The following is a 66,817-nucleotide window of genomic DNA, read 5'->3' as shown; positions in this document are numbered from 1 at the left end:
AAGTCATTTAATTTATGCCACGGAGTTCCTGATCTCGGAGCGCGGGGGTCTTTTTTCTTTTTTTTTTTTTCTTTTCACCGCTTTGGAAAATGGGAAAATGATTATTTATTATGCACTTTAGACGTAGAATCCTTATACACGTGCATCCCCCATCAATTAGGAATTTTAGCCATAAAAAACTTTTTAGACAATGATCCCCTGATGCCCATAAACCAAAAAAGATTTATTTTAGATGCTATAGATTTTTTATTAACAATAACTTTTTCTTATAATAAAAAATTATTTACAAACGCAGGGTACGGCAATGGGGTGTAAAGCCGCCCCTGCGTTAGCTAACTTATACATGGGTTTCTTTGAACAGGATAAAAATATTATTGATAACATTGTTTTATATCGAAGATTTATAGATGACATTTTATTAGTGTGGAAAGGCTCGGAAACGAGCCTCCTTTTATATATCGATAATTTAAATAGGAATAACAGTAATTTGAAATTCACACATAATTTTAGTCGCAACAAAATAGTGTTTTTGGACTTGGTTTTAATGTCTTTTAATGATAAACTAATTAGCAAGACGCACTTTAAAAAGATTGACAAAAATTCTTATCTCGATTACCGCAGCTGTCATACGACTAGCTGCAAGAATAACATACCTTATAGTCAACCGAAAAGAGTGAGACGGAATTGTTAACATGACGAAGATTTTAATAAACAAGCACAAATTATTAAAGATCGGTTTAAAGAAAAAAGATATCCCTTAAAATTAATAGTAGACGCACACAAAAAATTAATTGCCCCACAAAATCAAGAAAGAAAAAATAGAGAAAAATTTTTTTAAAAAGCAAGAAAAAAAATCAAATATTTATAACAAGATTTAATAATGATAATAAGAAAATAAGAAAAATAATTAGCAAACATTGGCCAATTCTACATAGTGATCCATTTTTATCAAATTTTTTAGATACAAAACCGACTAATTTTTAAACGTAACAAAACTTTACAAAATCTAATCGCTCCTTCAAATCCCAACAAGAGTAAAAATAGGAATAAAAATAAATGTGACAATTTAATAAAAACAGGAGTTTTAAAATGCCATCAAAAGAATTGCAAGTGTTGCCCTTTGATAACACATAATAAAACAGAAGTATTAAAGGGGTTGTCCCGCGCCGAAATGGTTTTTTTTTTTTTTTTAACCCCCCCCCCCCTCCATTCGGCGCGAGACAACCCCGATGCAGGGGTTAAAAAAACAAACCGGAGAGTGCTTACCTGAATCCCGGCGGTCCGGTGTCTTCATACTCACCTGCTGAAGATGGCCGCCGGGGTCTGCTCCCTCCGTGGACCGCAGCTCTTCTGTGCGGTCCATTGCCGATTCCAGCCTCCTGATTGGCTGGAATCGGCACGTGACGGAGCGGAGCTACACGGAGCCGGCATTCCGCACGAGCAGCCCCATTGAAGACAGCAGAAGACCCGGACTGCGCAAGCGCGGCTAATTTGGCCATGTAAATTGAGATATATAGGGAGAACAATAAATAAACTAAAAAGTAGGATTGGAAATCACCGCCAGAATATTCCAAAAATTTTCGGAATCAGTCTATCCAGACATTTTTTTGACATCCATAATGGAGATGTATCGAAAATGTCAGTGACTCCATTGGAAAGCATAGACTCCAGATCCATTGCAGCACTGAGAAAAAAGGAAATGTTCTGGATCTGTAGGCTCAATACTCTTGTCCCCGCAGGGCTTCATGAAATGCTGGGATAAACATAGAATGAATTTTAGCATCTATTGATTGGTAATTTTAAGATGTTTTATTATAATATAAAGTTAGAATGAATTGTCGGGATAAAATGTGTTTTTATGGAAGACTCTGCTAGCGTATTAGCTTATTTTTATAGTTTATCATATGGTATATTAGAATAGAGATTATTTATATAGAAACATATTGAATATTATGTATTTTTATATTTAATATATTTTATTTAAATTGTGGTAGTATATAAATTATATATAGATATAGATGTAAACTACTAAATCGGGTATGATTCCTTTGGTAGATAGATCGAGAATAGTAATCATTGTCGGAACTTCTAGACATGTGCTAATAAAGTTTATTGTGAAAAAAAGTTTGACACGCAAGAAGCGAGTCAAAGAGTGACGTAACTACGTCAATCTGATCTCCCTAGGTAGCTGGAGCCCCGCCCAAATACACTGAGAGAACGGCAGTGCACCGTTAGGCCTCAGTCACACGGGCGTTTTTTCGCGCGATTTGCGCATCGCATGTCGGATGCGCATGCGCAAATCGCATGACCGGAGGCGAAAAATCGCCGGAAAAATCTGCACCTAGCCGCGTTTATCGTCGCTGCAAAACGCCCGTCTGACCGGAGTAAAATCGCCGTGCGCATCAAAATGCGCATGAATCTTAGCACGGCCGGAACTTGATTTCGCGGGACTTTTTTCGCACATTTTTCGCCGTGCACATCCAAAACGGGCGGAACTTAGTTTTGCAGGACTTTTTCGCACATTTTTCGCCGTGCATATCCAAACGCCCATGAATCTTTAAGACTGGCCGGAACTGTTATTTTCGAAGTAATCATGCGGCAGCCTAATAGCAGGTGTTATAAATAGCTGCTAATGAGGCGTGTTCTTCATTCTGCTTCTGGTTCTTCCTGGGTGTGCGTGACACTACTGGAGTTGGAGAGATGTCATCGCGAGATGATATTTTCTTTGCCTGGTTGATGATGCGTCTATCTAGGCTTTCTGCTGGGCTGCCAGAGGATGTCTGGCTACCTTTCTAGTGACCAATCTAGGGCTAGCGATAGTCCTGGGCTGGTCAGGAGGAGGAGGAGGAGGAGGAGGACTAGGAGGTACTGGGTGCATCCGCTGGTGGAGCAGCGGGATCGTATTGGGATGTTTCACTCCCAGTACGCGTACCTGAGGCAGTACCCGGACCGTTTTGCTGCCGCCTTTCGTTTGTCGGTCACCATGTTCGATGAACTTCTGGAGGTGGTGCGTGCCGGGATTACGCACAGAGATACCAACATGCGTGACAGTATCTCTGCTGAGGAAAGACTCCTGGTCACTCTGCGGTAAGTTCTCATCAGTCTCAAGGTCACATCATCTGTCGTTATGTCATCCCTTCCCCGTGTAGCCTTTGTACCTTTGTCTATAAATGTTATGGCTTATTCTAACGACCGTATATCGCCTCGTGTTTTAACGCTGAGCCGATATACGTAACCTTGTCTGCAGGTGGAGGATGATGGAAGAGGGATAGTGGACATCCCTGGAGCACTGAGCTCCTGCCCTTTAAACGCCCCTCACCACTAATAGCAATGGGAAGGGCGGGACGGGGGTACAGCTAAGCAGTGGTACATTGAGAGCAAATAGTGGGGAGGGGTGGGGAAGGGGCAGGAGCTCAGTTCCTCATCCTGGCTCTTTCATCCTCCTCCCCCTGCAGACAAGGCCAACGTATATCGGCCACACCCCTTCCTCATCCATTTTTAATGATTGCCGTCCTTTGTTTTTCCACATCTTGCTGCTGTGTGTTTGACAGCCCTTGATTAGTCTGTATCAAGGGAGCGTGATGCAGCAGAATAATTAGTCTCACCTGTCTTCCACGGTGCTTTTCTGAAAGTGATGGTGGATCTATCACCATTCTTCACATCTTAGTATTGCTTTGACGCCTTAGAAATAATTGCAAAATCTTCAACCAGTAATACAGGCGTCTATTTTTTCCATATTCGGACCTTTTTTTTTTTACCAAACATTTGTCTGTAGCCTTCGTTTGGGTGTTTGGGGGGGGGGGGGCAAGGCTCCTTGGGTTGTGTAAATACTTGATTGTAGCGCTTACTTAGTTTTGCCCGAGCATGAGTTGACATTGTGCAGATGGTTACCATAGGAAACATGTTTTGGGAATCAGCCAAGAGCTAGATGAAAAGGCAGTGCGCCAATGTTCCATGTTAGTGGTCTGAGTATTAGGCCTCCTTCACACGGGCGAGACTGCATGGGTGTGAGAATTGCAGCGATCTTACCTCGCTGCACTGTATGCTATTGCTGGGATTTTCTCGCATCAATAAAGTATTTTATGAAGTGCTACAAAATTCCCAGCAGAAGCGCCAAAATCCCGCGACTTTGTAGCATCTGCTACTGTCAAAGCTGCACCGCATTGCATTTAAGCCACGTTTTTGTGCGAGGCGATGCAACAGAGCAGCGGGGAACAGGGGGAGCCCTCTCTCTCTCCCTCTCCCCCCCTCTCCCCGCTGCAACCACCCCACTCAGCCACGGCGGCCCCCGAATTTTTTCGCCCGAGTACGGAAGTACTCGAAAATCGCGGTATTTGGGCGAAAAAGGGGCGTGGCCGAGCACGTTCGCTCATCTCTGATGATTTTCTAAATATAGAAAGTGCATGTCATGTTGCAAAGTTCTAACCTTTTTCTTCTCTCCTCTTCTCCCACAGATTTCTGGCTACTGGGGATTCCTATGCTTCGCAGCATTCGCAGTTCCTGATTGGCCGCTCTACCATTGGGGGAATCGTCAGGGAGACCTGTGACGTCCTTTGGCAGTGTCTTCGACCTTTGGTGATGGCTCCTCCCTCTCGTCAAGATTGGCTGGACATCGCCGAGGGATTTATGAGCGCTGCGCAGTTCCCAAACTGCATTGGGGCGTTGGACGGGAAGCACATTCGTGTCCTGAAGCCACCTAACTCGGGGTCGCAATATTTCAACTATCGGCATTTCTTTTCGGTGGTCCTCGTTGCTGTTGCTGACAGTAAATATCGATTCCTGCTGGTTGATATTGGATCCTTTGGAAGTGCTGCTGATGCTCGCATTTTCCGCACGTCCAGAATGGGTAGGCGGCTGAGGGAACAGCAGCTTTCTATTCCTGCGCCTCAGGCCCTTCCTGGGTCGTCAGGTCCAGCAGCTCCATTTGTCTTTGTGGCGGATGAGGCATTTGGCCTGTCTAATAATGTCATGCGGCCCTTTGCTCGCAGAAACATTGACACCAGGAGGCAGGTCTTTAATTACCGCCTCACACGTGCCCGGCGTTATGTGGAGTGTGCATTTGGTATTCTCGCTAATCGTTGGCGAGTGTTACTAAGTACCATTCAGCTGGCTCCTGACAACGTGTCTGCGGTAATTGGGGCCTGTGTGGTTCTACATAATTTCTGCCGGCAACATGATACAGTTTTGAATGTTCCGCAGCCTTTACCCACAGCTTTTGGGGGCGAAGTTTTGGAGGAGGCTGTGCAGCATGGTAGACCAGAACAATCGGCTGTCCTAGTCAGGGACCTCTTCACGGAGTATTTCCTATCTCCACAGGGAGCACTTGCGTGGCAGTTGGAACATGCTCTAGGAAGGCGATGAGCTGGTTTCTCAAGATTGTATTTTTTTTTTTTAAGCTGGCTGTGCCCCTTTTTTTTTAGGTAGGTGATTATTGGCACATTCTCTTAGTTAGGGACTCGCAAGTAACGAGGATCCTTGATGCGGATTGCGAGCTTGGACTAACTTGCCCACCTTCAGCTCCGTATAGGAAAGGGCCTTTCCAAATTTGGCCCACTTTTAAAACAGTTCGCTGAAGTAGGGCAATGTAGTAAACTAATACCTCATTTGGGGCCCTTAGCCAAGGGAACCCGTAAACGGATTTTTGTGTTCATCAGTTGATTTGGGGGGGGGGGGGGGTGTTCCTGTACAGAATAGAGACTACAAACACCTAAGGGCTCAGTCACAGGGGTGCATTGTGACCCGCACCCCAGCGGCGGTGTGACTCAGCCTGTTAACTGTGTTTGCTCTAACTCTAGTCACATGTCCCACTGTGTGAAATGTTTGAAATGAGTATTGAGGGTTGAAATGCTGGCCGCAACATGCAAGACAAACCACTCAATGCAGCCTGTAACAATGGATCTCTGCTGGACCCTTTGTAGCGTCCAAGAGAAGTGATAAAACCTAACGCAAGAGTTCCAAGTTAGAGGCCTGAGTTGCCTACGAGCATACTATGTGTTTATTAGTCTTAAATCTTGATTACCTTGTGCATGTGACAAATAACATTTATTATTAAAGTAAGAAAAACACATGGTGGTTTGTATTTTTTATGCAAAATGCTTTTTAGCCAACATGGCTTACATAGCTTTCAGTGGGTCTGAGCCAACATGGCTCACAATTTCTGGGACGTCGCGAAACACGGCTGGAGAGATGATGGACCAGCAGGCAGGATGGGCAACCACGGCCCCTTCGGCACCCCCAAAAACAGCTTCAGATTTGCGCACGGTCCGAGGGCGATGGTGTTGTTTGGGACTGTGGGGAGCTTGCTTGGCGGGGGAGCGACCTCGTTTCCATTGTCGGGAAGTGATGCACTCCCCACTGATGGAGGTTGGCCAGCCTTTCCCGGACTCCGTCTAGGCCACGCTGCAGAAAATCAATCTGCAGGTGGCATAGACGGATCTCCTGGAAGTACCAGGCCACCCTCTCATCAGGGGGGACATCTCTCCACGCTGTGACAAAAGAGAAAGAAGCGATCAGGCATGTGTAAATATGTTGCTTTGGCTCAGTCTGTGTGCACATTTGAGGTAGCCTACTCAGGAGAATGTGTGTACTACAAAAAGAGGGCGAAAAATGTGATCAGGATGTTAGTGTGTGGAGGCCCACGTGTGTCATCCTTACCTGTCACAGGGCGGCCAGGGTCCATGCTGGGGCGCTCCACCTCCACCAGTGGCTGTGGGGACATCAGGGAAGGCAGGCTCCATGGTGACCCCTCTGCTGATGTTTCTGATGCAGGGGGTTCTGGAGCTGACATGGGAAAAAAAAACAGTTTTGATTAGATTTGGAGGGTACATCAAAGGGTGACTACCCACACCATATTTTTCGCGCACAGCCAATGTTGCACAATTGTGTCATTGGCAGGGGCCTATGGGACTTGTAATGTTACAATGAATTTAGTGCAAACTCGCAATGTAGCGCAATCTTGAGATTTAGCCGCCTTGCCATTTTAATGTGACAATTCACATAGCCCCCTGCAGAAAATAAACCAGTTAATGTAGCATTTTTGTATCAAAAGTGTATTCACCCAAAATTACGTGTCACCCATACTTGGAAAGATTTTTTGGCCTAACACGATTGACAATGAGACTTCATGTTAGCAAAATGGAATGGACGCCCCAGCGTTGTTGTTGCATAGCATTGTAAACATTAGAAAGTCCCATTGACAATCGCGTGAGGTCTTGGTCACAATAGTGTTTTTGTGTCAGATCTGCACCAGCGCTGCCCATATGCAGATCTCTAGACCCAATGCATTCCAATGGGAGCGGGCACATGTAATTTTTTTACACAGAGGTGCGAAAAATTAGAGGACACAACGATTTGCAGAATGCGCCTATCTGCATTTGGCAAAGCCTTGTGTTCTATATATGCGCTAAGTGTGGGCGGTGCCAGCAGCGCCAACCACATTGAGAACATATACTAAAGATCGTTCTCCTCTGCCACCGCTGTAACAGCTGTGGCAGAGAAGAACAATGTTTTGCCTTTGAATTCTATGGAGCCGGCAATACAGCCTTGTATGTCTAGGCTTGAGAAAGGTGCTTGTCGCACCAAAACGCGTAGCCTTCCTGTAACTTTATTTCATAAATTAAATTGGAAAAATCAACTGGCCTGCTGCAAATACCATCCGCGATCGAGAGGATCTAGAGGAGTCAGCACTTAAAGGAGGGGGCTTCTTGTCCAATACACCCCCCTCCTCCCGAGTAAGTGCCATTCTATTTTTTACCTATTCCGTCTCTCGCAGAACAGACTTTTTTTCCCACTCTATTACATTTGGTTGCATTTTCCACGAGCGCATACTTTTTTTTAATTAAAACTTGCTGTTTATTATTGGTGAGATAACATAGCGGCAAAATAGTACGGTGCAGCGCAGCGGTATTGCTGCCATTTTCTCTCTGCAATGGGTTCGGCAACGTGTTAATCAGCCCTTATTATAGTTAAAAAGGAGTGAAAAAACAATGCACAAGTGTGGAAAGAATAAATTTTTTGGATATACAAAGCAAACAAACGGGTTTCGTCACCCAAATAATAATTAAACAAACTAATAGTACTGCCGCCACTTGGGAGGCCGTCCGCGGCGGCCACGCCTGCCCCGATGCCTGGGTGTCCATGCAGGAAAGACGGGACGCTCCTCCTCGGAGGGGGAGCCTGCAGGACGGCTGCTGGTACTTGTGGGGGGGGCATGTGGCCCGGTGCCCTCTGGAATGGTCTTCTGCTCCTGGGCAGGTCTGCCCGAGTCCTCACCGGGTACGCCCAGATCCTCAGCAGCTGCCCACTGACCTTCAGCCAGTGGTGGGGACGGATGTGGCCGGGATGGGCCCTCACCAGGCGAGACATCATCCTCAGTGAACCCAACAGGCTCTTGTAGGGGCGGAGGAAACGTTGGCTGAGAGGCAGGATCAGCGGGTGGGACTTCTGGGGGAGGCTGCAAATCAGGCACGCCCATCCCTGCAGCCGGGACCTGCTCAGGGGAACTGCTCTCCCTCCTGTCTCCAACAGGTGGTGGCGTAAATTCGTCACGTTCTTCTCCCCGCAAAACACGGTACATACCTCTGGTATGTTGAAGCCGATCCTCAAACACAGCACGTTCTGGGTGCCTCCCCCTACGGGGCCTGTCAGTCATCCCCACGGGGAGGCGAAACAGAATCCCGCTGGGGAGTCCTGCTTCGTCTCCCTGGGGGATGCCTCCTGGGGCTCCGTCTTTGAGAATCCGATCCAAGATGACCGGGTGGCCGTTGAGGCTGGCTCTCAGCCAAAGGGTCCTGCCGCACCCTAGATGAGGATGATGTCTCGTCTGATGAGGCACTTCCGGAACCATCCTCGGACGTCCGTCCCCTCACATTGCTGGATCTCCTACGGACAAAAGGGAGGAGACTATTTAGTAAGAATACGGCTGGAACAGTTGCCACAACATCAAAGCTCTCACATTTGTTTTTGCTAGTTCACCACAAATGCTAAATACTATGTGAAAGTAACAGTTCAATGATTAATGAAGCTCCTACAAAATATAGCGCAATATGATATCATTTGTGTGGCTGCAGACAAGGCATGGAGGACAAACCAATAATTTCGAATGACATTTATAAACACATGCAACCATAAGGTTAGGACGGTTCTAAAGAAGCTTATAGATGTAGGCCACCACCAATTGGGGGGGGGGGTTATTCCAGGAAACGTACCGTGGTAGCTGCATGGTTGGCAGGAGGAATCTGAGCGCACCAGCATACTTATAGGAGGGGGCCCGGTCGCCCTCCTCCAAGCGCCTTAGCAGGCTTCTACGAAAAGCATCTCGGATAGATCGCCACTTGGTCATGACAGAGCTGACTGCAAACAGAAATTAACAGTGTAAATAACAGTAACTTTTATGGCACATTGACAATTCATTTGCCTATTGCATGCTAGTTAGTCAGGCCACTAATTACCACTACACACACTTTTAAGGACACACCCAAGGGACCCAAACATTAACCCTTTCCTAACCTATTGGTATACTGGTTTTACAAGGGAGCAAACTATTTGTGTGCTATAGTACAATGGCACAATATGCTGCCATGATTCAGTACTGCATGGAGGTGACCCATTGGATAGGCAACGACAGCAGAGAGGCTGCCAATATACAGTAATACCCCCGCTGGACGTCTGCCTACATAGATGTATAGCCTTCAATCTTATTGTCTGTAGACGGCAGACAGTGGATAGGAAACAGTTAAAGACACTGAATACCCTCAAACAACGACTAATCAGTGTAACAATTTTTCGTTCTACAACGAATTTGCGCACCAACCGAGTGAGCCTTAAGACATTTCGCTTTCTATGATCATTGGAGAATCTCAAGTTTACTCACTGTTAGTCTGTTTGGTTTCTTGACTCAAACTCCTCCAGCTGTGGCCAAAAAGGTCGCGGGTGACCGCGCGCCACATCTCATCTTTCCCAGTACGCCGGTGGTAGGCGCTGATGCGCGTGTCCCATAGGGCTGGGTATAGCCTCACAAGTGTGATCATGTGTGTTTTGTCCATGGCCACATAAATGTCAGCCGTACAACCCCCATGGCATCAGCTGATTTATATAAGGGGTAGAGGCGGGGAACATTTACGAATAATTAATCGCTAACAGTTGAGGATACTTTGAATGACAGATCTTTTGGCGAATGCTCTCGCTTGCATTTACATATTCATGGTCAAAGGGGAGCGTCTTCATCAGGTGTGAAACACCTGAATCCTGTCCAAACATTATTACAGACGAGGGCAGCATTCTGCAGGCGATGTGCCAGTCTCCTGGGAAATGGAAGTATGTATATTTCTGTGGGGTACATGTGTTTGGGCTGTGGCAAAAGGGACTAAGTAGCATTTGTCATTAGCACACTAGCAACTTATTTACACCCTGTAGTGCGCTGCTGCATTATAACTGCACTGGTTTTCGCCCAAGTTCAGACAAAGCCCCATCCCCCCCCCCCCCCCATACCAATAAGGATTGCTGACTAGTTATGTTCTTTTGTGCGGTAAAGGAGCGTAGCAAAAATGTTGCTCTTTTAGGCCTTATTCACATGGGCTACAAAATCTCGCTACTTTGTAGCGCTACAAAAATGCATGTATGTGTAGCCCATGGTTTCCAATGGGTTCATTCACATGAGAGATGTTTTGTAGCCTGAAAGAACCCGTTGGAAACTATGAGCTACACATACATGCGTTTTTGTAGCGCTACAAAGTAGCGAGTTTTTGTAGCCCATCCTAGAATACTATACACTCACCAGATGATGGTAGTACAGTGCGGCGTGTTCGCCAGCGAAAAAACACATCTAGCTGCAGTAAATGATTTTGGTGCGCACATTAATCACAAAACGCCGATAGGCGCGATTTGCGAATCGCCGTGTCCTATAATTTTTCGCAAAAGCGGACATGTGACCGATACCATAGCGAACCATTGGTTCTATATATGCGCGAATCGCATGTGCATGCGCAAATCGCGCGAAAAAAACGCCCGCGTGACTGAGCCCTTAATTGCATACTGACTGGTAAGCCAGCCTTTTAAATCCATGTATAAATAGACCATGTTATGATGTGTTATTTGAGCTTGAAAAAGGCGACAAGCAAGTCGCAGAAACGCGTAGCTCAGCAAGAGTGTATGTATTATAAATGTTAAATTTAATTAAGATAAAATTAATCAATTAATCATTTTTCTGCTTTTCCTGTGAGCGCAAGCATTGTTTTTTCTTTTTAGCAGCCAGCTAAGTGTTACAGCAGGCTTGCGCAAAATTCTTTCCTGGCTCTGCTGTGCGTTCCGTAAGCGAAGTCAGCCTCGAACCACAGGCCAATAAGCGGCACATTTAATTACAGCGTTCTGTTTCTGCACTACTGCTAATACACCATGCTGAGGGGTAGGGGTAGGCCTAGAGGACGTGGGCGAGGACGCGGAGGCCCAAGTCAGGGTGTGGGCACAGGCTGAGCTCCTGATCCAGGTGTATTGCAGCCGACTGCTGCAGGATTAGGAGAGAGGCACGTTTCTGGCGTCCCCACATTCATCTCACAATTAATGGGTTCACGCGGTAGACGTTTATTAGAAAATGAGCAGTGTGAGCAGGTCCTGTCGTGGATGGCAGAAAGTGCATCCAGCAATCTATCGACCACCCAGAGTTCTGCGTCGTCCACTGCTGCAACTCTGAATCCTCTGGCTGCTGCTCCTCCTTCCTCCCAGCCTCCTCACTCCATGAAAATGACACATTCTGAGGAGCAGGCAGACTCCCAGGAACTGTTCTTGGGCCCCTGCCCAGAATGGGCAGCAATGGTTCCGAATCCTCTCCCACTGGAGGAGTTTGTCGTGACCGATGCCCAACCTTTTGAAAGTTCCCGGGGTCCGGGGGATGAGGCTGGGGACTTCCGGCAACTGTCTCAAGACCTTTCAGTGGGTGAGGAGGACGATGACGATGAGACACAGTTGTCTATCACTCAGGTAGTAGTAAGGGCAGTAAGTCCGAGGGAGGAGCGCACAGAGGATTCGGAGGAAGAGCAGCAGGACGATGAGGTGACTGACCCCACCTGGTTTGCTATGCCTACTGAGGACAGGTCTTCAGAGGGGGAGGTAAGGGCAGCAGCAGGGCAGGTTGGAAGAGGCAGTGCGATGGCCAGGGGTAGAGGCAGGGCCAGACCGAATAATCCACCAACTGGTTCCCAAAGCGCCCCCTCGCGCCATGCCACCCTGCAGAGGCCGAGGTGCTCAAAGGTCTGGCAGTTTTTCACTGAGAGTGCAGACGACTGACGAACTGTGGTGTGCAACTTGTGTCGCGCCAAGATCAGCCGGGGAGCCACCACCACCAGCCTCACCACCACCAGCATGCGCAGACATATGATGGCCAAGCACCCCACAAGGTGGAACGTAGGCCTTCACCGCCTCCGGTTTGCACCGCTGCCTCTCCCCCTGTGCCCCAACCTGCCACTGAGATCCAACCCCCTCTCAGGACACAGGCACTACCGTCTCCTGGCCTGCACCCACACCCTCACCTCCGCTGTCCTCGGCCCCATCCACCAATGTCTCTCAGCGCACCATCTAGCCGTCGCTAGCGCAAGTGTTGGAGCGCAAGCGCAAGTACGCCACCACGCACCCGCACGCTCAAGCGTTAAACGTGCACATAGCCAAATTTATCAGCCTGGAGATGCTGCCGTATAGGGTTGTGGAAACGGAGGCTTTCAAAAGTATGATGGCGGCAGCGGCCCCGCGCTACTCAGTTCCCAGTCACCACTACTTTTCCCGATGTGCCGTCCCAGCCCTGCACGACCACGTCTCCCGCAACATTGTACGCGCCCTCACCAACGCGGTTACTGCCAAGGTCCACTTAACAACGGACACGTGGACAAGCACAGGCAGGCAGGGCCACTATATCTCCCTGACGGCACATTGGGTGAATTTAGTGGAGGCTGGGACAGAGTCAGAGCCTGGGACCGCTCACATCCTACCCACCCCCAGAATTGCGGGCCCCAGCTCGGTGCTGGTATCTGCGGCGGTGTATGCTTCCTCCACTAAACCACCCTCCTCCTCCGCAACCACCTCTGTCTCGCAATCAAGATGTGTCAGCAGCAGCACGTCGGCAGCAGTCGGTGTCGCGCGGCGTGGCAGCACAGCGGTGGGCAAGCGTCAGCAGGCCGTGCTGAAACTACTCGGCTTAGGAGAGAAGAGGCACACGGCCCACGAACTGCTGCAGGGTCTGACAGAGCAGACCGACTGCTGGCTTGCGCCGCTGAACCTCCAACCGGGCATGGTCGTGTGTGACAACGGCCGTAACCTGGTGGCGGCTCTGCAGCTCGGCAGCCTCACGCACGTGCCATGCCTGGCCCATGTCTTTAATTTGGTGGTTCAGCGCTTTCTGAAAAGCTACCCACGCTTGTCACACCTGCTCAGAAAGGTGCGCCGGCTCTGCGCACATTTCCGCAAGTCCCACACGGACGCTGCCTCCCTGCGCACCTTGCAACATCGCTTTCATCTGCCAGTGCACCGACTGCTGTGCGACGTGCCCACACAGTGAAACTCTACGCTCGACATGTTGGCTATAGTGGAATACCAACTCCAACATGGGCGGCGCAGAAGGAGTCAGCCTCCTCAATTCTTTACAAAAGAGTGGGCCTGGTTGGCAGACATCTGCCAGGTCCTTGGAAACTTTGAGGAGTCTACCCAGGTGGTGAGCGGCGATGCTGCAATCATTAGCGTCACCATTCCTCTGCTATGCCTCTTGAGAAGTTCCCTGCAAAGCATAAAGGCAGACGCTTTGCGTTCGGAAACAGAGCCGGGGAAAGACAGTATGTCGCTGGATAGTCAGAGCACCCTCCTGTCTCTCTCAGTGCGTTGAGGAGGAGGAGGAGGAGCATGAGGAGGATGAGGAGGAGGGGGAAGAGACAGCTTGGCCCACTGCTGAGGGTACCCATGCTGCTTGCCTGTCATCCTTTCAGCGTGTATGGCCTGAGGAGGAGGATCCTGAAAGTGATCTTCCTAGTGAGGACAGCCATGTGTTGCGTACAGGTACTCTGGCACACATGGCGGACTTCATGTTAGGATGCCTTTCTCGTGACCCTCGCGTTACACGCATTCTGGCCACTACGGATTACTGGGTGTACACATTGCTCGACCCACGGTATAAGGAGAACTTTTCCACTCTGATACCCAAAGAGGAAAGGTGTTCGAGAGTGATGCTATACCACAGGACCCTGGTGTACAAGTTGATGGTAAAATTCCCATCCGACAGCGCTAGTGGCCGAAGGCGCAGTTCCGAGGGCCAGGTAGCAGGGGAGGCGCGAAGATCAGGCAGCATGTACAGCACAGGCAGGGGAACACTCTCTAAGGCCTTTGACAGCTTTCTGGCTCCCCAGCAAGACTGTCACCGCTCCCCAGTCAAGGCTGAGTCAGCGGGAGCACTGTAAAAGGATGGTGAGGGAGTACGTAGCCGATCGCACGACCGTCCTCCGTGACGCCTCTGCCCCCTACAACTACTGGGTGTCGAAGCTGGACACGTGGCCTGAACTTGCACTGTATGCCCTGGAGGTGCTTGCTTGTCCTGCGGCTAGCGTCTTGTCGGAGAGGGTGTTTAGTGCGGCTAGGGGAATCATCACAGATAAGCGTACCCGCCTGTCAACCGACAGGCTAACACTCATCAAGATGAACAAAGGCTGGATTTCCCCAGACTTCTCTTCTCCACCAGCGGACAGCAGCGATACCTAAACAATACGTAGGCTGCACCCGCGGATGGAAGCATCGTTCTCTATCACCATCCAAAACGGGGACATTTTTGCTTCATCAATCTGTGTATAATATTCCTCCTGCTCCTCCTGCTCCTCCTCCTCCTCCTCCTGAAACCTCACGTAATCACGCCGAACGGGCAATTTTTCTTAGGCCCACAAGGCTCAGTCATATAATTTTTCTAAACAATTTTTATACGTTTCAATGCTCATTAAAGTGTTGAAACTTTCACCTCAACCAATTTTTATTGTAACTGGGCTGCCTCCAGGCCAAGGTACAAATTAAGCCACATTAACCAAAGCGATTAATGGGTTTCACCTGCCCTCTTGGTTGGGCATGGGCAATTTTTCTGAGGTACATTAGTACTGTTGGTACACCAATTTTTTGGGGCCCTCGCCTACAGTGTAATCAAATTAATTTTTTGCCCATCTGCATTACAGCTGACGTTACCTCAGCTGTGCTGGGCACTGCAATGGGATATATTTATGTACCGCCGGTGGCTTCCTGGCACCCACCCATGCTGTCGGTCCACAGGGACTTCACAATAGGGAGTTGTACCTGCCTGTGTCTATGAATTAAAAAGCCCGGTCAGGTTGGGGCATGCAGTGTGGGCCGAAGCCCACCTGCATTTCATCTGACGTTAGCTCTGCTGTCCAGGGCACTGCAATGGGATACATTTATGTACAGCCGGTGGGTTCCAGGGAGCCACCCATGCTGTGGGTGCACACGGAATTCCCATTGCGGAGTTGTACCTGCCTGTGACTATTTATAAAAAACCGCGGTCTGACTGGGGCATGCAGACACCTTGACAGAATGAATAGTGTGTGGCACATAGATTCCCCATTGCTATGCCCACGTGTGCAGCTCCTGATGGCGGTGGCACAGGATTCTTTTTCTCATTGCTTCTGTACAGCATTGTGGGCTATCGCCCCGCCCCTTTTAAAGAGGGTCGCTGCCTAGCCGTGCCAACCCTCTGCAGTCTGTGCCTGCGGTTCCTCTGGCAGACGCACTTATAAATAGGCATGAGGGTGGTGTGGCTGTGAGGCCAGCGTGTGGCATGAGGGCAGCTGAAGGCTGCGCAGGGACACTTTGGTGTGCGCTGTGGACACTGGGTCGTGCGGAGGGGGGGGGGGGTTGGGCAGCATGTAACCCAGGAGAAGTGGCAGCGGAGTGTCATGCAGGCAGTGATTGTGCTTTGTTGGAGGTAGTGTGGTGCTTAGCTAAGGTATGCATTGCTAATGAGGGCTTTTCAGAAGTAAAAATTGTTGGGAGGGGGTGGGGCCCCACTCTTGCCGGTATTGTGGCTTAATAGTGGGACCTGGGAACTTGAGATGCAGCCCAACATGTAGCCCCTCGCCTGCTCTATCCGTTGCTGTCGTTCCCATCACTTTCTTGAATTGCCCGCATTTTCACAAATGAAAACCTTAGCGAGCATCGGCGATATACAAAAATGCTCGGGTCGCCCATTGACTTCAATGGGGTTCGTTATTCGAAACGAACCCTCGAGCATCGCGAAATTTTCGTCCCGAGTAACGAGCACCCGAGCATTTTGGTGCTCGCTCATCTCTAGTTATATTTTATTTCTAGTCTATAACTGTGAAGGGCTTTTACATAAAATTTAATATAGACGTACTGCTGCCCCTGCGAATCTCACTTTTGGCAATAGTACATAGTACCTTCAGCCAATATATATCGACCTAATTAAGCGCTGGAGAATAAGTTGGTGCTATACAAATAGATTATTAATCGGGACATTTATTCTTATTTGACCCTCAGATGAATATATTTGTATTCCCCATGCACGGTTCGGGGCGATGGTTTCCCATTGTACTGTATGAAGAATTGATGGTCTTATAACTCAGTTGTTGGCAGTAATAGTTGGGCCATATTTTACTGGATATTTGTAGTTCTAGAGCTAAACTTGTCTGCTTTTGTTTTCCAGTTGTTAACGTGTCAGACCGCCATTTACCCAAAAATGCTGCACAATGCCAAACTGTTTTTGGCTGGTAAAATCTTGGCGGTCGTGGCACGGAGGGCGGCAGAGGACGAAGAGGAATGCCCCTGTAGGCGTCAGCGTAGAATGTGGTCAAAACGGTGGCCACAGCAGAGACAATCTGTCGCACATGCCTCTTTTAAATGATTTGTGAGATCAACCCTGATTGCAGACATTTTCTGCGCCGGTCAGAGGAATTCTTTACTACTTTGCTCATTGGTTTCGCCATCCATTACAAAAATATACTGTAATGCATGAAGCTATATCTGCAGAGCGGCGCCTGGTCGTCACCTTACGGTTCCTGGCTGCGGGCAGATCTCTGCAGGATCTGAAGTATTCGGCGGCCATCTCTGCTCCTTCTCGGAGTGCCTTTATCCCAGAGACGTGATGCAATAATAAGGGGTCTGAAAATGGATCATTTCAAGGTCTGTTGGTGAAAGTACTTTGTTAAATTTACCACCCAGCTAGTCTTGGCCTGTCTGTGGAAAATACTGCAATCACAACGTAATTCAAGGTTGCTTTTTACCGTAATTAACATGAGCCGCTCAATGCCGCGTACATCAGGGTGCGATGCTTCCACTGACTATGTATATTCTGGATATGTTATCGGTGGTGGAGCAATGTGGAGTGCACCGCCTATGGTTTATCTCATTAGTTTTCGTAATTTGTCCAGCTGCTCATTTGGTGGATGAGCTGAAACGGTCACCCCTCATCACTGGGCAGCAAGGCGAAGGACAAAAATGAAAGGCGCGTGCGCTGCGAACAGTATTGTGCTCGACCTACAGGTTCTTTTTTTTTTCTTTGTATGGTTACCAAAGGCCATTGAGGAATGGCAGTCTGTGGCTGAGGAATTTAAAAGGAGATGACGATTCCCCAACTGTGGAGGGGCCCTCGATGGAAAACATGTGAGGATCGCACGGCCTGCACACTACGGCTCCTACTACTACAGCTACGAGGGCTACTTCAGCATAATTTTGATGGCTCTTGTTAATGCGAACTATCAATTCCTGATGGTCGATGTTGGCAAGAACGGGTGAGCATCGGATGGTGGTGTATTAGACCAGGCTGCAACTACCAAACAATTCTGACAGCAATGCACATTTGAATTTTGTCTTTATTGGCGATGAGGCCTTTCCACTGCAGGCCCATCTAATGTGGGAACAAGCCAGCGAAACTATTTCACGACCAACAGCACAGGTGCAAGTTAGTGCGGAGACGAGTCTCGGGAATCATTTGCCTGGTTGTTGCCCTCTAACTAGGCCTTTCTGCTATGTTCATGTATGGTGAATATGGTCCAAAAAATGACCCTTACCACGCACAGATGGAGACCGAGATGGTGCCAGAGGTGGGCTCCATGAAATAGGAGGAACTGGCGGTGCTAGAGGTTCTAGAACCAGGTCCTCAGCAGGAGCTGCATGGTTAAAGTATTTGGTTAACACCAAGTAACGCTTAGCGTGGCAGCAAAATATCTTTACACTTACCGATTGGTTGCTCCTCTGGCTGAATGTTCTCCGGCCTGAGCATGTGCTCCTCAGCCCTGCAAAAATAAATGAAATACCCAGTAGTTGGAGGAGGTGGTACACAGGGCACAGGGTTTGTCTAGCGGGCATTAGAGGACGAAATATAGTGTGCCCGTGGTTTTGTTGGGGAAGCAAACATAAAAGCCTTCATTCCAGAAATCCGTCATTCATGATCGGTTACAAACCTTTAGCACATGTAATTGTGTTCAAAGTTCAGTTTTAAAATTGATAAAATATTGCGCTACAGCGGGTGTTTGTGCGACGTTCTGCCGTTATTGTCACTTCTGACATAATTCTAATCTGTCTTTTCGCCTAATGGCACGTCTTATTGCACGCAGTCGACGGGGGTCTTTGAGCTTCAGGTGGCTCCACCGCTTTTGTAATTGTCCACAGGGAGATAAAAAAGGAACCTGCGCTTGTGCGGGTCTGACCGACAACCAATGATGTAACTTTTACATCAAACACTTATTACTGAGTGTTTCGGTAAAAACATTGCCTTTCTCAAGCTCATGAATTACATCTACACAGTACAATACAGATAACATATAAATATTTACATAGCCTGCACTCTTCACACGGGGACGCCGTCCGTCCTCTGATGTCAAGGTGGGAGGCGTTTCCCATTGAGTCAAGTCGCACGTACCTTGGAGCGCTGTGTTCCAAATTCACAATAACTTTATTCTACCTTCTATGAGTTACAGTCCCTATACGTATACGAGGTCTGAGCGATGATAATGGTCACTTTTAAACACTGATGTTAACCATTTAAATTCCAATCCCATCATACAAAAAAAATTATGATATTAAAAAGTTGTAAAAAATTCATTTTATAATCCATCAATTCAATAAAATGGATACAAATACAGGAATGTGCCACAAGGTTTTCTAAAAGTCTTAGCCACAAATATCCTATCCCAAAGGGTATCGGGAGAGCTGCAGGACAAAAGAGGGTTTCTCTTCCAAGGAGAGAATCCCCACAAGAAAGTGAAGATAAAGTCTGTTAGAAGAAAACGTCACTGCGCTTCATGATGATATGCGGTCAATAATAAGCAGTTTAAAACAAAGGATGCCAGAATAAAGGAAGAACACTTAATGGACAGGAGGGGGGGGGGTGTTCAGAAGCCCCCTCCTTGAAGTGTTGACACCAAATATAAGATTAACAACAAACCAGTCCTCAGGGATGAAATCCAAGGTTCTTTTTAATAAGCTGGTCCGTAAGTGGTCAGAACAGCAAATGGCAACGCGTTTCGGTGTCTGCAAAACACCTTTCTCAAGCCAACATAAAAATATAGGAAACATATACTCACATTTATAGAGGAGTGAAAGTGAAACCTTCCGGTTCATGGGTGACGCCATCTTGTGGGGGGGGGGGGGGGGGTAGCGACCTCATCAGGTCACATTACCTGTGTGGGTGGGGTTGATCTTATGGACCCACTAATTGTGCCTCTAAAATTATTATCTCAGAATATGGACTTATCAACTTAGTGTGTCCTTACTATATTGCGCTGTTGTAGGTTATTTGGAAAAGACCGTTAAATTGTCTTTTATTTGTCCCTGTGACGCGGTCACATTGTCCCTACATGCCGCGTCGTCATGTGGGCGGAGTTTGTGATATCGACAGGCCATTACGGCATCCTGCGTCACAGCGGAGGTCATGTGATGTTTGTTGTGATGTGGCCACGAGTCTTTGCGGGCCGCGTCATTACAGAAGTGCGGTTCACAGCGTTGGTGGGCGAGAACCTCCGAGACATAGTCATGACCCAGTTACGTCGTCCCGGCATCCTATGTCATCATCTGGGCGGAGCTTAATAACGCAAGCACATTACTCTGGCGTGTTGCGTCTGATCTTCCTTATAGCCTTATTGTAATGCCATAGGGGGTGTGGCTGAAGACATGAACACATGGCTCAAGTGTGTCCTGTCATTTATTCCGCATGCTTTGTCCATTTCAATTGGAAATAAAACTTATACTCTATTAGAAAATAATGATTAATTGGTTAATGAATGGTAAATCTTCTGAATTGGATGGATCATATAGCCTTATTATTTAATTACCTATTTTTTGAGTCACCCATAAAGTCTGGAAAGGTAGACAAATATATAAATATATGCATATACATAATGACATATAGAATACAATAATTAAAAATTGGAAATATATCCATTTTATCCGTATAAAATGAAGCAGATGTACATTCTAATCTTGGTTTATGATATATTCTTGTTTATATTTAATCAGGATATAGGGGATTCATTGATGTGAATAAAATAATGTATATAAAAGTTTTTTTATGCTAGACGAAATACTCAAAGGTTTTTCTCTAAAACTTCATTTAACCCTAGAGGGGTTAATGTCTTCATTTTATAGATCCAGAACATCTCTTCTCCTGAGAAGAGAGAATTGTTGTGGGGAGATTTTCTCTATTGGCGTGACCTTTAAATCCGCGTAGTCATTGTTGTGGTGTTGAAAAAAATGTCGAGACGCTGTGATTCTGTGATAGACATGATGATTAGTTAGTATAAAATGTCTATTGATTTGTATAAACCAAATGTATTATGCTATTGTAATGACTTTTAGCTCTGTGGAGTTTAATGGCCACACAATCTAATCATGGTATTTGCTAGACAATGGGATGGTGAAAGATGTGTGGTGTAATGTTAGCTGAGTACATAAAATTGCACAAGAAGCCTCTAAGAGTTAAGGGTCATAGTGTTATATGTATATCTGTGTTCAACACTGAGTGTTTTCCTAGCCCTTTCCACCCCCCACACATCTATTTAAACAATGATTTGTCAACTACACAGAATTCCTTAAGGTTACCTGCATGCTAAAGAACACAAAGTCCACGCTACATCAAGACTTGAGGAAGGGTGGGCAGAGAGGCGGGAGATTCTATATGATCCGACAAATGAGAATCTTATATGTTACTGATGTAATTTGTTGCACTCCCATTAAAGGGCAGGTGTCATGTGGTATAATAAAAAAGCCTGAGCCTCTACACATGGTAGAGACTCTCCCGGTTTTAGACCAGCATTTGTGTCTGATCTGGTCAATGATGTGTGCACACTATACAATTTGGAAGCTACAAAATACCCCGAAACCTGCTGGAGAAAACCATAATCCAGATCAATTCAAGAAGCCTTTTATGTTATTTCGGTGCTTCCCAATGCGTATTCTTAGGGCGTTCATTGTGCGGCCCACTTACCCTAATCCACAGGGGCATTCTAGATAATAGATTACATATTGTCACAATTTAGTAATGTGTTTATATGATGTGTTGTGTTATCCAGGCTGACTTTGATGTCTTTTCTACCATGTGTTATCAATGCCCAACCTTTACATCCAGGTTTTCCGCATTTGTAAGTCCCTTCTATTGCATTTAGGATGGTATTATCCCCAATCTTTTTCTGCTTTTTCTTTTTGTTTTTCTGGATGCGTTTATGGGGACATGATGGTGCTACCAATTCTTTTATGGTTTTGTTTTTACGGAATGTAAGAGTGGGGTTTTCAGCTAATGGGTTTTGCAGGAAGGGGTCCTCCTTTTAAGATGTTCCAGTGACTTTAAAGTATTCCTGATTTTTGCATGTTGGGTATTATATTTTGTTATGAATCTTGGTTGATTATCCATGATTTTGTAGTCCTGGATTTCTTTTTTCTTTTTATTGTCGTTCTATTTCCTTCCTCCTTCTGTCTTGATGATCTTTCGTAGGCTTGTTCCACTAGTCGGTCTGGATATTTCTTTTCCTTGAATCGTTTTTTCAGGATATCTGATTGAATGATATAATCTTCTGTTCGAGTACAGTTTCTACTTAAGCGGGTAAACTGACCATACGGAATATTATTCTTCCACATTTTTGCATGGCAGCTTGTATACTTCAGATAGCTGTTGGGATCTGGTTTTTTTTAAAAAGTTTTGGTGATTCTGTTTTCCTCTAGGTGTACTTCAATATTCAAAAAAGTTGCTTTTGAATTACTACGGTCTTTCGTGAATTTCAGACCCCAGTTGTTCATGTTCAAGTCCTCAATAAAAAACAGGAGGTCGTCTTCCCTCCCTTCCCAAGTCAGAAAGATGTCGTCAATAAATCGACGCTAGAATATAACCTTTTCTTTGATCCCTTCAAACACGCCCATGTATAAATTTCCATAGATCGGCGCAAATTTTGTGCCCATAGCGGTCCCTTTTTGCTGTAGAAAAAACTGATCCTTGTAGGTGAAATAATTATTTAATATAAACTCTCTTGCTCTCAAGAAAAAATCCTTCAGATTTTTTTGGCATTAGTTTATCTATTGATAAAAATCGGTCTACTGCCTTGATTCCTTTATCATGTGGTATGTTTCTGTATAAAGCTGTAACATCTAGCGTGCAAAATATATACTCTTTTTGCCATTTTATTTTTCTTATGGATTCTAGAAAGTCTCCTGTGTCCTTTATGTAAGCTGGGAGGGAAGTGACTATTCTCTGAAGTTGAAGGTCTCTATATTCCGATAGTGCTGAGGTGATGGAATTGATACCCGCTTTATTGGACGACCTGGTGGGTTCCTTTTTGTTCTTGTGTACTTTAGGTAGAATATAAAAATATGGAATGTCTGGTTGTCTAAAGTGGATGTATTGCATTTCTTCTTTTGTTAAGCAGTTTTTTTCAATGCCGCCTTTTAGTAATGTGCCTAGTTCTAACCATTCTTTTTAGGGGATTTTTTTAGTTTTTTTATAGTATTTTTTTATTTTCAAGAATTTTGTTCACCTCAGTTTCATATTGCTCTATATTCATTATGACAGTTGCTCCGCCTTTATCAGCTTTTTTGATGATGATTCGTTCATTAGAGGCCAGGCTTTGAAGGGCATTCTTTAGTCTATCTTTACTTGTTTGGTTACACTTGTTTATCTTTGTCATATCATTCAGTACTTTTTGGTAGAAAGTTTTTTAATGAAGCCACTTTTGCTTTCTAATGGATAAAATTTGCTATTTGGTTTTAAACCTGTTTTAATTGGTTCTACTCCTATGTCTTGTGAAAGAATTTCGTTATGTGAGGGGTTATTTTCTGAATGTTTTTTTACTTCAAAGTTTCTGAGTATTGTAATCTTTCTAATGTAGGTGTTTAAGTCAACAAATAAATTAAATAAGTTGACGCCAGTTAGCGGACTGAAGGAGAGGCCCTCTGCTAATGCATAAAGTTCCTTTCTTTTTAGTGGGTAGTCTGAGATGTTAAATATACCTTTTACGTTCTTCCGTGTTCACTTACTTGCTGAGAGAACTCCTTTCGTGTTTTTTCCGTATGTTCTTCCCGCCTCTTCTCCCCCTTCTCCTCTTGATAATCTTCTCTGATTGTTATCTTTGCTGAGTTGTAAAACTGTGTGATTGTCGTCTTGCGACCTTGTGATGTTTTTAGGTTCTTGGATACCGTACTCCTGGTTGTCCTAGGGCTCAATCGATGGTATGCTTCCAGATGCAGTTGTATTGAGGGGTTCATCTGTTTTGTTGGGGTTTCTTTCTGTGTTTCCCCTTGTGGGATTTTTTTCATTGATAAAGCTAACGATTGTTCTGTCATCCCATCTACTTTGTCCGATTTGTGTTGGTTTTGTTGGTCTTCGTTCTCTTTCCTCTGTGGGTCTGCACATCTCCTGATATTTCGAGGACTTTTTTGTTGGGTATGGTCCTGTAGTGATTTCCTTATTTGTAAGGATTGTAATGTTGGGTTCAATGGGGATGCCAGACCTTGCTCTAAAAAAGATGGTGGAGACGCACCTGGTTCTCCTAATGTTTTTTCGAGGGTACGGGGGTAAATACGGACTGGATTTTGTGGTATAAAGTGTATATTATGTGTACTGTTATTAGTTTGAGAATTGGAGATTTGAGAAGGGATATGTATTGCAGTTTGTGAATTTACTGGTGTGGTGACAATGTACATTGTGTTTGTTTCTGACTTCAGGATTACCCCCTCTATTGGCTACAAAGGTTGTTCTGTAGTCCTTTCTATAATTAGAGTATGATAAATGTCTAAAAGGGGGGACATATTTGTCTTTCTGGAATGTTTTAGGGTTAGTCAGAGATTCTCTCCAAGGTCTGTGGGAAAATTGTTCCCCTCTAAAATTTACATAAGTTCTGTTTCTATTGTAATTATCCCTACTATTATGTTCTTGGTTTTTAAAAGGTTTGTTTCGACCATGGTCTCCTGTTATTCCAAGACCCCCATTTTGTATTATATATTTCATTGCTATGCCCTTGTTGGAATTCTGGGTTCTTAGATCTACTCGTATTTTTTGTAGTTTCTTCTATATTTTGTTCACTATTCTGTGTTGTTGTATTGGGTTTTTCCTCTCCCCCAGGTTTCGTTTCTTCTTTTTCCCACGGGAACATCTTTTTGGAAGAAACATCAGATAGATCTCTTTTTAGTTTATTCATTTTACGTGATATCTTAAACTCCATGTCATTAGTGTAGTTTAAGGCAAATAAGAAATCCTCTTCATTACAATGTGTCGCTAGACTACTAATACTTAGTTTTACATTTACTGATGATTTTATCAATCAACAGGTCTGAAAATGTCAGTAACATTAATTTCCACTCCCCTCTAAATGTTGCATCATTCATAAAGGCTGGTGGGATGGAGACCCCTAAACCTCTAGGGGCTGTTTTTGTTTTATTTATATAAGCATAAAAACAACCAATCGAACATATGTCGCCAAAGAGTCTCTATGCATGACTTCAATTTAAATCGTCGACATTCTTTTTCTGGTGGGTTTTCCATTTTCCCCGAACCCCAGACTAATTCCTCAGGGAGGGTCACTGGAATAGTCAGTCTTTATGGGAGAATGGTCCCTAAAGCCCCTTTGTAAGGAGCCTTTCAGGCGTATGGGGAGGGACTCCCATTCTTTGATTAATAAGTTCATACCTTGGTCGCAGTAATCCAACAAAAGATGATGGTCCGGCTACCTCAAAACATGCGGATAGGGCAGGTGAAACCCATGACTATTTTTTGAAAGATATAGCTCTGCCTGGAGGCAGCCCTGTTAAAAAAAAAAATTGGTTCATGTTACAGTATCAATACTTTTGAAACTTTGAAAAATTGTAAAAAAATTGTTAGATGAGCCTTTTGGGCCGCAGAAAAATTGGCAGTTCAGCGTGATGACATGATGTTTCAGGAGGAGGAGTAGGACTAATATCAGAGACAGATTGACAAAGCTAAATGCCCCATTTTTCCGGTGATAAAGAATGCTTTTATCTGCGGTTGCACAGAAAAGAATCTTTAGGTTCCACAGCTCTCCGCCGGTGGAGAAGAGAAGTCTAGGGAAATCCAGGCTTTGTTCATCTTTATGAGTGTAAGCATGTCGGCACTGGCAGTTGACAGGTGGGTACGCTTATCCGTGATAATTCCCCCAGCTGCACTAAACACCCTCTCTGACAAGACTCTTGCGGCAGGGCAAGCAAGCACCACCAGGGCATACAGGGCAAGTTCATGCCACGTGTCCAGCTTTTGACACCTAATAGTTGTATGGAGCAGAGGCATCACGGAGGACGGTGGTACGATCGGCTGCGTACTCCCTCACCATCTTTTTACAGTGCTCCCTCCGACTCAGCCTTGACTGGGGAGTGGTGACACAGTCTTGCTGGGGAGCCATAAAGCTGGTAAAGGCCTTGGAGAGTGTTCCCCTGCCTGCGCTGAACATGCTGCCTGATCTCCGCACCTCCCTTGCTACTTGGCCCTCGGAACTGCGCCTTCTGCCGCTAGTGCTGTCAGATGGAAAATTTAGCATCACTTTGTCCACCAGGGCCCTGTGGTATTGCATCACTCTCGTACCCCTTTCCTATTCGGGAATGAGTGGAAAGGTTCTCCTTGTACCGTGGGTTGAGAAGAGTGTACACCCAGTAATCCGTGTTGGCCAGAATGCGTCTAACACAAGGGTCATGAGAAAGGCAGCCTAACATGAAGTTAGCCATGTGTGCCAGGGTGCCAGTACGCAAGACATGGCGGTCCTTGCTAGGAAGATGACTTTCAGGATCCTCTTCCTCTTCTTCCTCTTCCTCTTCACGCTGAGATATAGACATGAGGGTGGTCTGGCTATCAAGCGACATACTGTCATCCCTGTCTCCTGTTCCAACCGCAAAGCGTCGGCCTTTATACCTTCAGCGAACTTCTCAGCAGGCATAGCAGCGGGATGGTAACGCTAATTGCAGCATCGCCGCTCACCATCTGGGTAGACTCCTCAAAGTTTCGGAGGACTTGGCAGATATCTGCCATCCAGGCCCACTCCTCGGTAAAGAATTGGGGAGGCTGACTACCCCTATGCCGGCCATGTTGGAGTTAGTATTCCACTATTGCTCTATGCTGCTCATAGAGCCTGGCCAACATGTGCGTAGAATTCCACCTTGTGGGCACGTCGTACAGCAGTCGGTGCTCTGGCAGATTAAACCGATGTTGCAGGGTCCTCAGGGTGGCAGCATCCGTGGTGAACTAGCGGAAATGTGCGCAGATGCGGCGCACCTTGCCGAGCACGGTCAGACAAGTGCGGGTAGTTTTTCAGAAACCGCTGAACCACCAGATTGAAGACGTGGGACAGGCATGGCATGTGTGTGAGGCTGCCGCGCTGCAGAGCCGCCACCAGGTTACGGCCGTTGTCACACACGACCATGCCCGGTTGGAGGCTCAGCGGCGAAAGCTAGAGGTCGGTCTGCTCTGTCAGACCCTGCAACAGTTCAGAGGCCATGTGCCTCTTGTCACCTAAGCTGAGTAGTTTCAGCATGGCCTGCTGACGCTTGCCCACAGCTGTGCTGCCGTGCCACACCGACTGCTGGTGACGTGCTGCTCACACTTAATTGAGAGGTAGAGGTTGCATAGGAGGAGGAGGAGGGAGAGGGTTTAGAAGAGGTAGCATAGACCGCCGCAGATACCAGCACCGAGGTAGGACCCACTATTCTGGGTGTGGGTAGGACGTGAGTGTCCCAGCCTCCACCAAATTCACCCAATGTGCAGTCAGGGAGATATAGTGGCCCTGCCCGCCAGTACTTGTCCACGTGTCCATGGTTAAGTGGACCTTCCCAGTAACCGCGTTGGTGAGGGCACGATTGATGTTGCGGGAGACGTGCTGGTGTAGGGCTGGGACGGCACACGGTAAAATAGTGGCGACTGGGGACAATAGCACGGGACAGGACACCATCATGTTTTTGAATCCCTCCATTTCCACAAGCCTGTACAGCAGCATCTCCAGGCTGATTAATTTGGCAATGTGCACGTTTAAAGCTTGAGCGTGCGGGTGCGTGGCGGCATATTTGCGCTTTCACTCTAGCACTTGCGCTAGCGACAGCTGAACGCTGCGCTGAGACATTGCTGTATGGGGTCGAGGACAGCGGAGGTGAGGGTGTGGGTGCAGGCTGGGAGGTGCTCGTGCCTGTGTCCTGAGAGGGGGGTTGGATGTGAGTGGCAGGTTGGGGCACAGGGGGAGAGGCAGTGGTGCAAACCGGAGGCGGTGAACTGCCTTCGTCCCAGCTTGTGGGGTGCTTGGCCATCATATGCCTGCGCATGCTGGTGGTGGTGAGGCTGGTAGTGGGGGCTCCCCGGCTGATCTTGGTGCACCACTGTTTGTTGGTCATCCACGCGCTCACTCAAAAATATCCACACCTTTGAACACCTAGCACTCTGCACGGAGGCTTGGCACGAGGGGGTGCTTTGGGAAACAGTTGGTGGATTCTTGGCTCTGGCCCTGGCCACCCCACTACCTCTTCCAACCTGTCCTGCTGCTGCACTTGCCTCCCCCTCTGAAGACCTGTCCTCAGTAGGCTTAACAAACCAGGTGAGGTCAGTCACCTCATCGTCCAGCGGCTTTTTCCGAATCCTCTGTGCGCTCTTCCCTCGGACTTACTGCCCTTACGACTACCTCACTGATAGACAACTGTGTCTCATCATCCTCCTCACCCACTGAAAGCTCTTGAGACAGTTGCCGGAAGTCCCCAGCCTCATCACCCGGCCCCCGGGAACTTTCCAAAGGTTGGACAACGGTCACGACAAACTCCTCAGGTGGGAGAGGAACCATTTTTTCCCACTCAAGGCAGGGGCCCGAGAACAGATTCTGGGAGTCTGCCTGCTCATCAGAATGTGTCATTTTCATGGAGTGAGGAGGCTGGGAGGAAGAAGGAGCAGCAGCGAGAGGATTCAGAGTTGCAGCAGTGGGCTGCGTAGAAGACTGGGTGGTCGATACATTGCTGGATGCATTTTCTGCCATCCATGACAGGACCTGCTCACACTGCTCTGTTTGTAATAAAGGTCTACCACGCGGACCCATAAATTGATATGAAGCTGGGGACCCCGGAAGCTTGCCTCTCTCCTAATCCCGCAGCAGCCGGCTGTGATTCACCTGGACCAGGAACTCGGCCTGTGCCCACACCATCACTTGGACCTCCGTGTCCACGTCCTCGACCCCTACCCCTCATCATGGCGGATTACGAATAGAGCCAGGGCCAAATAAATTACCCCACTGAACAGCACTGACAACTGTGTCTTAATTCACCGCACACAGAGACTTGTAGATAGCGGAGGCTCTATGCTGTGACTAGAAAAAAGTAACCCGCTGTCTTGCGCTGATACCTAGGGGTAATTTACGGCTCGCAGAGACTTGTAGATAATAGAGGCTGTGTGGAGTGGGAGAAGACTCTAAAGCCAGTGGATAGTGCTGGTAACTGCAGCTATCTCAACCCCACCAAGGAAAGGGTATTGTGAGACGCTCTGCACAGCGGCAGAGCTGAAATACTTTGCAGTGACCCCGGTAATATTATAGTACTGTTAAGCGGTGAGACCGCAATCTAATTCACTGCAGTCAGAGAACTGTATAAATAATGAATTATTTGCAAACACTTTCACGCTGAGAGCGGTATTGTAACACAAACTCCAGCCAGAAAAAAATTATACGGAAGGCTGCAAACAGGCCTAGCTGCGTAATACTGAAGCACTACAACTCCCAGCAGCCAGGCAGTAAAATGCACACTGTCAGAGGTAGCCCTAAGAAGGACCGTTGGGGTTCTTGTAGACAGAATCCTACACTACCACTTTCCCTATCTCAGCAGCACTTTCCCTATACTCTGTATTACAGACTGCAGACAGAGAACGCTACAGCTGTAATGCTCTGTAGAGCCGGAGATGAAAAAAAAAAAATTGTGCAAAACTGCTCCCAGCCAGCCACAACAGTAATGCACACAGTCAGATGTGGCCCTAAGGACGACTGTTGGGGTTCTTGTAGACAGGACCTACACTAACACTTTCCCTATATCAGCAGCAGCACTTTCCTTAACCTCTGGCAGTGTGTCTGAGGCGAGCCACGGGTGGGACCGCTTTAAATACTCGGCGGTCACTTGATCTCGCCAGCCACTCACTGCAGGGGGGTGGGATAGGGCTGGAAAGTCACAGGAGGAAGTTGTAATGCCTTCCCTGCATGTCTATTGGCCATAAAATGGCGCAAAACATGCAGGGAAGGAAATGGAATTGACTCGAGTACCGCGTGGTGCTCGTCACGAGTAACGAGCATCTCAAACACCCTAATACTCCAATGAGCATCAAGCTCGGACGAGTGTGCTCGCTCATCTCTAGTCTTGATAATTAGCATTATGTACATCATTGAAATGTCTGGATACATCATGTAAACGGAAATTTTTCATGATATTTAATCTGATTATACGAGTCTTCAATTTGTTCTTCGTTCTTCCCACATTTTTTGCGGCAAGGGCACTCAAATACATAAATCCCGCGCTCAGTTCCGCAAGTTATGTTCTAATGAGCTCCTTCCCGGGGGCTATTGAGGTTCGTAGATGCATTATATGTTGGCAACAAATACAATTCTTCTTATTTATAGACGCCGGGTTTGCAGTGTGTCAAAAACATAAGATTTCCTCTCCTTTTCTCAGGGTTTGATGGGGCTATCATATTTTGAATTGTGTTTTTCCTTTTAGGGATGACACGTGATTTCTGCAGAGTGTAATCAAATAAGGGTCATTTGTCAGTAAAGGGGCGATGCTTTTTCAGAATGTTTTTAATGTGTATTGTTATTACTAGATTAAGTAACAAGATAATTTTCCTGCATCTTTTTCTTGAAACGTCTTTATTTGTACCTTGTCTTCTCTGCTTTTCATTTTTGCCTCATGGGTTTCTTTGGAGATCTTCATAGGCCTTTCCTATAATTTTGGAAGGATAGTTCTTTTCTTTGAATTGGCTTTGATCAATTGTGCGTGTTCTTCAGAATCTTCGTCAAGGGTACAATTCCTCCTGATGCGTTTCAACTGACCGTAAGGTGCATGGCAGCTCTTGAAGTCAAGGTAACTGTTTTTGTCCATTTTTTAAGTGGGTCTTTGTTAGAATTGTACTCTTGTCATTAAAGAGGAACAGATCCAGGAAAATTATTTGTCTTATGTCGGTGAATTTAAGAGTCATCATGTTATTGAGGTTCTGAACAAACTGAGGCTGTCCTGTACCCTCCCATATGATTATAATATCTATAAATCTACGATGAAATATGATATTAGGACTATTAAACGCATAACTTTCATAATAACCCATGTAAAGATTGGTGAAGGACGGGGCGATCCTACTGCTCATCGCGCTACCTGTAAATAAAATGTTTATATGAGAAAATTGTTTTTGAGAATAAATTCTATAACCTGAAGAATAAATGTTTTTGATTGCCTGGCATGAGTAGATCTTCATCTAAATATTTCTTAACCTCTAAAATGCCTAGATTGTGGGGTATATTAGAATATAATGATTCTGCATCCAGTGTGCACCAAATGATCTCTCCAATCTATTGTTTTAATGGATCTAATAAGTGACCTGTATCTCTCAAATAAGTGGGTAATGATATAACATATATTTGTAACAGGATGTCTGTTCTGATAGTCGACTAGTTATAGAATGAACCCCTGCAATAATGGGTCTACCTGGAGGGTCATTTATGTTTTTATCGATTTTCGGTAAGTGATATATGAAGGGTGTTTCTGGTTCAATGGAACTGATGTAATTACCTTCTTTTTTCGTGAGCCCGTTATGTTGTACTCCTTCTGTGATCAGAGTTTTTAAACTACTAGCTATCTCTCTAGTAGGGTAATATAATCATTTTATTATATTGAACTATATCATTTAACATATCCATAAATTTTTTGATATTGCAATTTATCCATTATCACTATCCCCCCCCCCCCCCCTCCACCTTCCTTTATCTGCACGTTTTATTACAATGTTCTCATTAGCACTTAATGTTTTCAGGGTAATCACTGTAAGGGTTCGATAAGACTCTAAAATATAACTTAATAAATCACTTGCTAAAAAAGGCTTGGTACACAAGTCTTAAGAGACAATCACAAAAAGAACAGATGCAAATCACTCCTATAGCAGGAACCCCACTAATGTTAGGGGGGGAACAAGACTGCGTTTAGGAGAAAAGGCGAGACCTCTATTGGCGAGGGTCTCTAAAAAAGCTTCAAGCACGGTTCTTTGTGACTGCCAGCTGAGAAACCTAATTCAAGGTAGCTGGATAAATCAGTAGGGTCAACTAGGAATTGTAATGAATCGTTCACAGGATGATTTGACCAAATTCATGTATCTAGCTAGAAGCCAAACAGTCCTCAGATGAATCTGTGCCACTGGTAAATATCAATATATAAATGGCTTAGTCGTGCACAGCACGAAAGGACTGAGGGGCCATAAATAGGAAAGATGACCCACAAAGGTAAAAATAGATATCAAGACATTCGTGGGATCATAAATCCATGTACAAATGCCAGTAGTTTAGGCACAAAACCAACCAAAAGGAATTCTTAGAAGATAGGCGGTTCGACGCGTTTCCGCTACTGATAATGTAGCATCATCAGGAACCTACACTCAGTAGTAAACCATAGTTCTAAACAGACTCAAAAGGTCCTAGACTACTAGAGATATACTCAAACAGGACTCAGGATGAAAGATAGACGATACTATCACTCTAGGTTGAACTAAAGTACCCCAGAGATTCCCACCCTCTTGGTAGCAAGAACGAAAACAAAAAAGGGTAGCAGCACCAGCCCTTGTGGTAGGCTGGCGGCTAATGACCGGCTATGTGTCTCGCTCGGGTTAAAATAGTGGTCTGGATCCTCCCTCAAAGAGGGGGTATGTTGTCCTTCAGCCAATAGTACTCAAAAGTGCAGTGGCTCCGCCTCTCAGGGCAGTATATTGGTATGGGCCTTATGTTGTTATGGATACAGGCCGCCGATCGGGACCAGTTTAGAACTAGGATTCCCGTTTCATATTGCAGGAGGTAACCATACCAGCTCAAAAATGACGATTTAAACAGTTTGGAGACACTTTACCCGATTTGAAACATTATCATATTACCGCCGTTTCAAGGAGGCTCGGCGGAGCGTCCGTCATTCCGCGGTCACGTGGGTACATTTAATCACATGACCTGGCATGATGACGCTCACCAGGTGTGTGTAATACAAACTTCATAGAGGGTAGGCCGAGGAAGGGATGTCTAGCGTCATCGCGCCGTCGCAAGGAGCTTGGAAGCACGTGACCGGCGCAATGATGTGTCCTAGGTGGGCGTGGTCATAGAGGAAGTTCGGGATACACCCTTACAAGAGAAAGGATTGTGCACGTCAGTGATGACGTCTTAGTAGACGCTGTCCTAGGTGCTGCAGCAGTTATGCAGATCCAGTGGGTACTATTAAATCCAGGGGTAAAGTGAATCGCCAATATTGTAAGGGACTATATATTTAGATTAGTCAAGAATGAAGAACTCTTAAAAGAACTACTATATTTGTGTATATACCAATTTAGAAAAAACTGAAGTGTGAAGTCATTGGCATATTGGAAAAATATACATTTTTTGAGCCCAAATGTGTTATTTTATGGACCTATAGTAAGGATTAGTATCCACAGGGCTAAAATGACCTTATGTAATAATGAAGATAGTGTCCAAAAACCGATCCTATGAATAAGTAGGAAGTGTAGATTCATATTGCAGATAGGATTATCAAAGGTCTAACAGGGATAACAGGTATATAATATATGTAGAATCCCCATAAATCGGATTGGCATGTGTGGTATTACTGTAACTCCTAGTAATATACGATACATAGTATCGGAATTAACTATGGACGAAGGAGAAAGGGCTAAGGAAGCCTCAGATCCAGAATAGCGACAGAGCTACAAAATGGAGATATATATAGGGCTAGTGATTGTTGGAAAAGTTGATGTGCTACTCTAGCAAAGTTAGGCAGTCTGAACTCCATGGTGATTAGAGACGGAAACTTGTGGGTGGTAAGATGGAACAATTGGAGACGTATAGGAACAGATGTCGGCAAAATGGATCTACAGGAAACTTGAAAAGGATATGATCTCATTTAGATCTCTTGGTTGCACACAATCAATACGGTATGTCCATTGTGTCTCCTTTTGTAGGAGCTGTTTGTCGAGATCTCCTCTTCGTCCGTAACTCCTAATAGATTCCACTCCTTGGAATCTTAGTAGGTCCGGATTTCTCTCATGGAACTCTCTCATATGATTGGCAACAGGTGTTTTATCCCCTCGTCTAATATTTCCAAGGTGTGCAAGAATCCGGTGTCTGAATTCTTGCCTGGTTTTTCCTATATAATTTTTCCTACATGGACAAGTCGCCATGTACAATAAGTGCGAGGAGCGGCAGTTGAAAACTTCTCCCATGGCGTAGGACTTGCCCGTCGCGACGCTTGTAATCATATCGCCTTTCAGGATATTCTGGCATGCCAAGCAGTCAGAACACAGGAAGGTCCCTTTAAGGTCTAGATCTATTGAGCCAGGTGTCAGGTTGCTGTATCTTTAGATGGCTCTTGACCACCATCCTTAATACTTCTGTCCCTTCTAAAAATAAGTGGATTAGGTGGTAGCATGGCCTTTAGATCAGGGTCCTCCTGGAGGATCCCCCAGTATTTCAAAAGTATATTATACATGTATGGAACTCCATTATCATATGTGGAGATGATGCATAATTGATTATCCAAATCTTTCTTTCTGGGGACCAATAATGCCGATCTGTTTTTGTTTTTCTGAGAATTGATACGCCTTCTTTATAGAGTTGTTTAGATAGCCTCTACTCGCAAATCTGTTCCTTAGATCAATGCTACTGTGTTCAAAATCTTTAATGTCTGAACAATATCGTCTCAGGCGCAAAAACTGGCCTTTCGGGATGCCGTTTCTTAAGGAGTAAGGGTGGGCACTATCCCATGCCAAAAGGCTGTTGGAAGCGGTAGGTTTTCTGAAAAGGGTGGATTATAAATGTCGTCCTGGTGTTTTGATGATACGGACATCTAGAAAGGAGATAATCCTTTTGGCTTTCCATTGGAAGTTTCAGGTTAATGGAGTTGATGTTTGGAATATCAACAAACTCCATAAAGGATTCCTTTGTCCCTGTATACAATATTAGTATATCATCAATATACCTAAGCCATAACGGGATGTTATCCGTCCATTTGGTATGATTGTCCATAAAGACCATCCGTGTCTCCCACCAGCCCAGGAACAAATTTTGCGTAAGATGGGGCGCAAGGGCTCCCCATCGTGGTGCCCCTGAGCTGGTGGAAGAGATGGCCATCAAATAGAAAATAATTTTTCATCAGGACAAAGGTCAAGACATCTAGGACAAATTGGTTATGATGTCCAAAGGCATTACCCCTTTGTTTCAGAAAATATCCAACCGTCTCTAGTCCAGATTCATGGGGAATAGAACTATAGTGTCCTTCCACGTCTAGACTTGCCAAAAGGGTGTCCTGGTTCTGCGTGTATACCATCGATCAGCCTAAGAACATCGGTTGTGTCCTGGACATATGATGGAAGTGCCGAGACAAATGGACGTAGAATACGGTCGATGTATATCCCCGCATTTTTCGTCATATTATCCACCCCAGATACTATAGGCCTGCCTTTCAAAGGGTCCAGGCCTTTATGGACTTTAGGCAGGCCATAGAAGGTAGATATCTTGGGGTGAGGTGGTAGGAGGAGATCAAATTCAGCGGAGTCAATACAGCCCCAGGATTTTGCTTGCTGTAAGATTTTTTTGAGGTCATTAAGTAATACGTCAGTTGGATCAGATGTTAATTTTCTATATGTATCATGATCATCTAGAATATGATTACACATTGTAATATACTGAGTCCTGTCCATCGCAACGATGTTCCCACCTTTATCGGAGGGTTTAATTATAATGTTTTCAGGGTAATTTTATCTTTTATACGTGAGATTTTGTGGGAACCTTCTTGCACTGCTCAATTCAGCTAGGGTATCCGCTGGTGATGCCATGGAACTTTTTCTTGGCCGCAACTAATCCCACAATGTTCATCAAACTTTGTGAGGCCCGTGACACAGCAAGTAGGTCATAGTACCACAACTTTGGCTGGTATACTTCATCTGGCTCCACCTTGTTATATGCTTTCTTAAATGTGGTACGCAATTTCTGAATTTAGGCTTTGACCATTTTCTGGTCAATCAGCTGTCCTGGAAAATATTTTTTGAAAATTTCTATCAGCTTCTGGAAGGCTGCATCATTCTTTGGTCAGTTACTGTATTCTCGGCTAGTAACCTTTTTTTTTTTTTTTTTTAGAGCACAGAGTTCAGGAGCCATGTAAGGAATATACCAGGACATAGAAGGGACACTGGTGCCCTGAAGACAGGTGAGTCCAAAGTCTGCCAGGTTTATGCTGTGACACTCTGCATCCTTCAGTAGCATGTTATCTAGCTTGATATCCCGATGGACCAAGTCTTTACTGTGCATGAAGCCTAGAGCACTGGCTATCTGAGGAACACATCACTTACACCTGTCCTTCTGCATCCTGACCTGAGCAGAAGACAACACGAGATCATATAGGTGAACTACGGTTAGGACACTCTTATTAACAAAAGGGCTTATGACTCCAGTATTTTACATAATTATATAAAGTACCTCACGTAAATTTTTGAATATTCCATTCATCTGTTACAGTGAAAGGGGTTGTCAGGCAATAAGCCATAACTTACATTGGAGATGACACCCAGCTCACCCCACTTCCTGTCTGGTGAAACTGCCTAGGTATGGAGGTCACATATGGTTTCATCATGGACATATATTTGAACTCTACTGCATGATCTATCAGAATGGTAACGGTGGCCACCAACCTTCCCAAAAACATTTACAGCTTCATAAATGTGGAAAATATGGAGGATATGATCTCACCTTAGCTCTAACAATAGACAGAAGATTTCCTGCTGATGAAATCCTTACTAGTGTGGAATACAATGTCATGAGTCCGGATGATGTGCGGGTGACAGCTGAGGGTGAGAGAGATGCCGTATTCCAGGAGGAAGTTATCAGATGGGGTTTTATCCTTCGCCAACATTTTTACAGCCACCATCTCATCTGTGAATATGAAATGATTATCATAACCATCACATTCCATGACTTTCCAAACCATCCAGAAAACAGATTAATAACTTTACACTGGTGGAAGATTTAGATAGCAAAGGTAGATGTAAGTTATGAATGGAAGTCACATGTCAGGTAAAGCTGGGAGCATAGCTAAAGAGGGAGACCTACCACTTCACCATGTAATCAGATGTAGGGTGAGTACTGTCACGTAGCAGGGCAAGAAAGGAAAGGCTCTTAGATTGTGGAGCGACTGGTATCCAACTTTCTAGACTCCTGAAAAGCAACCATGAGCCACAACTCTACAGCAACCCACCTGGCCCTGCACTTACTATCGATCCCGCCTTTGGTCCTCCAACACTCTGCAATATTGCAAGCTGGCAGTCGTTAGAATACAGACTGATTTCTATCTAGCCTTCCCTGACTCCGGCCTGCATGCAAAGCGGAAGCTCAAATCACCACCTGATCCATTCTAACGCACTCCAGAGCTCTACAATATGCATATAGCTGCCACCACCAATTTTGTTACGGTAAATTGGAACCCGATCTATGACTTATAAATACAATCTTTGGAGAATACGGTTTTGTGTAACACGGACGGGGCTCACTAATTAATTTAACGTTTAATTCTCAAAGAAAAGAGCAGCGCTTATTTACAGAAAAAATACGAAAATGATGTTATAAGATAAATGGCAAGAGACTTACATATGATATCACAAACAGTAAAATAGCAAAGATTAAAAGAAGAGTGTTACCATTCTTTGGCATGGAGTCGCGTCAGAACTGCGGACCAGACCTCACATATAGTGACCTCCAAGGGGCTGACCCTGAGCACACATTGTGTGCGATTTTTACTCTCACTGGGGTAACTCCCATTTAGTGCCTTCCAGCCCCCGTGGGGGATGGCTTACCTTGGAACACATAATCCCTGAAATACATATTTCCTTCATAACTCCGTGTGGTGTGACCCACCATGAAAATATGGCAATGGTGTTTCCTGTTGTGATTTCACGTGTGTTTTGAGCCCACACGAGTAGTTTTGGACGCATCTGGTCCGAGATACGCAATTCTCAGTTCCTGAGAGTCGTGCCAATATGGAAGTCCCTGCAAGTTTTCTGCAGTGATGCCATATTCCACAGAATATCCCCGTCAGTGGGCTGCGATGTACAGATCTTTCATAATTCCTAAAGTACATTTTTTTTGCCCGAAGGGCACGTTCTTTTGTTAACTTTGCCTCCAACAGTTATCTGGTCAGTTAGGACCATTTGGACCAGTAAGGGAGGGAAAGAGCTGCTGAGGTGTGAAGCCTGTTTCCTCTCATCTCCTAATATAAACATTTGCTGGCTCTGGCTTCAGAGAGGCTATAGGACATCAGAGACCCCCTGTGACAGGCTCTTTGACGCCTGCTGCTCAAAGCTTTCTATAGCACTCAGCTTTCCTTTATGCGGAAAGGCATCTAACCCTTCGTTCTACAAACTAGACAAAATGACTGACTATAACCTCCACATCACAATACATATCTATGAATCACATATCTTTATCACTCTGGTATCTTTCTACCCTTCTAATATCTATCTAGTAAGGGAAAAGATGTCAACTCAGCTTTCCTAGTGTCCCGAGTGTGAGCTGATTGATATTGGACAGCTGGGGGGGGACACTTTATTCATCTCTTTTTACTACAACTACAGCTAACTAAACCTTTTTTCCCCCAAGTGAGGGAGCCTAGTTGTGGTTGTGGGTAAACCCCCTATGGCTTTACAATCTAAATACCTTTTATACATTAAACATTGGCCATAAATGGTGAAACTTTGATTGCTTTGGCCAAGAGTCAGATAGAAGTAATATATAAATGATCACTTGGGATTTCTGACATCCAATAGATATCTTTGCAGGCCCACAATTTCATAATGAAGACTTTGTCATATTCAAGGAAATGATCTAAACAAGAGCCGATCATTGAATAAATCAGGACAGACTTTCTACTTGAAAACGCAAAATAAGCACATTGAAGCTTCATCTTATCTTGGATATTTTGATCCATCTCATTAGGAAATACAATTGACCCTAGAAGAAAAACCTGAAGATCCAACACGACATTCTGTAGACAACCTATCTATATGGACAGGAAGGGCCTAAAATGGCTTGATGGTACATTCACCATCTTAGTAATCATCCTCTTATCTGAATGTTTGTGTTTGCCCATGAAGACCTTTCCATAGCATCCTTTTCCAAGTTCTTGCAAAAGTTCAAAATAGTCGGTCACTTCCATCATCCTCAGGCTCTCAGAGGTCTCAGATCAGATGCAGAAGGTTTTTTGCCAAGTTCTTCTTCACTTCATTGATGTTAGTGGCCATTCTGAATGGAATGTAGACATATAGCCATTACTTTACTGTAACAGAAGCTATTGAAATTGAGGACAGGGCCTGGTAAGTGGTTTTGAACAGTTAGTCCTGGTCACAAGTAATGTAAGTGTACTACAGACCCAACAGAGCAGGTGTTATGAAAAGGAAGTGAAATTTTCAGAAAGCTAGTTGCATCAATACGTCTCACTACTGAACATACGTTTAGAGAGAAGATTATACAGGGAAAATATTTTGTTTTGGGGGGTTGGTGGGGGTGATCCAAGGACCTGTAGAAAATACCTTTTAGAAAACCTTCACCTAGTGACTCAAGCCTCAAAAAACTGATGTGGTTGGTATATCTCACTGGCAAGCAGTCTTCCATATGGTACCTACACGAAGTAGTAACAAAACCTTGTGTACAACCCTTTTTAATCCCTTATATTATGATCTGGCAATTATACTCGCAAAAAAAACTGTAACAAAGCACAACCCTACCATAGATTGTGCCCATTATATTGTTGGTATTACTCTTATTGTTTTAATGATAACACTTAATCCCAAGCATATGATCTAAAATGACCTAAAAATCTAAAAATTAAAAGCTACACAAACCCCATTCATTAAAGCTCGAGCTAAATAGTACAAACGCACAAATCATTGCTACTCCCTATTCAATAATATCAGTGACCACCAATTGTAGCTTATCCAATGCCAATCATCGCCTAACGCCACACATTAAAGGTAGTATTACAACTTTCTGTTAGTTCCCCTGCCCTACTCTATGGCGCTCATTACCGGCCGGGATGGCTGATTTGTGATAGCATTACACCGCACAATCTTCCCTCTGGAGCATCAGTTAAGGCCATAGGACAAGCCTAAAAGTGTCAGACTTACTAAAAGGGATTTTTGCTTGTTTTTTTCTTTTTTCCCCACCCTGCACCACTCATTTCTGTGACTCCCTTGAAAAGAATGAGGATTGTTTGTGCATCTTGGGTGAGTTTCTCGGCCGCGTGAAACCCGCCTAAGGGTGACTACCCACTAGCGTTTTTTTTTTTCCTGCAGGGTTCTTTGGGCTATGGGACTTGCAAAGCTAAAATCGCGATCGCGCAAAATCGCGGTAAATCGCGATTTTAACATAAGTCCCATAGACCCCTGCAAAAAAAAAAAGCTGCGAATTTCGCAGTGAAAAAAAACGCTAGTGGGTAGTCACCCAAAGAGTGATTCTGTAAAACCAGCCGCTTGGTTCAGAATCTGCTTTTTCATTTATAGGCAGTTTTATAACCCAGATGTCTTAAAGATCTCCTCCTCTTTAGTGTTGGATACTCCTCTGCTTTTAAATTTAGAATCTGCAATAAGGCTCCTGGGATCAGGCTTGTCATGTGTCTAAATCAGTGATCGTCATATATACACATGGGTCTGACCATAGTGGTGCTTTGGGGTGTGGTGGTGGGGGTTGGGGTTCTGCTTGCTGGTGATGAAAACATGGCCACTGATCAATAAGGACATGGAAATCGTGTTGTGGATGGCAGTACTGAGGCCTCCAGCACACATCATATGTCTGAGTGGATATTTGCATGCTCTCAGGAACACACCGGATGATGCGGGTTATAGTGCGTGTTACGGTATCCTACCCGATGATACGCCGGCCCGGGTTGTCCTAGAACTTACCCGCAACCCCTGTCCCTGCCTACTTGCCTCCACTCCTGGCTAACCCCAGGTGGGCAACTGGGCAGCGATCCCTACACTCACTAGGGACCAAGAGGGACGCTGGCGTACCTGGATGGAACGGGGTAGAATACCGACAGGACGGGCAGATTAACTAACCCAACAGAAAATGACCGAGGCAGATGGGATGACCTGACAGATATATAGCAAACAAGCTGACAAACTGGAGACTGACACAGGCAGGATGCAAGCACGCTGACAGAAACTGGCAGTGAATGGACCTCACTGCAAGCCTTATAAACAGAAGCCTCCGCCCAGGGGTGGAGAGAGGGAGGCGACTACCTCCCAGCAGGATCTAATATACAGGAGCTTGTGCATGGATCCGCAATCAGACGTGCGCACAGCGCCGCCCGGACCCACGAGCGCACGTACCGCGCAGACCACTGGCCTGCGCCCTTGGCAGCCGGACGACAAGCCGGGGGGATGCGCCCTGACCGCGGGGCCCGGGAGGACCCGCAGCCGCCGCATGCTAACGGTGACCTTCTTACACCGTGCCCACTGACAGGCCTTAGTTAGAGCTACCAATTCTGCTGCCTGCGCAGAGTAGTGCTTTGGCAAAGACTCTGCTATTATAGTCTTTTCTAGTGTAACCACAGCATTTTTGGTGGCATTAGTCCTATCGGGGTTCTTTCTGGATGACCCATCTACAGAGTGTATTCAGAGTCTGCAGGAGGTGTCTTGTAGGTCTGGCCTAGGTAGAACCTTTTGTGCTATTTCTCCTAGACAGTTGCGATGTGTTCCGTCTAAAGAAATGGGCAATAAGGTAGATGGATGGAGTGTAGTACATCTCAATTGTCAGGTATGGCTGTGAGAGCAGTGGTGTCATGCATGAAAGATGTCTGGAAGGACTGAGATATGAGATTTTGTTCTGTCGTAGTATGACTGCCACCGCATGAGGTACTTCCAATGTAAGTTCGTGGAATAAGACTATAGCCGCAGATGATTTGATTTCCTCAGCTGCTGCTATGACTGCCTGCACACACGGTGGGAGCGCTCGGGCCACTGCATGTAGTCTGGAAGAGTAGTATGCCAGTGGTCTCGGTTTCCCACCATGTTCTTGAATTAACATAACTTATAAATCCTTCCCTTGAATCAAGTCTGTACGTAGGGTTTGTTGTAATTTGGCCGTCCCAGGACTGATGTGCCCACCAGAGTTTGTGTCAAGGTAACAAAAGCTTCCTCAGAGGATGTCCCACTGGATCCCGCCAGCAGCAGCCAGGGCCTCATCATAAATGAGTCTGAGGGGAGCTGTCAAGGATGCAGAATTTGGGATCCAGGCTCTGCAGAAGTTTGTCATTCCCAAAAAAGACATCAGTTGTGTTTGTCTGTGGAGCTTCCAGGATCGCTTGTTTCCTGGTTTTATGCAAATGCCGACCTTCATGTGAAACATTGTAGCCCAAATATTGGTTTGACTATACTGGAGTTTTTTCCTGTTCCCCATGTGACCCTGCTCATGGAGAAACTTCAGGAGAGCTATTGCCTTCTTCTCTGCAGTCTGCTGCCAACAGTATATCATCAACATAGAGGAGCAACTGACTGCCTCCAGGAGGCTGAAATAGGGCTGTTTGCAGACATAGCCTGCAAGGTTGTGGGAGACTCACACTAACCCTGTGGAACTCTACGAGAAGTGTATCTTTTCCCCTTGTATGTAAAAGCAAACCAGAATTGATGATCAGGGTGTAGCGGTATGCTAAAGGCATTACTGATATCGGCAGCAGTGAAATGTGTAGACTCTGGTCTGAGGTCATTGAGTAGGGGGTGTGGGTCAGGGACTGTGGGTGCTCTGGGAATTACCGCCTTATTTACCTGTTGTAAGTCTAGCACCATCCTTCAGCCGGTGGATGGGGGGGCTTCCTAACAGGAAATAAGGGTGCATTACACGGAGTGTCTGGGCAGCGGGCTAGGACTCCTGCTTCCAATAGTTATGTAATTATTGGCTCTATCCCAAGTTCTGCCTTCTGAGGGTGTGGTCTCTGATTTTGGCGGAAGTTAGATTTGGGAATTATGATGGGAGCCACACCTTTCCTTAACCCAACATGTGCTGGACCCTTTGACCATAAGCTGTCTGGTATTTGTTCTACATCAACCTCTTGCGTTTCACAATTGTCAGGGCTGTAATGTTTTCAGGGGTTACAGCAGCAGGTTTAGCAACAAGACTGATGTTTATTGTTGCATAAGCCTTTAGCTGTGAATTTACCCAAATACCATCAGGTCTCCTTTTTAACCTTGTCCTTACTCTTTCTGCAAGCTCTCACAAACTGTCCTAATTCCTTCCATTCAGCTATTGGGAGAGATGTGCGGGCTTAGACCTTTGAACAGTGGCTGCATATGATCGGTCAGAGTGCAAGCCGCTGAACAATAGCCACTTGTATCCCAGAAAATCTGTTCTACCTTGGTGAGTTGGGGTCTCACTAAAGAGTACCTTTTCATATTTAGGATCAGGGCCAATGCAGTGATGGCTTTGTTTCTGCTGAAATTTCACTACAGGACATGACTCGGGAAAGTATGACCTGGCATTGTACTGATTTGTTTGTTTCTGGATTTGTCATAGTAACCTACTCTAAGAGGGACTCTCTGGGCCATACCACTAACACCCCTCACTATAATGTAATTATTACGCTTTTGAATTTTAGGTACGTCACTGGGATGTATTAATGTTCTAGTGGCTCCTGAGTCCACTAAAAAAGTAACCATCCGACCATCCATTTGCAGATCTATCTCAGACAGGGTAGAAATTGCCAAGAGATCCTCCAAGTGCTGCACATCAACATCCTCTAGTCATTGTCCCCAAGGTGTCTGATGGTCTGCACCTTGTTTATCAGGGCATTCCCGAGCAAAATGACCAGGCTTCCTACAATTCCAATATACATTTTGCTCTCTGGCCTACATTTGTCCCCTGCCTCTTCCCCTGCCTTTACCCCTGCCTCTACCCCTGCCTGTGACCTTTTTGACTCTCCTGGACCATTGTATCACATTCCTCCCCCTGTATAAACGCTCACCTCCCCCCTTCCTTCTCTTTTTCCCTGTAAAACTTTTCTGCATGTTTTAAATATTCCAAAACCTCCTGCAACCATCCTGTTCTAAGGATAGCAATATGAAGGATATGTATAGAAGAGCGCTCACTGCGGAGATGCCAGGGATATAGTTGTCTGACGAGATACTTCTACGGTCAGACGGTCAATCTTCTCAGATAAAACCAAAAATTTTAAAGGTGCTCCGAAGAGATCTCATATCATTGATGAGACGGCAGCCAGAGGAAACTCCATTCACAGGGTGAAGGAGACAATAAAATAGCAAGACAAAAAAGGGAAAAATTCCTCAGCGCTCACACCAAATAATGTGTATGCAGAAATGGATAAAAGATAGAACTTACTCGGTGGAGGCGCCTATAGCCAAGGCGCCTCCCAATCCAGGGTTAACTTATCACACGGAGATGAAAGCCAGCGGTAGCGGAGGTATTTCCACAGCTTTTAATATGTGCAATCGAAGTATACACAACGCGTTTCGGCCAGGAGGCCTTTTTCAAGTGTACAGGTTACATGAAAACATACAAATATATAGATAATTACCTAAAAGATGATGTGTTCTATGGCGAATCCCATCTCCCGTTTGTATAAAGGGGAGGGTCGGGGGAGTGAACAAGGGAGGAGAAGGCGCCGAAATTTGGTGCGATACTCCTTCCGGGAAACCCCTGATGACGTCGATATCACGTGTGAACCCGCATCACTACGGGCGCATGGATATCTTTTATCCATTTCTGCATACACATTATTCGGTGTGAGCGCTGAGGAATTTTTCCCTTTTTTGTCTTGCTAAAGGATAACAATATGCTTTTGTTATGTAACCTCCAATCTCTTTTTTTTTTTTACTCCACTTACAATAGCATTCTTCAGCTGTTTCTTATAGGCTGCATTTGGGTCCTCTCTATTTTCCTGGTCTCCTCTGGGCTCTTCCAGCCCAGTGTATATGTTAAACACGTCCTTTAACTTGTGATAATACTGGTCTACATCCTCATCCTCTTTCTGTGTACATCTATTTATCTCTACCCAATTTGTCCTCATAGCCATTCTATCTCCACATCTTTGAATTAAGTTATTTGTTCTTTCCTCAGGGTCCTGATTATTGTGAGGGAGGGGTCCCCCACTTACATCTCTACCATTCCAATTTCCCTCTACGGAACTCCAATCAGGTCCCAAAATCCTTCTAGCTGTCCTCTATTTCTTCCCCATTTAGTTTGTAGCTTCTCATACGTCCTCTAAACTGCTCTTCAAACTGTCTTGGGTCCCATTTAGGGTGTTTTATGTGTTCTGTGGCTTTTCCTACGTCTTTTTTTTTCTGTCCATGGCCGATAAACGTCTATGGTCATTGGTTGGGCCTGGACATCCTCAACTTCTTCTCCCGCCCTGGGATTAGGGACATCTATCATGGGGAACTCTTGGGTCAAAACACCCATAACCTTATTAAGCCATTCCTGTCCTTCTGTAGTTGTCCTTATCATAGTCCTGTTCATCCCACCCTTACATGTAGGTTCAGAACTGGAAGGGGGACTGATTTCTGTGGTGTCAGTACTGTTCTGTCCTCATCGGACTTTGTTTTAAGTCCAGATTGATAGGCTGGTGGTGGAATTATGTCAGGGTTAGTAAGATGTTGGTTTACATGACAAACTACATGGTCCTCATCTACTAAAGGCATAATTTCAGTCGTTTTAGACTTATTTTGTCTATGGGCATTGTGACTGAGCTTCTGTGAACCATGCCTGAGCAGCGGAAAATCCGTATTTCTGCTGTTCTTTCTGACTGCCTCCTTTTATTGTGTCACATAACTCCTTACACTCATGGACAGTCAACTTCTTTTTAAATCCAAATTTCTTGTGCCACCTATCACAATACTTTACATAATCAGGATTTATCTTGTGCATGTATTTCCTGACTCCCTCGAACTTCCCGCCGTTGACAACAGCAGCACATGCATGCACAGGAAAATCCCTTACAATTCAAATTACCCATGGTTAGTATTTACTGGGTCGTACAACAAAAAACAAGCCCCTGACCGCTGAAATATACAATGAAACTGCAGGGGTTCCTGACCAGAATCAGTCCTTTGCTATATATACGAAGACTCTGAAATGGATCTGTTAAGAGTGAACACAGTATCATTCAGTATAAGACAATACAATTGAAATTACAATATGTTAGTAGATGGTAAACCTTTTACAATGTTTCCAGTAACTCTATAACATGCAATTAAGCCAACAAAAAATTATGATAAAGTGCAGAGTCTTCTACACACTCTATTACAATACAGATCCCTAGACAACACCCGTGTGTCATATTGACATTATTTAACTTCTGTTTTACGTGCACGGAGTAATTTATTTCCTGTAGCCTTCTCACACCGGCTATGGTCGCCATTATTGCCTCAAAATGACCAATTCACCCATCTTCAATTATAGATTACTGCTATCACTAGACAATTACCCATATAGAGTACTGCTATTACCATAGGCAACCTATTCCTCTATTTTACCTCAACTATAGAATTATAAAATCACCAGAAAATTCCTTAAAGTAAGGTAATACAACCTGTAGCGGACCAAGGCTCTATATTTCCATTGGCTATTCGGTAAGCAGCCAGTGGTTTTGGATTAGATTCATCACAACCAGCCCCTGGTAACACCTATTCAAGGAGGTCTTGAAGTTGGGAGTGCTTCAGACCCACTTACGGTCAGACTTATCTTCTCAGTCTGCAATGATGTTTTCCGTCTCGAAGGACCAAAAAGTTGGAAATATTTGCAGTTACCAATTAGTCTTGATCAGATACAAGTTGAAGTGTAAGGCCTTTTTATTGTGTGTGTGTATATAATATATGAGAGAGATACAGAGACAAATACATATATACACAGCTAACACATGGCAGCTATGCAAAAAGGAAATTGTCTACCGCTTTATGGTCATTCCTGCTTATATGGAATTAAAAATCCCCCCCCCCCCCCCACCAATCAAGTAAAAAGTGCTGAGCTGACAATTCAACCCAATATCCACATATTGAACTTAGTCTTACAATAGGATAAGATAAGGGGTCTAAAGGTTGTTTCTCCAGACACACTAACCTTACCACAAACTGTCTCCTTACCATAAAAAGCTTTGTTAAAGGTCATCAGTGGCTTAGAGACTAAATACACAATAGGAAAACTAAATAATGATCTCATAGTATAGTATTGCATTTGATCTATATATGTATGGAATTACTCCAACACTAGTTTACTGCTAAACCTCAATTAGTAAAAATGCAAAATAAACAAAATAACAAAGAGCAGAGCCTCCAGCCTGGATGGTAGGCTGGAGACCAATGGTCAGTCATATCAATCAGTGTGTCCTTTTATAGCCCAAGTTAGTGGCTCCAGCTACAGATCAAATCCATATGTCACTGAACACCTTTTATGCAATGAACTATATGTTGGTATTGTATTCATAAATCGATCAATATGTTGCAGGAGCTAGCCAATCAAAATCTCCTTATAGAGTGCATTGGACCTGTCTGTAGATTAGTATATAGCTTATCCTCAGACTGCATGCTGCGATGTAATGAGTCATGTGATGGAGTGTGGGGCGTGTTCAAAAGTGACAGTTGTCACGTGATCCCCATACTGTCGCTAGACCATGTGACTTAATATACATTATCACGCAGCCTGGCAAGAGATACTTGGGAACTCCCTCAATACTGTCACATGACACATATAGCCACGTCAGATGGATGACTCAGCAGCGCATGCACCGCTATGTGGAAGAGCCTCCCTGCATGAAACAGACGCTAACTAATGACGTAGTAGAACACTCCTCCAGACGGGAAAGCCCTGTTATAGTAGTAGGGGCCAATACAATGTCTTGAGGAGGCAGAACAATACCTGTAATGATGATGCACCAAGCAAATCAGGCAAAAATCCATAATAAAGGCTGATGCTACATGAATCTCTGTTATATATCCACATTTTGGATTAAGATAAACCAGGTTCACGTAAGTGTTATAATATGTAAAAAAATAAGGTCCAACATGTTGGCAAAAGGTAGATTCGGCATTGCATTGAGTTAGCCAACCCAACATGAAAAGAGTGCAGTGGAGGGGAAACTGACAAGGGACTGGGACCCCAAAGGAACTAAGGGCAAAAGGTATTCTATATTAGGTGTAGATCTACATCAGGAGAATACTCCACATATGGGGCAGAACACTTTACAGTTACCCAGGGGCAGTAATTAGAGGAAACAGGGGCCCACACAGAAACTTCACTGGTGACACGCCGGCTCTGCTCTGCATGTGTCGGCTGGGGGGCAGTCTGCACAAAGAGCCAGGAGGAGGTGAGCCATAGTGGTCAATGCAGGGGCATGGCTCACATCCCACTGCGAGAATTTTCACAGCGGGATCCGACCATCTACAAGAGGCCATATTGTCTTTTGGATGGGAGTCAGACAAGGAAATGTGTGGATGAGGAGGGAAGAGAGTGGTGGAGCAAAACCCATACAGTTGTTTGTTGTGAACAACGATACTATATGTGGTGAAGAGAGTGAAGTGGTACCTTCAGTAGTGGAGGTGCTGCCTGACCAGATGACGCACCACCGGGGGGCGTGATAGAGTAAGAGAATAGAACTGAAAAACTGGCAGTGGGGAAGGCGTAACACTCCAGGTTAAAGCAAGTAGGAAGTGACCAAAGGTTTGGGAAACTTAGGCTTCTATTTAATAAAGTACGTGATCAGCTTATGAAAACGCGTTTCGGAAAGAACCTCTTCGTCAGTTCAGCTGGGGTTTAAAACATACAAGCTATAAAATACACATTAGAAGGCAGAGTGGGAGGTAGAGGGTTGGAGAGTAGAAGAAAGACTATACTATATGTATTTGTTATATAAACTCATGCGGGTTAAAAGTCATAAATGACTGCTTTATATATATATATCACCTTAGTGCATTGGTATATGTAAAAAATGATAGATGGAAAAAATGAGTGCATAAAACTATCTTTAAAAAAAATTGGTCTAAAATCAATGACCCTAGGTATAGTAAGACTATTCACCAAAACTATGAAAAAGGTGGAAGTACATAGAAAATAAGTATATCTATATATATAAAATTGAATGTATGCGTGTCTGTGTGTGTGTTTGTCCTTTATGCGCTACTACACCATTCATCCGATCGCCATGAAACTTTGGGAAGTTGTTGAATACACTCCTGGGAAGATTATAGGCATAGTACAAATATTCTATGATAAATGGCACGTGCGCGAGCGTCGTCGACAGTTACGCCCCCCCCCCCCCCCCCCACGTAGATCGTTCGATTTCCATCATTGCCACTAATTCTCTCACTTCCCGATGTTGTAGAAACATGAAATTTGGCACAAGCATTGATTATGTCATAAATAGGAAAAGGTAATGGGTCCCAACTCGATTATTCAATTGTAAGCGCCAAAGAATTAGCGTCCAAATTTTACGTACGGAATGTAATTTTCTCGCTTCCTAATGTCATAGAAACTTGAAATTTGGCACGAGCATTGATTATGTCAAAAATAGGAAAAGCTAATGGGTCCCAACTCGATTATTCAATTCTATGCGCCAAAGAATTAGCATCCAAATTTTACGTACGGAATGTCATTTTCTCACATAGAAACTTGAAATTTGGCACGAGCATTGATTGTCATAAATAGGAAAAGCTAATGGGTCCCAAGTCGATTATTCAATTCTATGCGCAAAAGAATTAGCGTCCAAATTTTACGTACGGAATGTAATTTTCTCACTTCCTGATATACATAAATGAATGTATGTCTGTCTGTCCTTTATGCATTCCTACACCATTCATATAATCGCCATGAGACTTTAAGAAGTTGTTGAATACACTCCTGGGAAGATTACTGGCATAGTACAACTATCCTACGATAGGTGGCGCGCGCGTGCGAGCATCGTCGACAGTTATGCCCCCCCAGACAAAGATCGTTTGATTTCCATCTCAAGCACAAAAGCAAAAGGCATTACGAGCAACGGGAGGCGTGTTCAACTACAAAATGATGCATCCGCCGAACGTATCACAAGACAATTGCTGGATATTGAGAATGCTGAGGTAAAATGAAAGCTGTGCTGTGATTGGTTGCTATATATTATACCGCTGAGGTAACATGAAAGCTATGCTGTGATTGGTTGCTATTTCTTATACTGCTGAGGTAAAATGAAAGCTGTGCTGTGATTGGTTGCTATTTCTTATACTGCTGAGGTAAAATGAAAGCTGTGCTGTGATTGGTTGCTATTATACTGCTGAGGTTGCATGAAAGCTGTGCTGCGATTCGTTGTTATATATTATACCACTGAGGTAACATGAAAGCTGCGCTGTGATTGGTTGCTATATATAATACCGCAGAGGAAACATGAAAGCTGTGCAGTGATTGGTTGCTATTTTTTATATTGCTGAGGCAGAATAAAAGTTGCGCTGTGATTGGTTGTTATTTCTCTTACTGCTGAGGTAACATGAAAGCTGCGCTGTGATTGGTTGTTATATATTATACCACTGAGGTTACATGAAAGCTGCGCTGTGATTGGTTATCTAGATATATAAAAACGAATGAATGTATGTCTGTCTGTCTTCGCAGCAACGCGCGGCGGGTCAGCTAGTATATTATAAAATAAACGAAAATCCTAGTATGAAATATAATAATCTTCAATTATAAAAATATTTCACCTATAAGGACAGCTTTGAATGTTGGTTTTCACAATAAAAATGCCACAAAGTATAAATAAAATGAATAATGTGGCTACAAGAAGTGCGAACAGGAAGGATTGGAGGGGAGAGTATGGTCAATACAATGAGTGAAATATAATGGACAATTGGTTAGATCTGTTTGCCTAGAAAGATGTTGGGACAGAAACAAGCCCAATGCTATAGGTGGAAAGATAGGATTGGAATAATGGTCAGTTTATCAAGGATTAGGCTATCTGGATAGAAAATGAGGAATTGGATAGTGTGAATTATTCCAGTGACAAGCAGGGGGGGGGGGCTAATTTGGGATTGTATTACACCTGCATGGGGAGCAGGAGCTGGAGAGAGGGAAGGAAAAAGGAGAGGTGGGGATGAAATGAGATTACTATAGGAGTAATTTACCTGTGGGGTGCGAGTCAGCCAGGGCAGGGGCAGGAGAAGTTTTTGTGAGCAGGGAGAGAGTGAAGGCATATATGCTAGGGGAAGGGGGCAAGGAAGCTGGTCCCTGTATTCTAACTGGAGATCTTATGAGTTTGAGGATCATCACTAGTAGACTGGTTATTTCTTGCTCTCTGAAAGGCTGCATCAATTAGGTGATGAGGGTAAAGCTTTTGTTTAAATCTGTTTTAAAATTAGGCTTTGAGCATCGTAATCATCTATTTTAGAGCAGTTCCGTCTTATGCGCTTGAACTGGCCAAAAGGTATATTGTTTTTCCACTTCCTGTAGTATGCACTTCTGAAATCTAGGAAACTGTTACTGTCTACTGGTTTGAAGTAGGTTTTGGTAATGACCCTCTGGCCCTCATGACTCAGAACCAGATGCAAGTATGCAACGGAAATTGGGGAGCTTTTGCCAGACAAGGACAGGTTATAGTCGTTGGTGTTAAGATGTTCAGGTGTTAAGATGTTAAATTACTAAAATCTGCTTCTGACCCTTCCCAAATAAAAATGAGGTCTATGTACCTTTTATAAAATATTATCCTACTGGACCATTCGTGTTTGGACAAAATTAGATGTTGTTCAAAGTCTCCTACGTATAGATTCGTGAAACTCAGCGCAAATCTAGTGCCCACGGCGGTCCCCTTGATCTGTTGGTGTAATTGGGAGTTAAATGAAAAGAAGTTGTTTGAGTGAATAAAATACTGTCAATAAATTGCTTTTGCTGTTGTGGAATCATGTGATCCGTCCCAAGTACTGAAGTGATGGTGGAAATCCCTCGATCGTGTGGGATATTTGAATATAATGCTGTGATATCGAGGGTGGCCCATACGTATGAAGGTTTCCACTGGTTGGTGGATAGGAGACTAATGAGAGAAGTGTTCCAAACCTACCACTTATCTTTGAAGCAGAATGTCAATGTACTGTGATAAATTGCAGGTAATGGAGTCTATGGGGATATTTAACATCTCTAAATATATATTAAGGAGAAAGGAAGCTGAGATCTTAGCGAAGGGCTTATCTTTTAGCCCCTCTACGAGAGCGAACCTTTTCGATTTATTTGTCGATTTAAATCATTATGTGAAAAAATTTATCAGTATGTAGACACTTCTCCATACAGAAATTTAAGAGCGAGGATCCCGACAGGAAAACGGAAGAATTATTTCATTTAGATGACCCGATCCTCACTGATCTCAAACCAAGTAGTAAATTTAACCCAGCAGACAGCCGTGGAAACTTTATAGAAACTTTCTACCACAATGTGTTGCAAGATTTCTCAGTGATGTGTAACACGGATTTGAGTGTTTCACATAACTTGACTCGAGAACAGTTCCATATCTTAAAAAATTTAGCATCTAATAATGAAATTATCATTAAAAAAGCAGATAAAGGGGGGGGCGGTAGTAATGGATCTTGACTATTACCTCTGGGAATCTGATAGAATCCTAAGTAGAGATGAGCGAACGTACTCGGTAAGGGCGATTTCGCAATCGAGCACCGCGATTTTCGAGTACTTCACTACTCGGGTGAAAAGTACTTGGGGGTGCTGTGGGGCGGGGGGTTGCAGAGGGGAGTGGGGGTAGCAGCGGGGAACAGAGGGGAGCCCTCTCTCCCTCCCCCCCCCACTCCCCGCTGCAACCCCCCGCTCACCCACAGCGCCCCCGAGTACTTTTCACCCGAGTAGTGAAGTACTCGAACATCGCGGTGCTCGATTGCGAAATCGCCCTTACCGAGTACATTCGCTCATCTCTAATCCTAAGTGATAAATAAAAAAACAGAAAAAAACTTTCTTTATAGCTGCGCTACAACATTAACCCTTGAGTATAAAAAGGGAATAAGCCTCTAAAAAACCTCAGTTCAATAGAAAGCAAATACTTTTATTCCCCACATAACAATCAAATCCAGGTAAATCGTTAAGCGCAACGCGTTTCTGCGTCTAGCTGACGCCTTTATCAAGCTTACAGTCATCCTCTTCTAACACACACATAAATACATAGATGGCATACCTTAATCACCGATCCCGATAGCGTACATCTGATTTCCTCCCCTGCACCATGCTGGACGCCAGTCTCCGGCATGTATATCGAAGGCGGGGTTCCTCACTACCTTGCCCACGTCATCTCGCAGAGACTAGAATGTATGTGCGTTCCACCATGGGTGTCCCGCTGCGACCCACGTGATCACTCTCACGTCGGCAGCGTGGTTTCCATAGTAACAAGACGCTATTGCATCAGGTATGCCCCGTTCCTCAATGCAACTGGGCAGACTAGAATACAAAGGGCTAAAACCCCGTAGGTGGATCGCAGTACAATATTAGATCAGATTAAAGCTGGGTCTATACTCATTACCCAGAGATGTATATTATAACAATTATAAATTATTCAAAAATATTTGTAAAAATGAATATATATACATTTGTTATAATATCCACGTGGATCATTAATATATACTCTCATAAAAAGGATCTATAGATGCAATAATAAATACATGATGTGAAAACATTTTTTTTTTAAAATGCAATCGCTGATAAAGTGCACAAGTAATTTCATGAGGTCCCAACAATCACTACCATCTAAAATAGTATCTCATTAACTTAATTTAAAATCTGATATACATAATAATCTTTAAGTAATTTTTTCTAAAATTTCATTTAAACCCTTAGGATGTAGAGAATCCATCCGAAATATCCCGAACATCTCTCGCTCGCGTAATTGAGAGAATGATCTGGAAGCGATGGTTTCCAACGGCGTAACAATTAGTTTAGTTGGATCTTGGTTATGTACTTCTTTAAAATGGCGTGAAACGCTGTGTTTCGTAAAACCCGATACTATGTTAAAACGATGCTGGTTAATTCTTGTTCTCAGGGCTCTAGTCGTACGACCAATAGACTTGAGTCTACAAGGACACTCAAGTAGGTAAATTACCCATGAGGACTCACAGTTTAAATATTGTTTAAAGTATACCGGTCTACTCTCACGCTCTACACAAACTTCTTTTCTTCCGTTCGGAATGGAAGCACAACACTTACAGCGATTTTTTGGACATCTAAATACACCGACATTACCCTCACTAGATTTCTCTTGAAGTCTTTTTTTTATTATTTTTTAAGATTTTTTTCAGCGGATCTGATGGTGCTACAATATTCTGAAGGGTTCTGTTCCTTCGATAAATAATCTTGGGGATATCAGGTATTTCTTTTGACAAAAATGGGTCCTGTTTTAATAGATCCCAGTTTTTTCTCATTATCCTTTCTATTTTATGTTGCGTATTGAATTTCGTCATAAATAAAAGTTTTTTTATCAAAATCCTTCTTCTCATTCTTTTTCGCCCCCTCCATTTTTTCTTTTTTCAAAAAGGGGGGTCTTTGATCTGTTAAAACTTATACGCATCATTAATTAAACATACAGGATAGCCCTTCTCGATAAATCTTGTTTTGATTATTTCCGCTTGATCTTTAAAAATCTCTACTGGCGAAGAATTCCTCCTAAGACGTTTCAATTGACCATATGGGATGTTGGTCCGCCAACATTTCTTGTGACAGCTGTTAAAACTTAAATAGCTGTTACAATCTGTCTTTTTAAAATGTGTTCTCGTTTTAATTTCCCCACTCTCAATAAAAATCACTAAATCTAAAAAAACTATCTCCGTCGGGTTCATATTGCTTGTAAATTCCAATTGACACTCATTTTTATTTACTCCACCAATAAAAACTTCCAACTCTTCGATGTGACCGTCCCAAACCATGATAATATCATCAATAAAACGTTTAAAAAATACTAACCGGCTGTCATTAAAATTCCACTTCTCAAAAGCTCCCATGAATAGATTAGCATAACTCGGTGCGAAACGCGTCCCCATGGCCGTCCCATTCGTTTGCTGATAAAAATGACCGTTAAACGTAAAATAATTATTGTTTAAAATAAAACCTATAGCATCCAATATAAATTTCTTTTGAGGCTCTGGCATCAGAGGGTCATCCTCAAGGAACGACTGTATCGCCCATAAACCTAGATGGTGCTGTATATTAGAATACAAAGACGTAACGTCGAGTGTGCACCATATATATGTCTCTTTCCATGTTAATTCCTCGAGTAAAGAAAGTATATGGCCAGAGTCTTTTATATGGGAGGGGAGGGAAACTACGAATTTTTGTAGATGTACATCGATATAGTGTGATAATGCACTAGTAATGGAATTTATCCCCGCTATAATGGGGCGGCCCGGGGGACGTTCACTATCTTTATGCACCTTGGGGAGAAAATAAAAGAACGGAATTTCCGGATTCTTGATGCAAATAAAATCTCTTTCCTTCTTTCCCAAACAGTTGTTTCTCAAAGCTTCATCCACCAATTCGAATAGTTTAATCGAGATTATATCTGTAGGATCAGACTTTAATTTTTTATAATATTTACTATCGCTTAAAATTCTATCAGATTCCCATAGGTAATAATCCAAGTCCATAATCACTACCCCTCCCCCTTATCAGCCTTCTTAATAGTAATGTCATTTCTTGAAGCTAGATTCTTTAAAGTGTGGAGTTGCTCCCGGGTCATATTTTTTGGGAGATTTATATCCGAGTTACACATTTCTGAAAAGTCCTGTAACACATTATGATAAAATATTTCTATAAAATTACCCCGACTCTCTACCGGATTAAATTTGCTAATAGGTTTGAGATGGGTTGGAATGGGATCCTCTAGATGAAATAATTCATCCGATTCTTGATTACAATACTCATTCCTTAATTTTTGCAAAGAGAAATGCCGGCAAATTGTTAATTTCTTTATATATTGATTTAAGTCAACAAATAGGTCGAAGAGATTTGCTCTCGTTGATGGACTGAATGATAGACCTTGAGCCAAAATTTCAGCTTCTTTTCTCTCCAAAATGTATTTAGAAATATTAAAGATCCCCATACTTCTCGCCTCACTTTTTTCAATTTCTAAGGTATCTGGATTGCTCCTAATTTTTTTGATGTTTTTTTGTACCCTAGACCTCCTTCCTCCCCTATTGCCTCGACGTCTTGGAAGTACCTTTTTCTTTGTTTCATTTGTGTCGATGGTGATAGGGGCTGATAGAACTGAAAAATCTTCTTCGACCTGACCCCGGATAATTTCGTGGAGTTTGCCACCCGAGGAGTTATGGGCTCCAGATCCGGAAAAAGGGGTTCAGTGCTACAGATCCCTTCTAAAGGACTACATTTAGATATTTGTGGTGTGTGTGATACACTCGAAATTTGAGAATTCAGATCCATAAAATTCGGAGGTGAATCAGCTAACGGTGAACATAAAAGTATTCTCTCCAACTCAGAAGTTGGAGCTTCAGTTTCACATCCTATCCCTGCCCCTTTTTCCTTCTCTACATTTTTTGTCATTTTTCACAATCAGCGGGGTTATAGGTAATGTCTCACACAACTCTATACTCTTCTCTTCTACTGAAGATGTTATTGTCACTGGTACAATGCTTTTTCTCATTACCAACTTGGGGGGAGTTAAATCAATTAACAGAGGGGTCATTTTTTTGATAAGACCTATCAGGTCTTTCCGGGACACTAGAGTCTCGAAATCCTACTAACTTGTGTGGATTTATTACTCTGCAAAAGGATTTTTTTTTTTAGAGTTATTCAATCTCTCCTCCGCTCTAACATCCAATTTTCTGACCTTTGGTGGGATTTCAACAGGATTTATTATTCTCGTGGGAGGCTCCACCGGGGAAAATACTAGGAGGGCACTATCGTTATTCTCACTGATGCCTCTCCCCTTGGTTTTTCCTTTTATTCCTATTTTTTGATTGGGATCTATACTTCTACCCTTTTCATTTCCTTCACTCGTTATGGAATTATTCCGCCACCGAGATTGGTTCGTAAAGACACTGGTTTTCCCTAACCATGTCTCCCTCCTTTGATTGTCGTTATATGCATAGTGGTTTCTTTTCCATGAGTTGGTATCATTATTTCTATAATTACGTTTCGGGTTTTTATTACCTGCCCCCATCGAATTAAAGGGTCTAGCACTCTCAAGAGGTGGTTTAAGGGGAAGGGGGCAAGGAAGCTGGTCCCTGTATTCTAACTGGAGATCTTATGAGTTTGAGGATCATCACTAGTAGACTGGTTATTTCTTGCTCTCTGAAAGGCTGCATCAATTAGGTGATGAGGGTAAAGCTTTTGTTTAAATCTCTGTTTTAAAATTAGGCTTTGAGCATCGTAATCATCTATTTTAGAGCAGTTCCGTCTTATGCGCTTGAACTGGCCAAAAATTATATTGTTTTTCCACTTCCTGTAGTGTGCACTTCTGAAATCTAGGAAACTGTTACTGTCTACTGGTTTGAAGTAGGTTTTGGTAATGACCCTCTGGCCCTTATGAACCAGAACCAGATGCAAGTATGCAACGGAAATTGGGGAGCTTTTGCCAGACAAGGACAGGTTATAGTCGTTGGTGTTAAGATGTTCAGGTATTAAGATGTTAAATTACTAAAATCTGCCTCTGACCCTTCCCAAATAAAAATGAGGTCTATGTACCTTTTATAAAATATTATCCTACTGGACCATTCGTGTTTGGACAAAATTAGATGATGTTCAAAGTCTCCTATGTATAGATTTGTGAAACTTGGCACAAATCTAGTGCCCATGGCGGTCCCCTTGATCTGTTGGTGTAATTGGGAGTTAAATGAAAAGAAGTTGTTTGAGTGAATAAAATACTGTCAATAATAAATTGCTTTTGCTGTTGTGGAATCATGTGATCCGTCCCAAGTACTGAAGTGATGGTGGAAATCCCTCGATCGTGTGGGATATTTGAATATAATGCTGTGATATCGAGGGTGGCCCATACATATGAAGGTTTCCACTGGTTGGTGGATAGGAGACTAATGAGAGAAGGGTTCCAAACCTACCACTTATCTTTGAAGCAGAATGTCAATGTACTGTGATAAATTGCAGGTAATGGAGTTATGTCGGAAATAATTGGCCTTCCTGGGGGATTCTTATCATCTTTATGGATCTTGGGTAAATGATAAAAAAATGGGGGTACGAGGATGGTTGATAAGGAAATCCTTTTCCTTTTTATTATAGAAAAAAAGGAAAAAACCTTTATCCAGCAGCGCTCTTATCGCAGGACCTCAAGGACGTGTAGGGAATAAGCTTATACAGCGGCTATTAGTCATAAGCCAAGTTTTAATCTAATAAAAATCAAACAGCATAAAAACAGGTTTATAGTACCTCTACTATCGGGTAAGCAACGCGTTTCTGCGTCATCTGACGCCTTTATCAAGCATATAATCCTTACACCCAATGTTATATATATATATCTTAATCAAAGATCCATATGCGGGACATCTGATTACATCCCTTAACCACGCTGAACGCCATCAAAACGTGTGTGGGTGATGGGTGGAAACTAGAGTAGTTCCGCTTTCATCATCCGGTAGGTGCTGGAGCGCACCTGCATTCCACATAGACAACCTTCCATGCACTATAGAAGAGATCTACGTTCTGCGTCATCACGCTGTAATGGGAGACGCCTCGTGGATGAGGTAATCGCGCTCCTGAATGGAGCGCACGGAGCGTGTCAGTACAACGTGCCACGTCATCACGCTATGTGGGGAGGCCCGCAGTGACTAAATTAGACACTCTTCGGATGAAGCGCACGGAGCGTGTCAATGCACGCTATAAACTGACAGCTTAATGGATTAATCAGCGCTAAAGCACACAATGCATGTCAGTTTATCTAAACACCCCGGATCGATTCCCCGATGTGGATGTATATGGGTTATCCATAATCTATATCAATTAACTAGCAGATTCGCCACCTAACTTTATAGATTTGAATCCTTTGAACTCTTCGGCACCATCTACACGACAAATATCGAAATGTAGTCCCTTGAAAGGGATTCAAAGCACGGATCCCCTTTTTCTGGCTCTGGAGCCCACAGTTCCTCTGGTGGCAAACTCCATGACAGGCTCCGGGGGAAAATCAAAGAAAATATTCCAGTTTTATCAACCCCTTTCACCTTCAATTCAACCAAAGCAGAGAAAAAGACATTTTCAAGACGTCGAGGTAAAAGGGACCGAAGGAGGTCTAGGCCCCAAAAAAATTATAAACTGAGAGCTATACAAACACCCTAGAGATCGGGGTAGATGAAGCCAGAAGTATGGGGATATTTAACATCTCTAAATATATATTAAGGAGAAAGGAAGCTGAGATCTTAGCGAAGGGCTTATCTTTTAGCCCCTCTACGAGAGCGAACCTTTTCGATTTGTCGATTTAAATCATTATGTGAAAAAATTATCAGTATGTAGACACTTCTCCATACAGAAATTTAAGAGCGAGGATCCCGACAGGAAAACGGAAGAATTATTTCATTTAGATGACCCGATCCTTACTGAAGTAGTAAATTTAACCCAGTAGACAGCCGTGGAAACTTTATAGAAACTTTCTACCACAATGTGTTGCAAGATTTCTCAGTGATGTGTAACACGGATTTGAGTGTTTCACATAACTTGACTCGAACAGTTCCATATCTTAAAAAATTTAGCATCTAATAATGAAATTATCATTAAAAAAAGCAGATAAAGGGGGAGGGACGGTAGTAATGGATCTTGACCATTACCTCTGGGAATCTGATAGAATCCTAAGTAGAGATGAGCGAACGTACTCGGTAAGGGCGATTTCGCAATCGAGCACCGCGATTTTCGAGTACTTCACTACTCGGGTGAAAAGTACTCGGGGGTGCTGTGGGGCGGGGGGTTGCAGAGGGGAGTGGGGGGTAGCAGCAGGGAACAGGGGGGAGCCCTCTCTCCCTCTCCCCCCCCCCCCCACTCCCCACTGCAACCCCCCGCTCACCCACAGCGCACCCGAGTACTTTTCACCCGCGTAGTGAAGTACTCGAAAAGCGCGGTGCTCGATTGCGAAATCGCCCTTACCGAGTACGTTCGCTCATCTCTAATCCTAAGTGATAAATAAAAAAAACAGAAAAAAACTTTCTTTATAGCTGCACTACAACATTAACCCTTGAGTATAAAAAGGGAATAAGCCTCTAAAAAACCTCAGTTCAATAGAAAGCAAATACTTTTTATTCCCCACATAACAATCAAATACAGGTAAATCGTTAAAAGCAACGCGTTTCTGCGTCTAGCTGACGCCTTTATCAAGCTTATAGTCATCCTCTTCTAACACACATAAATAAATAGACGGCATACCTTAATCACCGATCCCAATAGCGTACATCTGATTTCCTCCCCTGCACCATGCTGGACGCCAGTCTCCGGCATGTATATCGAAGGCGGGGTTCCTCACTACCTTGCCCACGTCATCTCGCAGAGACTAGAATGTATGTGCGTTCCACCATGGGTGTCCCGCTGCGACCCACGTGATCACTCTCACGTCGGCAGCGTGGTTTCCATAGTAACATGACGCTATTGCATCAGGTATGCCCCGTTCCTCAATGCAACTGGGCAGACTAGAATACAAAGGGCTAAAACCCCGTAGGTGGATCGCAGTACAATATTAGATCAGATTAAAGCTGGGTCTATACTCATTACCCAGAGATGTATATTATAACAATTATAAATTATTCAAAAATATTTGTAAAAATGAATATATATACATATACATTTGTTATAATATCCACGTGGATCATTAATATATACTCTCATAAAAAGGATCTATAGATGCAATAATAAATACATGATGTGAAGACATTTTTTTTTAAAAACACAATCGCTGATAAAGTGCACAAGTAATTTCATGAGGTCCCAACAATCACTACCATCTAAAATAGTATCTCAATAACTTAATTTAAAATCTGATATACATAATAATCTAAGTAATTTTTTCTAAAATTTCATTTAAACCCTTAGGATGTAGAGAATCCATCCGAAATATCCCGAACATCTCTCGCTCGCGTAATTGAGAGAATGATCTGGAAGCGATGGTTTCCAACGGCGTGACCGTTAATTTAGTAGGATCTTGGTTATGTACTTCTTTAAAATGGCGTGAAACGCTGTGTTTCGTAAAACCCGATACTATGTTAAAACGATGCTGGTTAATTCTTGTTCTCAGGGCTCTAGTCGTACGACCAATAGACTTGAGTCTACAAGGACACTCAAGTAGGTAAATTACCCATGAGGACTCACAGTTTAAATATTGTTTAAAATATACCGGTCTACTCTCACGCTCTACACAAACTTCTTTTCTTCCATTCGGAATGGAAGCACAACACTTACAGCAATTTTTTTTACATCTAAATACACCTACATTACCCTCACTAGATCTCTCTTTTTAGTCTTTTTTTTATTATTTTTTAAGATTTTTTTCAGCGGATCTGATGGTGCTACAATATTCTGAAGGGTTCTGTTCCTTCGATAAATAATCTTGGGGACATCAGGTATTTCTTTTGACAAAAATGGGTCCTGTTTTAATAGATCCCAGTTTTTTCTCATTATCCTTTCTATTTTATGTTGCGTATTGAATTTCGTCATAAATAAAAGTTTTTTTTTTATCAAAATCCTTCTTCTCCTCCTTATTCTTTTTCGCCCCCTCCATTTTTTCTTTTTTCAAAAAGGGGGGTCTTTGATCTGTTAAAACTTTCTTATACGCATCATTAATTAAACATACAGGATAACCCTTCTTGATAAATCTTGTTTTGATTATTTCCGCTTGATCTTTAAAAATCTCTACTGACGAAGAATTCCTCCTAAGACGTTTCAATTGACCATACGGGATGTTGGTCCGCCAACATTTCTTGTGACAGCTGTTAAGACTTAAATAGCTGTTACAATCTGTCTTTTTAAAATGTGTTCTCGTTTTAATTTCCCCACTCAATAAAAATCACTAAATCTAAAAAAACTATCTCCGTCAGGTTAATATTGCTTGAGGCTGGTCGGCCTCCCCTGCACCAGACTCTACCCTCTACAATCCATCCTGAATGCGGCAGCCAGGCTCATATTACTGTCCAGCCGCTACTCAGATGCCTCTGCCCTGTGCCAGTCACTGCACTGGCTGCCAGTTAAATACAGAATTCAATTTAAACTTATTACCTTCATCCACAAAGCCCTCCACAGTGCAGCGCCCCCCTATATCGCCTCCCTCATCTAAATCCATCACCCAGCCCGGGCTCTCCGCTCGGCAAACGAAACTAGACTGCACACCCCTCTAATTCGAACTTCTCACTCCCGCCTCCAAGACTTCTCCAGTGCAGCACCGGTCTTCTGGAACGCACTACCAAAGAACATCCGGGCAATCCAGGACTCGAAAAACTTCAGGCGTGCTCTAAAGACGCACCTCTTCAGGGATGCATACCGCATTCCCTAAACAAACCCTTCTGTACACCGCCTGATAACATGTTCCCTGACCTACTGACTGCAATCCCTGCTAGCCATCATAAACCGCTCCTGTAGTCATATTGATCCTGCCGTCGCATAGCTAAATGTCTGACTGTTGTCTGTATATAGCATCCCTCACTCTCCAGCACGCGATACTGTGCACACCTCCAGCCATTTTACCTTCTGTATCACCCCATTACTTGTAGTATGTAAGCTCGTTGGAGCAGGACCCTCACCCCTATTGTTTCCATCAGCTGATTACGATTGTAACCGTGGTTCTGTAATGTTTTGTACTTTTGTCTTTCTGTATTTCCCCTGTCTATGTAAGCGCTGCGGAATATGTTGGCGCTATACAAATAAAGATTGTTATTATTATTATTATTAAATTCCAATTGACACTTATTTTTATTTACTCCACCAATAAAAACTTCCAACTCTTCAATGTGACCATCCCAAACCATGATAATATCAATAAAACGTTTAAAAAATACTATCCGGCTGTCATTAAAATTCCACTTCTCAAAAGCTCCCATAAATAGATTAGCATAACTCGGTGCGAAACGCGTCCCCATGGCCGTCCCATTCGTTTGCTGATAAAAAATGACCGTTAAACGTAAAATAATTATTGTTTAAAATAAAACCTATAGCATCCAATATAAATTTCTTTTGAGGCTCTGGCATCAGAGGGTCATCCTCAAGGAACGACTATCGCCCATAAACCTAGATGGTGCTGTATATTAGAATACAAAGACGTAACGTCGAGTGTGCACCATATATATGTCTCTTTCCATGTTAATTCCTCGAGTAAAGAAAGTATACGGCCAGAGTCTTTTATATGGGAGGGGAGGGAAACTACGAATTTTTGTAGATGTACATTGATATAGTGTGATAATGCACTAGTAATGGAATTTATCCCCGCTATAATGGGGCGGCCCGGGGGACGTTCACTATCTTTATGCACCTTGGGGAGAAAATAAAAGAACGGAATTTCCGGATTCTTGATGCAAATAAAATCTTTTTCCTTCTTTCCCAAACAGTTGTTTCTCAAAGCTTCATCCACCAATTCGAATAGTTTAATCGAGATTATATCTGTAGGATCAGACTTCAATTTTTTATAATATTTACTATCGCTTAAAATTCTATCAGATTCCCATAGGTAATAATCCAAGTCCATAATCACTACCCCTCCCCCTTATCAGCCTTCTTAATAGTGATGTCATTTCTTGAAGCTAGATTCTTGAAAGTGTGGAGTTGCTCCCGGGTCATATTTTTGGGGAGATTTATATCCGAGTTACACATTTCTGAAAAGTCCTGTAACACATTATGATAAAATATTTCTATAAAATTATCCCGACTCTCTACCGGATTAAATTTGCTAATAGGTTTGAGATGGGTTGGAATGGGATCCTCTAGATGAAATAATTCATCCGATTCTTGATTACAATACTCATTCCTTAATTTTTGCAAAGAGAAATGCCGGCAAACTGTTAATTTCTTTATATATTGATTTAAGTCAACAAATAGGTCGAAGAGATTTGCTCTCGTTGATGGACTGAATGATAGACCTTGAGCCAAAATTTCGGCTTCTTTTCTCTTCAAAATGTATTTAGAAATATTAAAGATCCCCATACTTCTCGCCTCACTTTTTTCAATTTCTAAGGTGTCTGGATTGCTCTTAATTTTTTTGATGTTTTTTTGTACCCTAGACCTCCTTCCGCCCCTTTTGCCTCGACGTCTTGGAAGTACCTTTTTCTTTGTTTCATTTGTGTCGATGGTGATAGGGGCTGATAGAACTGAAAAATCATCTTCGACCTGACCCCGGATAATTTCGTGGAGTTTGCCACCTGAGGAGTTATGGGCTCCAGAACCGGAAAAAGGGGTTCAGTGCTACAGATCCCTTTTAAAGGACTACATTTAGATATTTGTGGTGTGTGTGATACACTCGAAATTTGAGAATTCAGATCCATAAAATTCGGAGGTGAATCAGCTAACGGTGAACATAAAAGTATTCTCTCCAACTCAGAAGTTGGAGCTTCAGTTTCACATCCTATCCCTGCCCCTTTTTCCTTCTCTACATTTTTTGTCATTTTTCACAATCAGCGGGGTTATAGGTAATGTCTCACACAACTCTATACTCTTCTCTTCTACTGAAGATGTTATTGTCACTGGTACAATGCTTTTTCTCATTACCAACTTAAATCAATTAACAGAGGGGTCATTTTTTTGATAAGACCTATCTCAGGTCTTTCCGGGACACTAGAGAGTCTCGAAATCCTACTAACTTGTGTGGATTTATTAGTCTGCAAAAGGATTTTTTCAAAGTTATTCAATCTCTCCTCCGCTCTAACATCCAATTTTCTGACCTTTGGTGGGATTTCAACAGGATTTATTATTTTCGTGGGAGGCTCCACCGGGGAAAATACTAGGAGGGCACTATCGTTGTTCTCACTGATCCCTCTCCCCTTGGTTTTTCCTTTTATTCCTATTTTTTGATTGGGATCTATACTTCTACCCTTTTCATTTCCTTCACTCGTTATGGAATTATTCCGCCACCGAGATTGGTTCGTAAAGACACTGGTTTTCCCTAACCATGTCTCCCTCCTTCGATTGTCGCTATATGCATAGTGGTTTCTTTTCCATGAGTTGGTATCATTATTATTTCTATAATTACATTTCGGGTTTTTATTACCTGCCCCCATCAAATTAAAGGGTCTAGCACTCTCAAGAGGTGGTTTAAGGGGAAGGGGGCAAGGAAGCTGGTCCCTGTATTCTAACTGGAGATCTTATGAGTTTGAGGATCATCACTAGTAGACTGGTTATTTCTTGCTCTCTGAAAGGCTGCATCAATTAGGTGATGAGGGTAAAGCTTTTGTTTAAATCTCTGTTTTAAAATTAGGCTTTGAGCATCGTAATCATCTATTTTAGAGCAGTTCCGTCTTATGCGCTTGAACTGGCCAAAAGGTATATTGTTTTTCCACTTCCTGTAGTGTGCACTTCTGAAATCTAGGAAACTGTTACTGTCTACTGGTTTGAAGTAGGTTTTGGTAATGACCCTCTGGCCCTCATGACTCAGAACCAGATCCAAGTATTTAACGGAAATTGGGGAGCTTTTGCCAGACAAGGACAGGTTATAGTTGTTGGTGTTAAGATGTTCAGGTGTTTAAGATGTTAAATTACTAAAATCTGCCTCTGACCCTTCCCAAATGAAAATGAGGTCTATGTACCTTTTATAAAATATTATCCTACTGGACCATTCGTGTTTGGACAAAATTAGATGTTGTTCAAAGTCTCCTATGTATAGATTTGTGAAACTTGGCACAAATCTAGTGCCCATGGCGGTCCCCTTGATCTGTTGGTGTAATTGGGAGTTAAATGAAAAGAAGTTGTTTGAGTGAATAAAATACTGTCAATAATAAATTGCTTTTGCTGTTGTGGAATCATGTGATCCGCCCCAAGCACTGAAGTGATGGTGGAAATCCCTCGATCATGTGGGATATTTGAATATAATGCTGTGATATCGAGGGTGGCCCATACATATGAAGGTTTCCACTGGTTGGTGGATAGGAGACTAATGAGAGAAGGGTTCCAAACCTACCACTTATCTTTGAAGCAGAATGTCAATGTACTGTGATAAACTGCAGGTAATGGAGTTTATGCCGGAAATAATTGGCCCTCCTGGGGGATTCTTATCATCTTTATGGATCTTGGGTAAATGATAAAAAAAATGGGGGTACGAGGATGGTTGATAAGGAAATCCTTTTCCTTTTTATTATAGAAAAAAAGGAAAAAACCTTTATCCAGCAGCGCTCTTATCGCAGGACCTCAAGGACGTGTAGGGAATAAGCTTATACAGCGGCTATTGGTCATAAGCCAAGTTTTAATCTCATAAAAATCAAACCGCATAAAAACAGGTTTAAAGTACCTCTACTATCGGGTAAGCAACGCGTTTCTGCGTCATCTGACGCCTTTATCAAGCATATAATCCTTATACCCAATGTCATATATATATATATAATATATATATATATATATATATATATATATATATATATATATATAAAATACCTTAATCAAAGATCCATATGCGGGACATCTGATTCCATCCCTTAACCACGCTGAACGCCATCAAAACGTGTGTGGGTGAAGGGCGGAAACTAGAGTAGTTCCGCTTTCATCATCCGGTAGGTGCTGGAGCGCACCTGCATTCCACATAGACAACCTTCCATGCACTATAGAAGAGATCTACATTCTGCGTCATCACGCTGTAGTGGGAGACGCCTCGTGGATGAGGTAATCGCGCTGAATGGAGCGCACGGAGCGTGTCAGTACAACGTGCCACGTCATCACGCTATGTGGGGAGGTCCGCAGTGACTAAATTAGATACTCTTTGGATGAAGCGCACGGAGCGTGTCAATGCACGCTATAAACTGACAGCTTAATGGATTAATCAGCGCTAAAGCACACAATGCATGTCAGTTTATCTAAACACCCCGGATCTCTGCTAAACTCCCTGTACAACCCTCCCAACGTCGCTTTAGCTGCTGCAGGGCTGACATGCACTGGCTACTGTACTTTTGCTAATCCTCTTCCCTGCTTCGGCAAGGGCATAACCTGGCCCGCAGCGGCCA

At 43.7% G+C, this 66,817-nt stretch overlaps 1 long non-coding RNA gene across 1 annotated transcript; it reads right to left on the bottom strand.

Moving 5' to 3' along the window:
• Positions 1-17,056: 17,056 nt before the first annotated feature.
• LOC136627304 (uncharacterized) lies at positions 17,057-66,330 on the bottom strand. The gene is made up of 5 exons (XR_010792770.1): positions 66,255-66,330; positions 36,450-36,632; positions 18,220-18,275; positions 18,051-18,149; positions 17,057-17,165 (listed from the first exon to the last, which is right to left on the bottom strand). It is a non-coding gene; the product is annotated as an uncharacterized lncRNA (long non-coding RNA).
• Positions 66,331-66,817: the final 487 nt, after the last annotated feature.

Source organism: Eleutherodactylus coqui, chromosome 5 (genome assembly GCF_035609145.1).
Source record: "Eleutherodactylus coqui strain aEleCoq1 chromosome 5, aEleCoq1.hap1, whole genome shotgun sequence".
Lineage (NCBI taxonomy): Eukaryota > Metazoa > Chordata > Amphibia > Anura > Eleutherodactylidae > Eleutherodactylus > Eleutherodactylus coqui.
Note: the sequence above shows the minus strand (reverse complement) of the source record. Positions and strands in the feature narration are given on the sequence as shown.